The 53,292-nt window shown below is 40.3% G+C and overlaps 3 protein-coding genes and 1 long non-coding RNA gene across 4 annotated transcripts; 3 read left to right on the forward strand and 1 right to left on the reverse strand.

Annotated features, from left to right (window-relative positions):
- Positions 1 to 1,337: 1,337 nt before the first annotated feature.
- LOC124262354 (interleukin-1 receptor-associated kinase 1-binding protein 1-like) lies at positions 1,338 to 3,243 on the reverse strand. Its single transcript, XM_046696843.1, has 3 exons — positions 2,898 to 3,243; positions 2,291 to 2,487; positions 1,338 to 2,165 (listed from the first exon to the last, which is right to left on the reverse strand). The coding sequence occupies exons 1-3, from the start codon at positions 3,186 to 3,188 to the stop codon at positions 1,937 to 1,939; spliced, it is 717 nt and encodes a 238-aa protein (XP_046552799.1). The 5' UTR covers positions 3,189 to 3,243; the 3' UTR covers positions 1,338 to 1,936.
- A 958-nt stretch (positions 3,244 to 4,201) lies between these two features.
- Positions 4,202 to 7,521, forward strand: LOC124262355 (protein jagunal-like). Its single transcript, XM_046696844.1, has 2 exons — positions 4,202 to 4,422; positions 7,024 to 7,521. Exons 1-2 carry the CDS (start codon positions 4,334 to 4,336, stop codon positions 7,505 to 7,507), a joined length of 573 nt encoding a protein of 190 aa, XP_046552800.1. The 5' UTR covers positions 4,202 to 4,333; the 3' UTR covers positions 7,508 to 7,521.
- A 2,346-nt stretch (positions 7,522 to 9,867) lies between these two features.
- Positions 9,868 to 15,080, forward strand: LOC124262356. Its single transcript, XR_006894564.1, has 2 exons — positions 9,868 to 13,269; positions 13,936 to 15,080. It is a non-coding gene; the product is annotated as an uncharacterized LOC124262356 (long non-coding RNA).
- Positions 15,081 to 18,149: 3,069 nt separating this feature from the next.
- On the forward strand, positions 18,150 to 32,783 carry LOC124262352 (origin recognition complex subunit 3-like). The gene is made up of 20 exons (XM_046696841.1): positions 18,150 to 18,233; positions 18,927 to 18,972; positions 19,868 to 19,956; positions 20,653 to 20,800; positions 21,710 to 21,870; positions 22,442 to 22,537; positions 23,128 to 23,270; positions 23,747 to 23,906; positions 24,306 to 24,419; positions 24,552 to 24,685; positions 25,306 to 25,372; positions 27,121 to 27,237; positions 27,420 to 27,499; positions 28,132 to 28,268; positions 28,444 to 28,520; positions 30,381 to 30,469; positions 30,919 to 31,060; positions 31,333 to 31,449; positions 32,061 to 32,125; positions 32,606 to 32,783. Exons 1-20 carry the CDS (start codon positions 18,207 to 18,209, stop codon positions 32,709 to 32,711), a joined length of 2,115 nt encoding a protein of 704 aa, XP_046552797.1. The 5' UTR covers positions 18,150 to 18,206; the 3' UTR covers positions 32,712 to 32,783.
- Positions 32,784 to 53,292: the final 20,509 nt, after the last annotated feature.

Here is a 53,292-nt window from a genome sequence, read left to right on the forward strand (position 1 = left end):
GAGAGACAACTCTGTTAATCCTTTTTCATTAGTTTGTGAAGAGTTATCCCCCTTTGTTTACTTGCTAGCAGACGACATTTTCAGTGATCCTCAGTATGGATGATTTAGAGAAGAGGAAGTTGATTTTAGAGTATTATAACAAGGACATCAGATCAGCTAAAGTGATTCCAGTAGAACAGGCATCCCTTTGTCCACTGTTTATCGTGTTTTGAAACATATTGCAAATGGATATGGCATTGAGCACCAGGGAGGCGCAGGTAGGCCCAGAAAATTGACTGTCGGTGACAGGAGGCGGCTTGGTATTCTTGTTTCTATAAACAAACGAAGGACTTTTGAAAACGCTGGCGGTCTATAAGGAGACAAATATAACTGAGCTGCATGCAATGGGTTGGCAGAAAAGTCGAGGAATTCCATCACCAATCATGAAACCTGGACAAAAGGAGCCACGGTTGAACTTGTGCTTACAGCATAGAAATTTTAACTGGGACAATGTGATTTTCTCAGTTGAAAGTTCTGTGTGGCTGTTTCCTAATACACTGAAATTCTGGAACAAACAAACTGAAAAACCTTTGTATCAGCGCCCAAAGTACAGTCCGAAATTTAACGTGTGGGGTGGCATATCTGTGTTAGGTGCAACGCCCCTCTGTGTATTTGAAGGGAATATGAACAGTGAGCGGTACACAGATATTCTCGAGGGACATTTACTTCCATCTGCTCACGTGTTCTATGGAATTTTGTTTGATTTTCCAGCAGGACAACGACCCCAAACATCGTTCAAAGCATTCACAGGCCTGGTTTCGGACCCAAAATAGGACATTAGTGTCAATAAGAAAAATCTGACAAATATTGCTGAAATGAAAGAAGAGGTGGGACAGCATGGACCACGACTTTCTAACTTCTTTGATCAGTAGTATGCCCCGCCACATTGAAGCCTGCATTGCTGCCCATGGTGACTTGACAAAATACTAACTGTTCACCTGTCTTTGAATCTGGAGTTATGTTCTGCTAATATTCACATTTAATATGTTAGTAATGAGTGAAAAAAAAATTAAAAATTGCAATCTTAAATTCTCAATAATTTCTGGTTGTACTGTATATTTTCTACAATCTTCAAGACTATCTTTTCATGAATTAAATCAGATCATGATGCAAAATTATTCCAAAATCAATCAAATTGATTTGTTGAATCTATGATGTGCATGATGTACTAGGTAGATAAGGTTTTAGGGCGACCTTGGGCCTTAAAAGGCCTATATGCGCCCAACACTTAACAAACTGTAATATTATAAACCATCTAGCAGTTATCTCCCTTGAACCCAATCAACACTACAAGCAAATACTCCCAACGCCTTTAATGCTACATACATATACACTGTAAATACACATACAAAATACTTATCATTCATTATTGTTGCAGCAGCATGTAGAATTACTAAAGGACGGATGAACAAGTTGCAGCAAACTGATACAAATTTGTGAAACTGAAGGTGATTAAACAGACATTGCAAGCTGTAACAAGCAAATTACACAATACATCTTAGTTACTGATTCAGTGTACTATGTACACTGTTTAAACAAGACTGTGATGCTTGGATGAAGAACAGTACAAATGAGTGCCATTTTCTGTACAACAATTCCTGTATAACAGCAGTTATGACCCTTGTGCAGTTCAAGTCCCTATTTCATCACACAACCAATATATATGTTATGCCTGGTCAGTTCTAACCCTTCAGTCCACATCTGCTTCCCACCCATGTAACAAGAGCCTTGGTAATGCATAACACATCTCTAGGCTGCTCATAAAGCAACCATTGTACCTGGTGTACAAGGTCAGAATACTCTTACAGAATACAGTATCACAGTCATTTTTCACATAAATAGTTGGTAGACCAATTGAAGAAGCTATCTCAGAACTTTCTTTACTTTTGGTTTGAGTTCAAACGATGCTGACACACGACTGCGTACAGTTATTGTTGCATTTGAGATTACGTTCCTGGATTGTTGTCATGGTTACTGAGTCGGAGTTTGTGTCTGTGTGTCCTTCTATCTCCTGGTTGTCCTCCTCCATGATGTACACAGGTCGACCCACAGACAGATGGACAAAGCGGGCCATTTCCTGTGCCTTTTGTTTTGCGTTGTGGATGGCTACCAGACTGGCTTGTTTCCTGAAACGTGTAACCATGTTTTCAGTAAATACTGTAGCAACTTTCCCAATTCCCCAAACTTGGCGTAATTAACAGATTGAAAAAGACATTCCAAGCACATCAATATCCATTACTTGCAATCTGACCTGAGACTCTCTAGGCTCTGATTCGTGTGGAAGAACTCAGGCAAGGAGACTGTGACTGTATCATCAAGCTTCTCCACCAGCAGGTTGCCGACGCTCTCACTCTTCTTGATGTCTCCAAACTTTACCCCGACCTCTGTCTCCATCACATACAGTGAGTCACTCCTGGACAGGTGTTTGTGGATGTGTAGGTCCTGCTCCTGAATAAGTAGAATTGTAAAATACAATCACAGACTGTTGTGTCAAAGTTGAAGGGACCGAGATTAAACACGACAGTGATAAGTCAATTAGGAACATCCAGGAAAGAAGCTTTTGCGGAAAGACTTCCGCCCGTATCCCCCCTTAAATTTATTCTAGTCAAACCATATCACCTGAATGTATATATATTCCTCATCTGATAAGGATGCGTTTTAACATGTTTCTTTAATTGTATCTGCACATACTGAAAGACACATCCAACTTCTAAAAGTGCCACTCAAAGAAATTGTTCCTCATCGTTAACATTTAGGGGGATACGGGCGGAAGTCTTAACGGTTTTGCTTCAAGACAAAAAGTCGGCATTGTTGTTTGGTTTACTGCTAGAGGCTAGACATTGGTAAAATACTCTAACCTTAATTCCGTGGTTCTGTAGGGTCTGCACAATGTAGTCGAGGCGCCGGGCCACGCTGTTCTTGGCATCCTGGGGGTTGTCCTTCTTGCTGGTGACTCGCACTGTGAAGCGACTCAGATCAGGGGGCTGAGAAACTTCACCCACAGCAGTTACTCGAATTTGCCGGTCCCCTGGTGACACAGCGTCACATGCCGCCCTGTTGTCATCAAATTGTATTATCTTGTGAGGTGATTTCTCCACAGGGCGATTCTGCATCTCAGCAAACACTCTTACTGGGCGATATGAGGCCATTCGTTAGAACACTGTCGTCTTTTGCTGTAAACACAAGCTTCGACTTGTTTATACGGAAAAGTGTAAAACATGACACGGCATTCTCATCCGAAAGTGGATTAAAGCACGACAATGTACGTGAACATTTTCTGTCAGATGAGTCTGAAGAAGTCTAATTGAAGACTCCTTCGTAAACACACAAAACTGGCGCTTCATTTTAGTTAGGAAATCTTTCTGGTTATATTTCTTCTATCAGAGACCTAACGTTTCTGTTTCTATACACAGACAAATGGGTTACACTTCAAACAAAACATTTGATTTAAAAATCAGCTGGTACTATGAGAATAAAGATTACTCACTCACTTTCATGGAAAACGTACGTGAACATCTTCAGTACCAAAGGAGTCTGAAGAAGTCTAAAATTGTAGAGTCTACCCTTTCGTAGAATATACAGAAATGGCGCTTCTGTCAGGTTATATTTATATACACAGACAAAATGGTTTACAATTCAAACAAATTATTTAATTTAAAAATCAGTTGGTACTATGAGAGTATAAATGCTTGTTAGAAATACTGGGATTCATACTTCATTAGCACATTCACTCCCTGTGAGTTGAATATTGATACTTCATGAACGTCTAAGTAATGTAATATGTATACTTTACATCAAGAATACAAACGTAAACCTGCAAGTGTTTTCTTTTAGAATTTTTCGTAACTCTTCACAGTTCAGTATAACTCCTCCTCCTATACGTTCAACCACTTGGGCAAAAGTCGCAAGGAATCTGATGAAATTACAAGATGAACGCGCTGGATCGATGTTTCTTTTCGTTTCTGAATTTATACTTTAACAAGTACTACTTCCGGTACTGCGGCAATATCGCTTACTGTGCTAACAAATCATTGAAATACATTTTATTGTAGTTATGTTACAAAATAAGCATTAGGACAAATGGCGTACCTACTGCACATTTAAACCGTTACATTCCATTGAAGTTCTCGGGAACGATAATTTTGTATTGATATCAGCGATGCGGTGTCGGAACGGAAGTCAAGTTTGCCATATCGGGAGCGACCAAACCCACCTGGCCAAGGCCAGTTGTTGCACCGTGTCCTTTCGTTGAAATCTTCAATCACCGCATTTTACGTTGCATTTACAACTCCAAATGGCCTCCAAGTTCGGAAAAAGGCCCGAAGGGTCAGATGGAAGTGATTTCTGGCACAGGGAAAGTATCGCGGGGCAGTATAAAGTTAGGTGAGGGTCAAATATCTGATGCATCAGTTGTCACGTTGACCCATATTTGATACATGTTTGCTAGTAATTACTGTATTTGATAACACATTTACATACATGTTTCACCGGAAAGAATGCAGGTTAATCGACACACCCTCCGATCGTGTTGCAAAATGACTTACAATTCACTGTTCTTGTATGTCGACACTGGAATGTTACCGGGCCTAACATTATGGCGCCAGCTGCTGTCATTGATCTCGCGTGTCTGAAACTGTATTTAAGTAATCGTAGGGTACCCCAACTATAACTTTAGACCTTGAATCATCTTTCCAAAAGCGAACCCTTTGTGATCATTTAGGTTAATTACTTCTATCTGATCAAACACCTCTGCACTATTATTAAGTACCCCTTTCCAATCAATGTTTAGGTTTAGTTGTGACTTTGGGCTAGCCATCTCACCTCTTTTGACAAATGTTTTCAAAATAAATCCAGGCTACTAATGTGTTATGTGGTCAATTTTCATGGAAAAAGAAAATAATTACCTAAGATGTAAGCAAGCCTGTATACAATTCTGCTGATGTGCTTTAATCTTGTCATCCATCACAAGGTACACAAGCAGTACAATTGCGAGTGTTAATGATCAGTGTCATGTGTTTTCTAGTTAAGCAAGCCATGTGGTGCTATTGGTCAAAGGGACCACTAATCTTTGTTCATTATAATGATAGTTTGTTATATGCATTTTAATCGAACATACGACAAGTAACCAGGACCCCCCAAAGTTAGCATGTTGTACCCCCCAAAATTACAGTTTGTTATATCTGTCAGTTTGCTATTTAAATGTTTCTGTAAACATTTTTTATTTTCTATGTTTTTGCTTTTCTTCAAATATGCTTACATCTATTTTTAGTGGCATTTTGTGTATTCAGTGAACTAAAATATCTTGATTGTACCCCATTTTATTATTATAGGATATTTATATAGCGCACATATCCAGGCAACTAATGCATGCTCAAGGCACTGGGATTTTTCCCTCGCTCATTGGATGTCAATCTCAACGGCACATCGTATTTAATTATCAATCTCAACTCCCTGGGGAGTATACAACTCTTGCAGCCACTAGGCGGACCAAGTTATTGTGGCTTTCTCATCCTAACGAGGTACCCATTCACAGCTGGGTGGACTGGGACACATAGTCACAGTACTTTGTCCAAGTTCACTGCACGTTGCTGTACCCGCAACTAGGTGTTTGCACATATTCATGTGGCCACCATCTGGTCATATACCAACGGATGTGTTAGTGTGTGAGTCCCATCAGCAATTAGAACACACACTCACAGAGTGTCTCACCTAATCACCTTCAAAGTCAGTGGTCTAACCCACTCAGTATTGTTGCAAAATGGAATTGTGACAACTGGTAGTCGAGATCATGTACTTTGTGTACCCCTCTAACAAGTCTGAATTGGCATGGCTCACATGTACAAAAGCAATGAATACACAATGCTGTTTACATTGAACACTTTCTTAAAGGCATTATGTATTCATAGCTTTTTGTCATGGGATCATGCCGATTTACACTTGCATACTCAATTTTACTTAAAACTTGCCATACTTCCAATTCCTTGGTAGTGGTTAATCAGGGTTTGCTGTAATGTAAAATGTGTGTCCAGTACACAAACGTACATAATGGATGCAGAAACAATACTTATTACTTGCCCGTGGAAGATACGGCAGTGTAATATTTTTACGACAATATTACACTAGTGTAATACCGCTAGACATATGACGTCATAATGGTTACAGTTACGACGTCACAATGCTAATGCCTCTGTCGCAGTGGTATGAGACCTTGCTTGACTAGCGGAATGCTGAGAGTCATCACACTGTAGGCTATTTCTATCAAATAATGTTTGAGAGTAATAAACTGAACACTAAACTCGCTTCCGTGAAATATTTAGTATCACACTTGCTTTCGCTCGTTTGATACCAAATCATTAACTTGTTTAATAAAAATGGTATTACACGGAAGGTCGTTTAGTATCCTCTATATATTACATTGCAAGGGACCTACAGTAATATTCATTGTACCAGATTCTTGGCAAGAAATATAAGGTTTTTGTAATAAAAATAATTGCTAAATGTTATCATTCAGTACTTTACAGTACCCTCATATTTCCTTTAAGGACTTTTGAAGTCAACTCTGGTTAATGCATTTGCTTGTCATGCTGAAGACCTTGATTTCATTCGACCCATTTGTGAATCCCATTTCTGATGTTCGTAGCTTTGATACTGTGATAATATTGCTGAAAGCAGCAGAAGAACTCACACAAAAGTAAATACAACCTAAAACAAACAAGCTCTATACCTTTGTTTTGGAATTGTTTGGCCCATGGTAAATTTATGCATGTGACCCCATGACCAGATGGATGGCAAATTTTAAAGTAATCAAACTCAAGATATTCTTTATACATATAGATACTCATGATATCAGTCACTGGATTATCTGGTCAAGAGTCCATTATTTCAAGATCAGTGTTATATAGCTATAATATTACTTTGTGTGACTTCAAACAACAAACATTATGTCTATCTTTACACTTGGTACACATCTTTCTTCTCTTTCAGCACTGAAAACAAGTCGAGACTGAGGCTAGATTTGTTCTTTCACTTCGTCACTGGCTTCATGATGTTCATTCGTCTACTGCCAGCTTTAACTGCCTTTTTCGGGATGTCGGTGAAGATGTTGCGTCGGTGGGATCTACCAGCTCCGCGGTCGTGGGAGTACGCTTGGTTCATTAGTGTTGTAGCTGCCGTGCTTGGGTGGAAATCAACACCTCACAACCAAATATTTCTCATCAAACAGTACATGCTAGGATCTGTTGTATTTGGGATTTTCCCTGTTATATTTGGTTTCATAGATGTTGCTGATGATTTAGGCAAATACTACCATGAAAAGAAGTACACGTATGTGATGTTTGGCTATCCTGCAGTTATTGTGTGGTTTTTGTTCCTGCTTGTAGCAGTGCAGCTGCACATCTTTGGACTTTATTTTGGCACTGTGCTTGTGAAAGCATGGCGACCCCGTGTTGTAAAACCCAAAGAAGGATAAACATCTCACCCAAATGTGTTTTGCATGTTTTCAGTGTTCTTGAGTACTGACCTTACCGGCCAGCTATCAAACGGTTTGAATGGGTAGTTGGAACCCTGGGTTTGAAAAAATATGGAAGATTAGTTTGTTTGAACAGGCAATTAAGTGGCAGGGTGCATGAGATAGTGGCAGGATGCATGAGATAATGGCTGTGTCAAACCTGTATTGTGACCCCTCATCAACACTGAGGTCAGTGCCATCTTGCCTTATTTTGTCTCCTCTCTAGTGAAAGGAGAATATGGGACCATCAATAAATATTCATTTTCTGCCACAACAGCAAGCCACTGCTTCCATTAGAATTTTAGATATCATGAATTAGAGTTCAAAACTTTTGATAGTTGGTCATTTAATTTTTCTCTCTAATTTATTCCTCCATGTAGTCATGGTGTAAATGTAGACATTTATTCCCCCAAATAGTCTATGTAGGTATAGAGTTTTCACCCTGATAATGTCAAAATGTATTGAAAGTTCACCTGGTATGCTGTTTTATTCAATACATTTAGGAGAAGTCGATATTTACTAATAGTGTACACTAACACATCTTCATGTTGACAAATATTCATGAGAACATCTGTCAGGTCAGAGAGCACTGATGTTGGAACTCAGTTCATTTTTAGTGACAGGTTCTATTTTCACTTGTATATTGTTTTGATAAGCAACCTACTGCCGCCATATAGCTGGAATATAGCTGAGTGCGAAGTTAAACATCAAAACAAATAACAGGGACACTATAAGACGGGGAGTGGTCACTCCTCGAAAAGCCCCTTAGCCTATGCCTCGGCTCGTCACGTGACCAGTGTAGCCAATATGGCGGCAGCTTAGTTTTTAAGATTGAGCCTGGTTTATTTTCAACAGCTGATTACATTCGCTCAGTGTTGTGACAACTGAAAACCTACACGTAGAAGGTTAGTCACCTATTCGGTCACTTCATTTTAAGTCAAATAATTGTTATTAGTGTCAGTATTAGTACAATAGATTTGTAGTAAGGCTGAAGGCTAAATTGCTAATGTAAAAAACGTCTCTAAGTGGATTTAAAAAAAGAATTGACAGCTGATGTTAACACATGTGTTCTAGTGATAGTTTTGTGTTCTTTAAAATGTTTGGGGAGGGGTGGCCAGGGTGTATCATTTATTCTTTCATTCATTCACATATGTATTTCTGTTGTTCTTTTCTTTATTTCTTTCATTCATTCACATATAATTCTTGCTCTTAATTCTTGCTATAATTCATTCATTAATTCATTGTAAAATTTGGAAGATAATTGAGAAATTGAGAGAAAAGGCATGGGAACTCATAAGCATTTAACATAAACAGAAAGGCAATGATACATTATGAGACATTTTAATTGCGTAACAGATCAATTCAAACATATATCATAATAGTACTGTACAGATATGTGTAAATATTGAAGGAAACATGCATGATCATATTGACAGTATAGCTTATGTTTGCAAAAAGTATGCTGACTGAAATAATAAACTGTCTGAAGTACTGTTAAATGCAACCGAAGTTGCGCTGGGAACGAACCAAGTCACTGTGTGCGTTGGAGCATGACGAGGCACATGCTAATTAGTACAAATGGTAGATAAAGTAAGCGAGTGACCTCTCCCTGTTGTAGAGTATCCCTGCAAATAATAAGCAACCTATTAGTCTACAGGCAAGTTTCTAAGCACTTAAGGCACTTGTCAAGACAAAAACTGTGCCTGAAATATTACTGATGTGACGTAGCATTTACTGAATGATTTGAATGTATCACAAGATACGCTGTGGAGTGTTAATAAGTAGCATAGTGATGAGTCTCCCATTAATTATCATGTGATACATTACCCTGTCATTCACTAATGTTTTTTCAGCTCAGACCTGTCAATTAAATTGTCTGTTATCTTACATAGGTATCACGTAACATTACTCTGCATGCAACGGATACACCTTGTAGCATGCTTGTCAGGAGCACTTGGCACCTCCTGCAGGTGCTACCTGGATGTGTGTACTTGACCAGTAACAGGAGGTATTGGTCTTACATAACTGGTCACCACCCCTTGGCTGGGTGTCAGGTTATTGAACTGTTGCGGGCATGTGCAACAAGATGTCATAACTCACAGATAATGTTCTGTTACATACATTGAGTTAGCTGTGTGGTGCAGGAGATTAAGTAGCAAGTAAACACCATTCTGTTAAATGTGCAGCCAAACTCAGTGATAGGATCAAAAGCTTAACACTGTGTCTCAATGTGTTTCAAATAGGGCTTTATACAAAGATCAATAATTCATGAGTAGATCGATGGAAAGAATTATTAATGATTATCGATATGAAAACTGTGTCATCGATATAATCGTACATAAACTTTTGTGATGAAATAAAATTAGAATTTCAAAGTTAGGTCTTTCAGGATGCTGTTTCGTTAGTCATCCATGCATAAACATCACAACTCATCAGTGACGTGAAAAATGTTGATTTCTTTCAGACCTTTTGGGCATTTCTCCAATATTTATCAGTAATCAATCAATATTTAGTTAATGATTATTAATCTTAATGATCTATATCAATAGCCAGCCCTAGTTTAGAATATGTTATTGCAGCATTATACACACTGAAATAAGGGGGTCGTTGAGCCAAGTGGTCGTGAGTTTTACCTCACCCAAGACACAGATTTGATTCCCCACATGGTGGTTCAGAGGGAAGTCTATTTCTGGTGTTCCCTTGTATTATATTGCTTGTATATTTCTGAAAGCAGCATAAAAACGTAATCACTCAGTGTTAAGCCAGTACAATCCTAATTGATGAAACTAGAACAAGGATAACCTCAATAACTTGTGTGACTGCAGGCTCCCTGCTAACATAAGCAGACACAGTGTGATGTACTGTCCAAATTAATGTTAACACTACTCAGTCCTGCTGCTTCTGCTTGTGTGCTTGCTGTACATTTTTGTCACAGTACTCTGTACATATGTAGTTACCATGGTTACCAGCATGTTCTGATAGTTTTACTAAATCGGTAATAAATGAAAGTTTTATGACCTTATTTCTTTTTTGGCTTCAGATTACAATTTAATCTTTTAAAAACTTGTTTAGGTAGTGTATTACAGACAACGTATAGTTAGGAATAGGCTGCTTGAAATGTATGTATGACTGAAAAGTGAAAGTATGAGGTGTCTTCTCATATTATCTATGTGGGCATTTTTCTTTTTCTGAAATAGTTTCATGATTGGGATGTATATTATGTTCACTTTTTTTTTCATATTAAATTTCTTTTGATTTGGAACATTTTGATGCAAAATGTAAAATAATTAAGAAATTGCTTTTAGGGTTTATTTGAACTTTCTTTACAAAATAAAGCTTGAATTATTTTTGTATTTTTTTTTTTAACACATTTGCAAACTTTTGCAAACCCAGCATGTATGCTGAATGATGTGTGAGGCCTGTTTCTAGGGCTCCTGCCATTATATTGTTCGGATACTGCTTGAGAAACAGTATGAGAACTGAAGAACATCTCATAACTGATACGCAGTATTTGAATGTGGGTTGAACTTCTTGATGAATATTTCATGATCTTCATCTTTCTTTTAACTGATGACTTTCAAGTCATATTTCGTGAAATACATTCTCTCCTCAGGAATAATGTCCCACTCCGACTCCTCCCAGTAGGTGTCTTGTCAGAACTGGTAAAGAAATGTTTCTCATCAGTGCCAGAATTTAAAAATGGCTTGGAAATAATGCTTTGGGCTCTTTAAACCTCATTGTTGTGTACTTGGTTTTGTTTTTAAACAACAAATGAGAGACTGTAACCAATAATAAGACTGAGCACTTCATTACAACAAGGAAAGTGTTGAATATGCTTCTCTAAACTTTGAAACAATCAAGTATAGACAATATTCCATAGTGTACCATATCGTATGAGACAGTGAAGGAAGATCTTGAAGACTTATCTATAGTGCAATAAGTTAGGAAATGGTTGAATTCAGATTTCAGTGAAAAAAAAATGACTAGCTAGGTTTTAAATAACTAGCTAGGTTTTAAATACAGGCAGTTCAATGAGAAACATATCTTTTTCTTTTCTTTTTATTGTTATCATATTGTGTTGTTCTTAAGCATGTTGAGTTAACCTGAGTTAATGTGTGCTGTATTTATTTGTGTGAATGCTGAGACTAACACCATTCATATTGATTATTGGGGCTGTAACGATACACTTGGTCAAGGAATGTTGTCCAAGAAGAATCCTTATGGGTACTTTGGTGAGTTTGGTCTAATATCACCACTCAAATTACCATGATCTGCAGGTATTCCAACCTGTTTCTGAAGCTCAAAAGGACTTATGTTTCACAGTATTACAAGAGAGACATCAGAAAGTGATACATGATATCAGAGACCATATAATATTATACTTGACATCATAGAAAACCACATTCCAGCACCAAGAACAACCAGAGATGCAGAAATTGTTGATAATTCATGTTTTAGATGTTGACATAAATATATACTTCTCATCAGATAGGGAGCATCTAGGAAGGGTCTTAATGTGACTGTAAATATGTTGTCATTTTCCTTTTCAAGTCAATTAAATACATTTCAGAAAGCAGATACTTTCTTTTTCACATAACTGTGTGAAATAGCTCACTATGCCTGTATATGTTGAGCAGTATATACAGATATGACTGGAGCATACATGCTAGTATTGCTGTGATGGTATAAAGAATCTTTCTACATCAATACTTTTGATGAATCGTTACAGCCCTAACCATTATTTTTGTTCTGGCATGCTAGAGGGTGCATGAGATGTTATTATTTCAGTCCCTGTAGTCATAGTGTGATGATTTTAGCTGAACACAACGCTGCCACATGTTAATTGCTCAATAGCCATGATACTCAAGTGTGATGTTAAACTCACACAAATTAAATCAGGTAAACTGTCCGTAAACACTGAATGCTTACCTTCAGGTCGGATTCAGAACAGGGGCAGAAATAGAAAAAAGACAATAAAGACTCCTTTTTTCAGTATTCTATTGGTATGTAAGGACATTTTCATTAGAATAAGTGCTTGGAAATAGGTTTGTATTTCTTTGGAACATCATCAGGTTAACTTTTCAAGAATCAGCAAAGTGTTTAAAGGGAGACAACTGTCCTTGACATCTCTGCAAGAATCCAAAGTGATACTACTATACTATACAGACAGTTACAAAGTTACATGTCTATATGTACTGTTATATATTCTGCATCACTTGTTATATCTGCTGATGAGTTTCCTAGCTCAGTTCTCTCCCCTGGGAGGAAGGGGAAGCGGTTCCACGTGTTCTCCTTTTCATCATTCATGTGGCATTGTTTACGGAGAAGGAAACACGGTTTGAAAAAGAAAGAGTGTGACCAAGGTCACGTGGAAATGATGAAGGCAGACTCTTACGACAGACGCAGGTTATAATAGGAATAAATAGCTATTTTATAGATGATGGCACTGGCCTATCGGAATGTCAGACATGTATGTCTAGCTGATGCAGTAGCTTCAGTCTGTCTAAAGACAACAGGAGGTGCATCTTCATGCTGACGTGATAACAGTTATCATATGTCACTGGCAGATCATATATTATTGACAGTGTTGCATATTCAAAGGAAAAAGGGTTATGTTCCTGGGACTCGGAACAAGCTTGTCCTGGTGTGACTTGTACTACACAGTGTCTGCAGCATCTTCGGAGTCTTCTTTAGCAAACAACTGGGTGTAATCACTTGTCAAGGTCAGTGAACTAACGGTCAGAGCTGATTTCAAAACACAAATGTCTTCTTTCTAAAAATAATTATCTTTGTGTCAAAATGGTGAACAAAACGTCACTGAAACATCCATCTAACTCATGGCTACTCCAGTAGCATGTTGCTGGTGTTAGGGTGGGATATGACCTGCAGTAGAAGTGGAATGTCTGGATGACAGAATTATCTTCAGTAGAATGTGATGAATGTCTGAATGGCCTCCAAAATAATATAGTGAATGTCTGTCTGATAACATTTGAATGATCTCAGACAGATTGGGATGAATGTTTGAATGATCTCCAAAACTGTTGGTGTGATAACATTTGAATGATCTCAGACCGAAAAAGATGACTGTCTGAAAGGTCTACAATTGCATGCAAAATGAATGCTCGACAATTTCCTCGTCATATGAGCGAAATATTCTCAAGTACGATGTAAAACCCAATTTCACCTCACCTCACCTCGACAATTTCCATGGAACCAGATCACAGTGCGAATGACGTATTATTTTTAGGAATGCAAAAAATGTACATATCAATGTTTGTGAGAAAGGAAAGTAAGTACAGTAACTGTTATCAGTGATTATGTTCATCAACATCTTGTGTTCCTCTTTGTTAACATCTTGTAAATACTGATTCCTTGGGTATTTTTTTCAGGGCTGACAAAGCTGCAATCAGTGGTATTGAAGGAGAATTTGAAGTTTTCCTGCTACAACATGCATCATCTCACATCATGAAGCCTCAAATCTATTGTTAAATAGATAGACTTCTTTGTCAGAATAAAAACTAATAGTCTTTACAGTGACCTCAGTCGAACAAAATGAGCACTTCAAGATGAGCGATGCACATGGTCACATAGTGTAAGAGCTTCAGCTTCCCATCAGGATCAGATGTACAGAGGTGCCTGTTGATTAACCTGAAGTGTTCAATGTCATGTACTAGAAAGACCATCAAAGCTTGACACACATGGATAGTCGATATCACACATTTATAGAACTTCTATGGAACCTTTCACTGAAGCTTCCAAATATTTTTGTAATATTTACACTAATAGTTTTCAGTTGTTTTAGTTATAGTGTAATGTAGTTTACTAGCTATGGTGGTTTTTCTGTAGGAATATTGTTTTTTTCCATGTATACTGAAGAACTTCATTGACAAACACCTGTTAACAACAGTATGTTGTGTTATTGTTATGGGATGAGACTGCACCTTGGATTTTTTGGATGTGAAGAAATCTTTGAAAACTTGCTGCTTGATTATTTTGCACAAAGTATTTTGTTCATCATGGCTATGTACATACTGGAGTGAAAGCTTTGATTTTGAACATGTTTTGTACATACATCAGTGATAAGCAAAAAGATCTCACTCCCAAACTAATATGAGTGAAGTACAACTGTACAATATAGAGTCTGTTTCACAAAACACTCTGTTCTCTGTGGTACTGTACTATGGTGTTCTGTGGGCAGTGTTTGTAGTACAACACTCGGCTCTCTGGTGGACAGTGTCTACATGGTACTATGATCTAATGTCTTGTGGACAGTGCCTGTGAAACTATGCTCTAATGCCTGGAGGACAAGTATATGGTTCAGTGCTATGGCGTGTAGTTGAAGATGACTGAAATACGAGACTCTTGTATCAGGTGGTCAGTTCCTGCGTTGAAGTTGTCATCGTTTTGCGAAAACTTGTGCCAAACAGTCCAGCAGGCACTAGAGACGTGGTATTCAACAGAACCTGTTACACTATTTAGTTCGATGAATGTTTCTCTTCCCAGTTTGATCCCCCAAATAAATGAATTTAAAGAAGCTACTTGTGGTTTGTTACTTCCAGAAGTTGTTTTGATTCTGCATCCATCCCACCTTTCCATCCTGGCGACTTCCGTCGTAGGATTCAGGAAACAGATAACGCTGATTTGGTTTGGGTACGAGTGTAAAGCAAGCCATTTATGGCCTCTAAGATGTCCTGTGACAAGAATTGATTATATAAATGTATATAAGAATAATATATCTTGTTTTTAAACAGTCATGTGTAAATTAGCACGAACGCGAAAAGTTTAAAAATAGAGAATGATGAGAAAAGCGCTCTGCACTTAAGGGTCGTGTCGAGAAAGAAAATACACAATACACAAGCAGGAAGGTCTGATGGATGCCCTTTATAATTGAAATGTTAAAAATCTGGCTGCTGAATTATATAAAGCAGAAGTAGCACGAAAGATTACCCTTGCTTTGGTCTTCCCATAGGCGTCTGAAAATTAAATGGAGACTGCCCGCCACCAGGTTTAGGCAGACGCTATTTGTATCAGTACGGTCTACTGGTTTTCAAATGTATAGCCAGAGAATAACCAGTCTCGAATATTTAACTCTACAAATTCCATTTGGATGTAAAAAGCAAAATAACGACGAAAACTACATACAAGTCATGACAAACCGTTCGCAACCATACAATAGTTTGTGTTGGTAATATGGGTTCGAACTTGTCCCGCTGAAGTCCTTTGGGTTCATCTCAGGTGGAGAGTTTCCACCAAAGTGAAAAACGCCCCCCACCTGCACCATCGGAGGCTTCATACCTAACCTGAGCGATGTAACTTTAGCAATGTCCAAAACCCACCAGAACAAGTCCATCTTGGGCACAGGTGGTCTTGTCTGCAATTCGCTTTGCCTCACTTGGTAAGCCAGACATGTGATCGTGGTTTCGAGTCCCCTGTTTCTCGGTTTGCCTAGCACCATACTCATGCTTTCAGGTTTCACAAGAGTGGGGCAGCACTCCGGCTTTCCTTCCACACCAAGCTGACCCGTCATGACGGAAATACGTCTGGAGATGGCGTTAGAGCCAACTCAACCTAAACATTTCTTCCTATCTGTTACAATAAGCTACTTGGGAGTACCGATTGAATTCATGACTGACCGGAGGACTATATATGCAAGGGGCATGCAATCAATAGTCCTAGTTTTGAGACGGTTATTCTTAGTACATGAGGAACATTTGCCTTTTCAGGAAAGAAACTGAACGTAACGTGTTAAATACCAGCACTAAAGAGCTTTACTTAAGTAAGTTTGTTGTTCTGTGATGTGAGGAATAGGGTGATGCTCTGCACAAATCTACCCACAAGGCCACATCAATATAATCATGTTTGGAACAAAACACACAAATAAGAACATCGCTGGAAGAGTGCAAAATAGGTTCTTCTCTCATTCTTAATATTTTGACCTGTTCGTGATTTCTAATTCAGTACAGTGCACTCTGTCTAATTCGGACCAGCTTGGGACCGACTAAAAAGTCCGAATTGTACAGTAGTCCGAAGTACACAGATTTTAAATGGGTTATCTCCCTATTATGCAGAATTAAAATTTGAAAATTGAGGACTGGGACACCTGGTAGCGGGTCCACAATAACAATAAAGTCAAAGTAACGATGTTTCGAGGAATTCATGAAATAAATTTAATTGAATGAAAACAACAACAACATTGTACTCTCGACAAAAAGTACAGAACAAAATTGGTGTTTTAAATGGGATGAGTTCAAGGCTGTATGAACAAAATCAGAAGGTCTTTAATTTGTACTGACGACGCTTGTCAAGGCTGGAACAAAATCAGCTGTGGTCCGTAGGCGTCAGCCAGTAGGACAAGCGAAGAACTACAAATTAAACTACGACTTGTCTAACCTCTGTGATTTCAACAGGCAACGAGCAGAGTTACCTTTCTGGTTTCATGTACATGCAACGGGCTCTATAGACTGGGATTGAGCAAATCCTTGCCAAAGCCATGCTCTAGCAACAAATCGTTTTAAAAAACCCAGTTCTCGCAATGTGTTTTGCAATTGCCAAATGTACATATAAATATACATGTAGGTGTGTGTGAAATATAATGTTACTACCGTTCACACTGCATTGGAAGCGCGTTGGAAACGAACACTGTCTGAGTTAACTGATCTGTTACAAGCACACGATTCTTAAACACACAGTATGTCATGAATAGCAGAGGGCAACACTGCAGGACCTGTCTGATTGGTATGCAAAGTTGCAAAATTAATATTGAAAAGCTTATGAATTACACTCCAGAGATCCTTACTTTCATTTTGAGTCCGGCGTGTCACAGTCTTGGAAATGCACGCAATAACAACCTAAATAGTACACGTGTATATCAAAAGACACAAGCTTGCCAATTAATGTTAGCCTTGCTCCAAGGCTGTACTGAATGCTAAGCCCATGGGATAACTTGTATGTATATAATTAATAAATACAGTCAAACATTGAATCAAACGTAGTAGCATTTTATCCCATTTGGCCCCGGTTACTATTTCACAGGGAACCAAATAAGGGATTAAAGGAGATTATCACACCCCAGTGATTTCTTCTACTGAAACAATAGGATTTGGGTAAGTGGGAAGACCCCGCCCATGGATGTATAGTAATTCTACCCTTTAAAGAGGCAAGTCTAGATAAGCCGACAGTCTAAGACGCCAGTCTGTTATTTATATATTCTTTTTAGAAATCTTCATTTAAACTATTAATTATTACCCTAAAGACTTGTGCAAGTCTAGCCAAAATGTGCATACCAGGATTATGAGTTAAACTCCTGAAATGTAATCTACCTTCTTTCACCCAAACAGTCAGACTATAGCTGTCTTGGATACGCAAAAATATATATCCTGAATAACAAAGGGCACATTCAGCACTTACTGTTGTGTATAACAGTTTATTGTTCAATATTTCAATAGTCTCCAAAGCAGTCGTAAAATATCTACTATCATTGACACTAATAAAGGGAGGCAACACTCGTTTGTAAACTGGTTCACTTTATGGTCGCGTTAAACGCTAAACGCGTTAACCCACGTAGACGGAACCCAAGTCTAAGCTCTTTTGTAGAAGAAATAGAAATCTCGAATTTCCGGTGCGGGAAAATTGAGAAATTCTACGCGAACAGAAGGAAAATATGGATACTGCTGAATCTGTCTCAAAGGTAATTGACGAAATGTTTAAACCTTCTGAGTGGTATGCCCAGTGTGCTCAATTAGAATTTCAGTAAAACTGACATTACACTGCAACATTGGCAACACTGCAGTTCACCGGGCACAGTTTCTCAGCATATCGGATATCCCTATGGTCACCGCTTTGTGGACTAAGATCTGGTACATACACTTACTGTCATGATCAGTGTTCTAGGTCACAGGTACTAATTTGTGACATAATTGTCACCATTTTATTGTCATTCTATGCCAAAGATTTATAGTAAGAATAGATTTTTATAGACAGCCTATCCTAACCTTTTTTGAAGAGGAAGGTTTTGAGTCCCGATTTAACCCATTTTTATGGGAGTAGGAAAAACCTAGCACATAATGCTGAATCTAAACCCTAAACATAAACCGAATTTGTTTTGAAATAATCATAATACTTAGAGAATACTTTTCAAGATATTTTGAATGGTGGGAAAACACCTAGGTTTTTTTGGAGCTCTTACCCTGGTGCATAAATGTTGGTGTCGATATTACTGCAAATTACAATACACAATTACAGTAGGATACTGTTTGTCATTATATGCTTGAATTCGGAAGTATTGTCATACACATCAAAATCATTCATTTCCAAGAATATATAAGTACTACGAATCCTTTTCTTAACCAATTCTAATGTATTATATATTCACTTGTTTCAGGGATGTTTTGCTTACAAGAAAGGAAAGAAGAAAGTGGCAAATCCAGGTAGTTCATTAACTGAAACTGTCTTTATGTCACTCCATCATTGTGTTTACTTGACTTTAAAGCAATGTCAAAAATAAAACAACAAAGGAAATAAAATCATAATCTTACACTTTTTCTTTGTAAAATGTTTTCCCACTGACAAGTATGTAATGGTTTATAAAATGTAAAGGGTTAGTGATACCTTCCACTCTTCAGTTCATCAATCAGTTCAGTTCACCTGAAGGTCTATTTTGGTTTGTGTTTTGGCATGTTGAAAAAGCTTCCAGTATTTACTTCTCATGTCAAGTCTCTAGTTGGGGTTCCAGTCCCCAGCAACATCTATGTCTTGTAAGAGGTAGGCTCATATCTAAAGGAATTGGGTGAGCAGGCTTGCTGAGTAGTACTTTGTGAGATGGCACTTACAATATCAGTTACTGGTTTTTCTGACATAGACATGATTATTAGCAGAACATTAACATCAGGCATCACTGTGTTCATGGTATTTCACTTGACATGCTCTATAAAATGCAGGGTTCAGATAATTCCCAACATGGGCACAATGTGTTTTGTTCAATCTTGGTGTACTGGAAAACCGTACATTTGGAGTACTGAATGGAAGCTAATGAACTATCAGTAATCTTGTGTTTTGTTTCATATATGCACCACAACATTGCTACTCTTGTGTAATTTAAAAAAAAATACGTCTGTAAATGATTCTAAGACCGTACACCATTGCTGTGGTGCGTATCTGCCACGTTTTCTAAATTATTTCCACCTTGCATATTTTTATCCGTACATCAGTTGATACGGCCCTTATCTGAAGCCCTGAAATGCATTGTGTAAGTGCAATAATCTTGAAAACAACCTCATTTCACCTAATCTGATCAGTTGCTGATTGTACACTCTATTGTTCCAGCTGCATATTTCACCAAGAAGGATATAGGATGTGAGGCCCGACTAGAAGCATACCAGTCCCTGTGGGAGATAGTGGACACAGACATAAAGGTGTGCCTCGGATATAAGCTTCAAGTAGTATTCTGGGTAGAGTGTAGATTGGTGACCACCAGGAGTACAAAAATGTGAACTGTGATGCCTCTGTACCTCAAAACTAAACTGACACTCCCACCATCAACCATTATGGCTGTATAATGTGATGTTGATGATCCACATCTTGTTAATGATTCTGGTAATTGTGTTTTTCCTAACTCAAGACAGCTGGGACTGTCAATTGTAAAGTTTATCAAGTTTACAGGGAGTTTTATTGGATTCCATACTAAGCACTTTCAGCAGCTAAATTATTTAAATTATGTATTGTGAAAGAAGAAGGGAGATAAGCAATATAGCATAGTCAGGATAAGGAAAAATTTACAAATTGGATTCTTGAATCTGTTAATGTACTATTTCAGAGTTGTTTTAACAATGCTTTCAATACATTTTAGGCTACTCTTTGTTTGCTCTGTTAAAGTGAAATAAAATTCAAGTCATCTGTGCAAAGCTACAACATTAGTTATGAGGGTATTAACTTTTACTGGGAGTATTTGCTGCAGACTTGTTGCTCTGAAGCGGGCAGAATACATCCCTGCTCTATGTTAAAGTAATGGTGGGCAAGTTGTCTGATGTCTTTCATTCACAAGATACCCATCTCCTTGTATGTAAATATTTGTGAATAGTGCTTGTAATAGTTTGTGTTCTCTCTTCAAGATCATGCAGTCGGACCTAAATAGTCAGATCTTTGAGGAGCTTTTGGCCTTTGCAGCTTCAAGTCATAGTCCTCGCAGTAGTGATGAAGAGGAAGGGAGACATCTTTGCAAGGCTATTCAGGAGATTCCAACAGCAGCTCTTATCACAGGTAAGAAACATTCATGTACTTGTTGTCATACTGTTTGTTCATTATTCATAATGTCCACAGTTTCTAAAAGGCAGTAAAGGCTGTGACTAAATGATTCCCAAGGTCCACCCTTCATGTAGTTCATAGTCGATAGTAATATCACTATCAAAAAGGTTCAGTGATGCCTCCTTAGAATTTTATCCCCCACAACACATTTTATGGGGGTATTAAAATGGACTCTGTGCCGTCGTCTGTCTGTCCATCCATGCACATTTGTCTTTTCCGGAGCAGAATTCTAAAACCGTTCAATATTTTTTCACCAAACTTGGCACATGGATAGATCTGGCAGTGTACTGGTGCCTTTTGGTAGTTTTGGAATTCTGAATAAAATATTTTTGGCGTTTCCATGGCAACAAGTTTGACTAAAACTGAAATTGGTGGAAGTGCTCTTTTCCGGAGCAGAACTCTAAAACCGTTCAATGTTTCTTCACCAAACTTGGCACATACATAGATCTGGTGGTGTACTGGTGCCTTTTGGTCGTTTGGATTTCTGAATCAAATATTTTTGGCAGTTCCATGGCAACAAGTTTGACTTAGACTGAAATTGCTGATAGTGCTCCTTTCTGGAGCAGAACTTTAAAAACCTTTCAATACTCTCCTTCCACTTTTCTATATACACACCTAAATATTTGACATAATCATAACTTGTAGACATTATCATGAAGAGTATTTTGCCATTGCGGGGGATATTGATGACTTTGTCTTCTTGTTTAGATTGGATATTTTCACACAAAATCAACATTGTGCTAGTTTCCATGATGATACTGTGGATGAGTGTGGATGGTGATGATGAGTGTGGACAGTGATTATGTGTGTGGATGGTGATCAGGGTATGGATTGTGAATGTGGACTGTAATTTGTTCCTTGCAGGTGTGAACACTCCAGACCATGCAGTTATGTTCTCTAACCTTGTGCAGCTGCTGAAGGAAAGAGTTAGCTCCCTTGTTGCAACTCTCCGCTCAAAGGACTGTCCGAACCTGAAGACAACCCTCTCCAAGATGATCTCCCAGCTGACATCAAACCCAGACTTGGTATGATTACTGTTTCGCTTGTAGCACTACATGGTCATATTGAACTGTATCTCAGATTTCTCTTTCAGTTATTACTCTCAGCCACTAGTTATGTCTAGGTGTGAGGGCAACATCTGAGAATGTTATTCTTTGCACAGGATTCTCTTTGTGTGTGTGTGTGTCAGGCAAACCTGTGTTCATATTTGGTTATATCCACAGATGTAACTTTTGTAAAGTATCACAACCCTTAATTAGACTTACAATATCAGTCTATGACTCCAGGCCTAGGTTTTTGAAGCTCTCTTAGCGCTAAGATAGCCGTAAGTGCCATACATTAACATTAACTTGCAACTATCTTAGCGTTAAGAGAGCTTTGAAAATCTAGGCCCTAGATATCAGTCTTGAGTTTTGTAAAATTTCTTTCAGTCTAGTAAGCTATGCTAAGAGAAGGCAATACTTAAACACATTAATAAAATATTCATAAAATAATCTCAAGTGGAATGTTCTGGCTAATGGACTGAAATATTTGACACAGATGCTATGTTATTGAGTTTTTATTGCCATATTGTTGAGTGACACTTTGTGTATTCAGATGTTAGATGATGACGATGATGATGTCGCTCCAAAACGGAAGCAGGCAGCGTGTACAGTGTCCACACTGTGCCAGTGGTATAACAGCAAGTTCAGAGTGAGTTGGCAATAGTCAAACTCTGTATGCTATTTTAGCAAACAGTTTAAATAATGCCCCCATTATGTTTGTATCCATATCAATGCATGGACTGTTTATACAGCACTGTTACAAGTAGATTATATATACTCATGATTGATAACACTGTTTCTACCAGCCTGTCACATAATGAGACAATCTGCACAATCGTAGATCAGTGCAAACTAGCAATGGTATTGCTGGAACCAGTACTGAAATCCTGAGGGGATAGTATCATTACTGTTGTATCAAACTTTGAGAGAAACCAGAAGTTTTTGTTGATGCTATCATGTTGGTCAGTGTTTACCAGTGATGTTATTCAGAGGGGAAAAGATGATGCTACAAGATGAAGTCAGCTAATGGCTCATTCCTTGAAAACCAACCCAGATGTTAACACATGATTTTAGGAACTGAAGTGTGGTGTGCCTTGGCAACAGATTTTAACATGCTATGGTGCAGTATATAGGTGATGTAATTCTGGTGATTGCACAAACACCACATGTCTGAAATGCACAAGCTGTGATCATGCCGTGTGTATGTATGTGGACATTTGTGACTGTTTTATCTTCCAGTCTGCAAGTTCTTCTCCAAAGAAGCGCCGTTCTGGTGGTGGAGCTGTAGAAACAACCATGTCTCAGCCCCCTCTGGTGGTTGTCCTGGAGGATATGGAGAGTTTCTTGCCCCATGTTCTTCAAGATGTCATCAGTATCTGCAGGTAAGCATGCTCACATCATTCCCCACCCTCTGCAGCAATCTCCAACTCATCACCAGATCATGACTCCTGTTATTTTAAAAATTATTCCATCATGATAAATACCCCGAACCAGTTCCAAATGAACACTTCTATTAGTCATCTACAGCTTTCAGATTACTACTTTAGCTCAGCAGTGCTCTTGAGTGCACTTTGACTTAATTTAGTATTTGTATTGTTTAAAATATACAAGTGGCTGAAACCAAGATCATTTTATCTGTCAGTTCATTTTAAGCATGCTCTTCATGAATGCATTTTAGTTTATATTAAAAAGATAATAATGAAGTCTTGAAAGATGTATAAACTTCAGTTGCTGTTTTATCAGTCATTGTCGCAGGATAAAAGCGTTACATATATGAACAAGGCTCCATCTATGATACGGATGTCTTCCTGATAACACAAACCAGTATAACACATTACTACATCATCCTTTGTTTCAGCAACTACATTCATGAGCTGCCCCTGGTCTTGGTGTTTGGAATTGCCACGTCTGTGACAGCTGTCCACCGCCTGCTCCCCAACTCGGTCTCCTCGCTACTGTGCATGGAGAAGTTCCAGGCCCCGCCCTCCTCTGAGTACCTCACCCAGGTCATCAACAAGGTCAGTGTGTCCTGGCATCTCACACTACACTTCAATAATACTTCAAGGGGGATCAGATTTTTCAGTCTGAACCAATGATGGGTCAGTATCACAGCCTTGTGTTACAGTGCACCAAAGGCCTAGGTTTGATCCCCTCATGGCGACAAAATGTGAAGTCCACTTCTGAGTCTTCTGTTTTCGTATAGCTGGAATATTGCTAAAACAGTGTGAATCAATACTCAATCACCCCTAATGTGGTAACCCCACATTGGTACAATGTGTGAAGCCCATTTCTGGTGTTCCCACCGTGATGTTACTGGAATATTGCTAATAGCGGTGTAAAACCATACTCACTCACTCACCTAATGTGGTAAAGTCTTCATTCAACTTGTAGTTATGTGTCATGATATTCCCTTTCAGGTGTTGATGACAGCAACGTTTCCCTTCAAGCTTGGGCCCAAAGTTTTCCAGCTGCTCCTTGATATCTTCCTGTACCATGATTTCTCCGTCCTCAACTTTATCAAGGGGCTCCAAGTATGTGTGTAATGATAGGACTTAAACCCTGAAGCTTGATGGGAGGTGATATGACATTACATGGCGTGGTGACATTGACATGACATGATGTGAATACATAACACATGACATGACATTTGTTCATTTTTCCAGTTCTGTATGTTGGAGCATTTCTACAACCAGCCTCTGAGTCACTTGTGCTGCCATCTGGTGGACATAGACAGCACTGTGTCCAGTCTCAGCCACAAGGAACTTGACCGACTCAGACAGGTTCCGTCCTTCTCCAGGTGTGTACAGATGGTTCAAGGTCTAGTCCTCTTTCCTGTCTGTCATGACACAGATGGACTCGCGTCTAAAGGGACATTATACAAACACAGGTTCTGTCAGTACCTGTGTTACCCTTTGTGAAGATCTATGTTAGAATTATTCTTGATTAACCTGTGCCTGTTATAAGTGGTGACTACACAGATTGGGTGTTTAGGCTTAGTGGCTTGTTGATGCATGTTGTTGTATCCCAGTGTAGATCATGTCAATCATTGGATATCTGGTCCAGAGTCGCTTTTTACAGATCTTCATAACATAGCTGAAGTTCCAACATTTGGAGACCGCCTCCGTGGTCTAGTGGTTAGAGCGTCCGCCCAGAGAGCGGAAGATCGCGGGTTCGATCCCCGACCGCCTCATACCAAAAGACGTTAAAATAGCTTCAGTCTGGGCTAGTACAAGCATCGCACATACACATACACACACATGCACGTCATCATGTCGTCACATGAACCCAATTTCACCTCACCTCCAACATTTGGTGTCCCCTGAGGTTGTTCCTAACACTGAAACCACACTCCCTAGCTCATCGTAACATATATTACAGTGGTCCCGGAGATGTGATTGACTTTTATGTGTATTGCAGGTACATGGAGGAGAACTGTTCTTCTGAAGATCAGTCCAAACTCCGGGAGGATAACAAGTTACTGAAGGTAACAAAGTGTGATCCCCCTGGATGGGTGTGAGATATTAGTGTATGATGTATAGCTTTATATAGTTAGACATTTTGCAACATTATGAACATTTGATGTTGTGTCTGTACTGTTCATCATCAGAGAAACTGGATTGAATCAACAGCCTTTCAGTGTTTGTTGATACATTTTGCTGGATTGTAAGTTTTGTTGTCAGCTATGTACTTGTTGATATGTAGTGTCGTCAGCTATGTACTTGTTGATATGTAGTCGTCAGCTATGTACTTGTTGATATGTAGTGTCGTCAGCTATGTACTTGTTGATATGTAGAGTCGTCAGCTATGTGCTTGTTGAGAGTCTTGTTCTGTTGCTAGATATTGTTTTGTTGAGATGTGTTGTGATGTCATGGATCTATTTGTTGAAATATGGTGGTATGTTGTCAAGGATCTACTGGTTGACATGTAGTGTTTTGTTGTCAAGGATCTACTTGTTGACATGTATTGTTATGTTATCAAGGATCTACTTGTCGACAGGTAGTGTTGCATTGTCAAGGATCTACTTGTTGACATGTAGTTTTATGTTGTTAAGGATCTACTTGTCGACATGTAGTGTTTTGTTGTCAAGGCTCAACTTGTTGACATGTATTGTTATGTTGTCAAGGATCTACATGTTGACATGTAGTGTTTTGTTGTCAAGGATCTACATGTTGACATGTAGTGTTGTGTTGTCAAGGATCTGCTTGTTGACATGTATTGTTATGTTTTCAAGGATCTACTTGTTGACATGTAGTGTTTTGTTGTCAAGGATCAACTTGTTGACATGTATTGTTATGTTGTCAAGGAGATACATTTTGACATATAATGTTGTGTTGTCAAGGATCTACATGTTGACATGTATTATGTTGTCAAGGATCTACTTGTTGACATGTATTATTATGTTTTCAAGGATCTACTTGTTGACATGTAGTGTTATGTTGTCAAGGATCTACTTGTTGACATGTTTTGTTGTGTTGTCAAGGATCTAATTGTTGACATGTAGTGTTATGTTGTCAAGGATCTACTTGTTGACATGTAGTGTTATGTTGTCAAGGATCTACTTGGTGACATGTTTTGTTGTGTTGTCAAAGATCTACTTGTTGACATGTAGTGTTATGTTGTCAGGAGCATGACATGTATTATGTTGTCAATGATCTACTTGTTGACATGTACTATTATGTTGTCAAGGATCTACTTGTTGACATGTAGTGTTGTGTTGTGAAGGATCTACTTGTTGACATGTAGTGTTATGTTGTCAGGAGCATGACATGTATTATGTTGTCAAGGATCTACTTGTTGACATGTATTATTATGTTGTCAAGGATCTACTTGTCCACATGTATTATGTTGTCAATGATCTACTTGTCTACATATAGGATTGTGTTGTCAAGGATCTACTTGTTGACATGTAGTGTTATGTTGTCAGGAGCATGACATGTATTATGTTGTCAAGGATCTACTTGTTGACATGTTGTGTTATGTTGTCAAGGATCTGCTTGTCCACATGTATTATGTTGTCAAGGATCTACTTGTCTACATATAGGATTGTGTTGTCAAGGATCTACTTGTTGACATGTTTTGTTGTGTTGTCAAGCATCTACTTGTTGACATGTAGTGTTATGTTGTCAAGGATCTGCTTGTCCACATGTATTATATTGGCAAGGATCTACTTGTTGACATGTTTTGTTGTGTTGTCAAGCATCTACTTATTGACATGTAGTGTTATGTTGTCAGGAGCGAGTGAAGGATCTACTTATTGGTCTCCATGACTACCACAGTACCTTCTTCCCCATCCTACAGTGCCTGAATGTATGGGGGTCTGTTCTTCCTAGATACCCTCTTGGCAAACAGGTATGTGCTTCTCACCTTCTTGTGCTACATCCTGTAGTTCAAATACTTGTTATTATTTCTGACCTCAGACAAGCCAGAGTTCCATGATGGGTTCCATTTGCAGATGTGCCCATATTTTGTTTCTTAGTATGTCATGCCCACGCCCTTATGTTTTAGACATTGTTTCTTCTTTCATGTTGCAGCTGCGGGAGCTGTACGCCACCAGTCTCGAGTCAGATGTGTGTGACAGTGAGGCTTACAAGGAGGCCATGACTCTCTTCAGGTATCTTTACTCACTCACCTACTCACTCACTCATGCAATCACTCATGCTTTCAGTCACACATATTTACTCACATACTCTCTCCTTATTAGACCCGTGAAGATCCGGGGTAGAATAGGTCCTCAGCAACCCATGCTTGCCACAAAAGGCGACTATGCTTGTCGTAAGAAGCAACTAACGGGATCGGGTGGTCAGGCTCGCTGACTTGGTTGACAAATGTCATCAGTTCCCAATTGCGCAGATCCATGCTAATGCTGTTGATCACTGGATTGTCTGGCCCAGACTCGATTATTTACAGACTGCCGCCATATAGCTGGAATATTGCTGAGTGTGGCGTAAAACTATACTCACTCACTCACTCACTCACTCACTCACTCACTCACTCACTCACTCACTCACTCACTCACTCACTCACTCACTCACTCACTCACTCACTCACTCACTCACTCACTCACTCTCCTTATTAACCCCCTTCCATATTTTGCTAAGGATTTGTCCCTCTCCCATGTAATGTATTATTGCCTCCTCCCTCTCTGGTTAAAACTCCACTGAATGAGCATGTCCTCCTGACCTCCTGTCGACAATGATCAGGTCATTGTTTCGGATATATTATTTGTGACGTCATGCTTGCCAGGATGTTGTCGAAGGATGAGTTGTCGAGTCTGGTGACGTCGTGTGTGGAGCGAACCATGTCGCTGGACCTCCCTCCAGGGTTGGAGCAGCTGCCAGACCAGCTCCATGAACTCCTGATTGTGCTGGAGAAGGAAGAAGGTGGGTGTGTTCGGTGGAAGTAAGATGCAGCTTAGCTATAACGTCAATCATGTCTAACTTACAAATGTTAGGCCCTAGTTTTCCCAGACTTCCTAACTGTAGTATCTGTAGGTTGATATCCAGAGGAGTGTGTTTGTTGTGGCCACTTATTGACAGTGCTTCTATTATACATCAGAGGAAGTCCCAGAGACAGAGCCGGCTGAGAAAGATGAAGTGCGCTTCACAAAAACAGATCTGCACACTCTACGCAAGGTAGGACATGACTAGATCATAGTGATACTACGCAAGGTAGGACATGACTAGATCATAGTGATACTATATTTCACATAACACTGGTCAGATATAAGCTAAAGTACTGTCGGAAATGCTAGAAAAATGCTTTTTAGCCTTAATATCTTTAGAAAGGTGATAAATGTATTATGTTGTCAATATATCAACTCACCTATAGTCTACCTAATTTTTATTTCAATTGATTTAGCATTCCCATGCATTTAAAGGGCAGTTTACAGGAGAGAATTTGGTACCAAAACAACAACTTAAGATTTTTTCACAGTTCAACAACAGAAATCTGAAATAGTCTTTACATTTATGCTGATAATACAGTTGGCGTAAAAATATAAATTAACGGGTTTTTTAAACTAATAAGTGTTGAATGTTTGTGTTACTTTACTTAATTATCGTTTCTTTATTGAAGAAATATTAATATAAATGTTAAAGTCTTGATAAATATGTTTCCGTCATGCATGCACATCTTTATCACAAGCGTCCACTATAGCCAACTATTTGCAGGCGATTGTTGCAAAGGTTTATAAGTTGTTTGTGCTTGAAAAAAGACAGAGGTAAACCTTTCATTAGTATAGAAATGGTTTAATACAGAACTTGTAAGAGGTGTTGGTATGTCTCACCAACAAGTTTACAATATTAAAAACAAATCAGACCCGAGACAGGGACCGTCTCAAAAGCAAAACAAGGACTGATAAAATCATCCTTGACAACTTTGACAAGGAGTACTTAGGCGGTCGGTCTGCAAACTTTAGGAGAAGAATAATATATATATTCTAAAGAAGCTACATCAGTGACTTCGTTAAATCTTTGGCCAGTGTTCACAACTAGATTAAACTGACCCGAATTACATCCATATTTTTGCAATGAAATATACTGTTGACATGCCAAACATTTATTAAAGCGTTGCACATTTCTACAATCAGTCGATAAGATAACACCTTAGCGATAGGATTCTTTCCAATGTACAGTAATTAGGTATGTTTATTTCACAACAAATACACATACACAAATGATCCCTTCCATAACCAATCATTATACTATCGTCGCATATTCAACATTTTGAAGAAAACATCTATTGAGATGACCCCTCGCCCGAGCGTGTGCTCAGGTGTCAATTTCACCTGTCGATACCGTGCATGCTGATGACGTAACACAGGCAGTTAATGTTTGTATCAAATAACGTCCCACTACCCCTTTTTTTTCTAAGTTTTTGATAGTTTCATCAGTAAAAACGCATTTTAGGGCATGTCTCAAAATTTATTCCCTCGGTCTACATTAGGTAGATGTTTCTTAAAGTGATATATAGTTGTTATTAGTAACTGTAATACCTCTGAATTTTACATATAAGTCAAAAAGCATTTTTCTAGCATTTCCGACAGTCCTTTAGTTCCATCTGTGAGTGGTTTGGTTAAACACAACTTGGCCAACATTCCGTTTATATCTCGGCAACTGATGGAAACTTGAATTGATACCAGTCTCAAATGTTTACTACTTTGGTGAAACCCAGGAGTACATCTCCAATCAAAGGAAGTGCGAAGTTTTTAGACAGTTTTTGTTTCCAGAGAGAAATTTCTAAGACCACGTAAAACATACTGAGTTAGTGATTTTACTTTTGGTCAATATTTTATAACAATATTTAATTTAAGACTTAATTTAACCATCTCTATGGCAAAGGGATTAAATTATCCCATATATGATGACATTGTGCCAGCGATTCAGGTCCCATGTAATCAACCTGAGGTTCATCCTGTCAGTCACCAGTTCGCCTGGTGCAGTCTGAATTATTTACACCTGATACCTCTTGATTGATTCTTTGTTTACATTCAGACTTTAAAGGAAATGGGGAAGAAAAGAAGATTTTCACCGTTTGAACAACAGAGAGAAACAGTTATTGACTTCTTTGATTCACTATTTAGGTGAGATTGATGGTATGTTCACAGCCTTGTACTGTAGGGATATTTACAGACCGCCACCATAGAGCTGGAATATTGCTGAGTGCGGCGTAAAACTAAACTCACTCACTCACTCACTCACTGTAGGGACATAACAGTTCGACAGGCAGCTGACAACTTGCTGCAGCAGACATAGAAAACCGAACATGAGATGTCATAGTGGGACATCAACATCAAATATTGAAAGCTTAAATGCTGCATGTTGGTGTGATGAGGACAAAGAAGTATGGGAGATGAGTAAATCTCTCATGAATGTTATAAGTATATTTACCCTGTTATCATTCCACGTTGAAATCTTCATTAACCTGTACTGGTAATGAGAGGTGATCCTACATATAGTAAGAGGCTGTTTCATATGTCCACTTCATTGCCAGGATTTGCTCAACGAACTGGTGCTAATGTTCCCCTTGTAGGAAGTACTTGAAGTGTCCAAGCAGTCAGCCCCTACATGAGTTGGTCTACTACAGTTCGGTGTCTGGTGTCCGGCGCCACATCAATGCCTCCCCACGCCTCGCTATACAGAAGGCGCTCAGTAACCGAGCCAAGTACCTACAGGTGAGTAGAAGCTGTAACGTCCATAGCTCTGTAACCCAGCCAAGTACCTCCAGGTGAGTACGAGCTGTAACATCCATAGCTCTGTAACCCAGCCAAGTACCTCCAGGTGAGTACGAGCTGTAACATCCATAGCTCTGTAACCCAGCCAAGTACCTCCAGGTGAGTACGAGCTGTAACATCCATAGCTCTGTTAGGAAGTATTTTAGTCATTTGATCCACATCTCACATGACACAGACACTGATGTTTTCTGATTAGTGCCTTCTGGTTGCAGTGTGAGTGCTGTGAAGGAGAGCATGGAGCGATCACATCGTCAATGCCTGATCTCTGCATTGTGTATAAGCTGCATCTGGAGTGTCCTCAACTCATCAATCTGTATGACTGGCTTCAGGTGAGTATCAACTCGATGATCACTATTGTTGCAGTGTTGCTGTAAGAGACTAACCATTTGATATTAAGATAATACTGGAACAATGTCATTTGTCCACATGTTTTGCAACAATAAAAGGTTTTTCTTTCAGCAAAACAGGTTGTACACAGGTCATCACTGGCTGAGAAAATATTCTCTACCCCAACCTCCACCCTTAATATTCAGTGGTCAGTCTTTTGTGACCGTTGTCAGCCTGCTTTGTTTATAGGCGTAACATCATCTCTGTGTATAGAAAATGACATCATCAACCATTTGTAAAATTCTGATTTTGGAGGGGCGGCGGGATAGCCTAGTGGTTAAAGCGTTGGCTCGTCACACCGAAGACCCGGGTTCGATTCCCCACATGGGCACAATGTGTGAAGCCCATTTCTGGTGTCCCCCGCCGTGATATTGCTGGAATATTGCTAAAAGCGGCGTAAAACTAAACTCAGTCAGTCAGCAGTCTGATTTTGGCTCATAATGAGCAACAAGGAACAGCAGGAGTCAGTTAACTAATCTGTTTGAATCTTAAGTTATTAAGGGTGAACTTTCCCTGTGTATGTTCATTTTGGTATATGTATGTTGTCCCCCAGGCTTTCATTACCGTGGTAACAGAGGATGAACAGAAGAGGACAAAGGATGAGGACAGTTTATTGCAGTATCCTTTACTGAGTTGCAGAAACGTATTATGGCGGACATGTTTAATGTTTTTTGAAGTTGTTGAGAATGTTGTTATAGGTTGGCAGCAGATTTGAAGTTTCTGGTCTGGAACTAATTAGACCAGTATTTGTCTCATCTCCTTGGTTTCAGCATCAATGGTGCCAGTCAGAATTGTCAATGTCAGAAATATTGTTTATTTTCTTCATCTGAGTTCAGGGGTGGTGGGGTAGCCTAGTGGTTAAAGCGTTCGCTTGTCACACTGAAGACCTGGGTTCCATTTCCCACATGGGTACATGTGTGAAGCCCATTTCTGGTGTCGCCTGCCATGATAGTGCTAGAATAGTGCTAAAAGCAGTGTAAAACTAAACTCACTCACTCTCTCATCTGAGTTTAGCTGGTTTGATATTTTGTAGGAGTATGTGGTATGACTGGAATGCATGCATTGTTACATGTGGTTTGATTCTTTAACTTATGCCAGAGCACGATTCATCCGTTCAGTCTCAGAACTGCAATTCCTGGGCTTCATCAAACCAACAAAGAGAAAGACAGATCATGTGGCCAGACTGACCTGGGGAGGTTGCTGATACAGTGTGTAACATGTGATACTGTGTGTAACATGTGATACTGTGTGTAACATGTGATAACAGTGTGTAACATGTGATACTGTGTGTAACATGTGATACAGTGTGTAACATGATACAGTGTGTAACATGTGATACTGTGTGTAACATGTGATACTGTGTGTAACATGTGATACAGTGTGTAACATGTGAGTGTGTAACATGTGATACTGTGTGTAACATGTGATACTGTGTGTAACATGTGATACAGTGTGTAACATGTGATACTGTGTGTAACATGTGATACTGTGTGTAACATGTGATGTGTGCATACATATGTGATACTGTGTGTAACATGTGATACTGTGTGTAACATGTGATAGTGTGTAACATGTGATACAGTGCAACATGTGATACAGTGTGTAACATGTGATACTGTGTGTAACATGTGATACAGTGTGTAACATGTGATACAGTGTGTAACATGTGATACAGTGTGTAACATGTGATACTGTGTGTAACATGTGATACTGTGTGTAACATGTGATACAGTGTGTAACATGTGATATAGTGTGTAACATGTGATACAGTGTGTAACATGTGATACAGTGTGTAACATGTGATACAGTGTGTAACATGTGATACTGTGTGTAACATGTGATACAGTGTGTAACATGTGATACAGTGTGTAACATGTGATACTGTGTGTAACATGTGATACAGTGTGTAACATGTGATACAGTGTGTGTAACATGTGATACAGTGTGTAACATGTGAGTGTGCAACATGTAACATGTGATACTGTGTAACATGTGATACTGTGTGTAACATGTGATACTGTGTGTAACATGTGTGATATGTGATACTGTGTAACATGTGATACAGTGTGTAACATGTGATACAGTGTGTAACATGTGATACTGTGTGTAACATGTGATACTGTGTGTAACATGTGATACTGTGTGTAACATGTGATACAGTGTGTAACATGTGATACTGTGTGTAACATGTGATACAGTGTGTAACATGTGATACAGTGTGTAACATGTGATACACTGTGTGTAACATGTGATACAGTGTGTAACATGTGATGAGTGTAACATGTGATACTGTGTGTAACATGTGATACTGTGTGTAACATGTGATACTGTGTGTAACATGTGATACAGTGTGTAACATGTGATACAGTGTGTAACATGTGATACTGTGTGCAACATGTGATACTGTGTGTAACATGTGATACAGTGTGCAACATGTGATACTGTGTGCAACATGTGATACTGTGTGCAACATGTGATACTGTGTGTAACATGTGATACAGTGTGTAACATGTGATACTGTGTGCAACATGTGATACTGTGTGTAACATGTGATACTGTGTGTAACATGTGATACAGTGTGAAACACTTGATACAATGTGTAAGAGTTGATACCCCTTCAGATGGTGTGTAAGTGTTGATACCTGTTCATACGGTGTGTAAGAGTCAATCCCTGTTGATACATGTATATAAGTGTTGAATCGTTTGATAAAATGTGTAAGATTCACTACATGTTCATACATTGTGTAAGAGTCAATACTTTTGATACACTTGATACCTGTTGATACAGTATTTAAGAGTCAATACAGCATGTGCTTGTTTATACAACCTGGAATAGTTGACACTCGTTTGAACAATCAATACAATGTGAAACAACTGATAATATGTAGCTTTTGATACAATGTCAGCAGTTGATACAAGACTGTTAAAACAAGCTATGCAAAGCTGTTGATACAAGTTATATGAAATTGATACAAAGCATCTTAGGTGTCAATACAGGTGACAAAAGCAGTTGATACAATCAAGTATAGAGTTGTTGCAAGCATCGTTAAAACAGTTATTACCAGGTATAAGAAGCTTTGATACAGGTTTTGTAAAAGCAGTTAATACAAACTACACAAAGCACTTGATACAAGGGAGTACAAGACATTGATACAAGGTATACAACAGTATAAATACAAGATATATTAAGCAGTTGATGCTTGCAATGCCAAGAAGATGACACTAGTTTACAAATAAGTTGATATAAAGGAAAATCAAGTTCTATGGATAGTCAACTTCTTTATTGCAATAAAGAAGTTGACTATCCATAGAACTTGGTTTTCCTTCATCTTTGCAACTTCTAAAATGCCTCTCAAAGAGTTGATATAAGTAACGGAAGCAATTACAAGCAATTAAAGGTGGTTGATGCAAGTGCTAAAGCAGTGAACAGATATGTGTAGAATTATATGAATCACCCACACTTGTTAAATATTGTAGTAGAGTGAGTACAGCAGCCTGACATGTTTGTCTGGTAACATGAGTAACAAAGTGATTGAAGTGTTGGCTGGCCAACAAAAGGGAAATAACTCTGTCGGGCCTGGTAAAACGGACACCTGTTGACTTTCTTCCTGTCGTAAACCTATCATCTGACTGATGTACCTGCAATAAATGTTAATTATACACTGTTTCGTTTTTGTTGAAGTGTGTGTTGATTTACTGCTTACCTTTTCCTTATCAAATCGTGGATCTATTTAGGGTTGTAAGGGCGATGCATACCTATAATGTGGAGCCAACATGGGAAATAATGTATGTAGATTATATAGCTCTCAATCTCTACATATGGATGCTCCATCTCAGAATTTCATAGATAGACCTCACAATGTCGAAATCTGACTCAGACCATCTCATGATCTTAAGGGCTCAAAGATGGCCCATTTCAAAAGCAGTGACTGTATCCCCAAGGGGGGTTAAAGTACTGTAAAATGATTGGTCTCCTGAGAGGGTGCGTAAGTCTCAAAACATTCAAAGTAAATTTAAACTCTCCACTTTTTTAATCGTAGAATATGTGTATTTTTAATGTATGGCTAGATGTGTGTAAATAGCTAACAGCTGAAGGGATGATGTAAATCCAGCTAGGGTCCATGCAGGAAGCAAATGTACTGTAAGTCCCCATGGTCCGTAGTATGGTGATCTACCCTCAGTTGTTGGCAATCCATAGCCTATTTTTATATTGTATTGTCTTGTATAGTTAAAATGTTTTAGATTTAGTTACTAGTTTTAAATTTCTAACTGTGATAATCTAGTTGTTTTACTCTTCAGTCGACAGGTTTTTATAATTTACCTTTTATTCATATTAATGTATAACTTGATTTAGTCACGATATGGCTGAAATATTGCCAAAGTGACATTAAATTTTAACTCACTCACTCACTCATTTCAAAAGCTCTACTATTCATATAAGGTCCATCTCCAAATCTCCACATGTGACTCACGGACCATTTAGGTCTCAACCTCTGATAGAAGGATTTTACGTCTGATAGATGGACTATTTCACACTTTCTACAGCACACACTCCCCGATAGGTGGTCTATTTCAGAATATCTACACTTGACACAGGATCCAACAAACGATCTCTGCATCCGATACATGGACAATATCCAAATCTCCACATCTGACAGATGATCATTTCACAATCTCTTCATCTGTCGGAGGGACAAGCTCATAATCTCTACATAAGGCAGATGGACTATCACTAAATCTCGACAGCTGCCAGAGGGACCATCTCACAAGCTCTACATCTGAGTACAGGGATCATCTTCCAATCCAAACATCTGACACACGAACCACCTTCCATTATATACACAAGGAACTTTATTAAGCACCCCCTGTATTTTTGCAATGATAGGCTTTTAACACGTATATGAAACCTCTCGTGGTGACCACCATGGAAAAACATGAGTTTTTTCTGACCCCTCTGATCCTTTGACTCATAAAAAACCCAAAATGACTGGAATCCATGTTGATTTTATGATGATATTTGCTCAGTTTGAAAAAATACCCACTGATGTTCATACAAAACTATGTCTGTACAAGTATGGCCCTGGTTTGTTAATGTTGAATTTACTGGTGAATGTGAACATTCAAAATGTCATTTTGGTGTCTTACATGATTCAAGGTCAATACCGAGTGTAGCCTATATATGACTGTATGACTGCCATCACTCACCTCCGCGTACCCCCTGTCAGCCTCCTGGCCCTCTGAAGGGCCAGTCTACGCCATTCCACGTGTAAAGCATCTTCCAAATGGGCCTGGTGCTGTACAGGGGCATCCCAAGGGGCGGTGGGGTAGCCTAATGGTTAAAGCGTTGGCTCGTCACGCCAAAGACCCTGGTTCGAATCCCCACATGGGCACAATGTGTGAAGCCCATTTCTGGTGTCCCCTGCCCTGATGTTGCTGGAATATTGCTAAAAGCAGCGTAAAACCAAAACTCAGTCAGTCAGTCAGTGCAGGGGGATACCTTTGTTGCACACGACGACCAGTCGTGTCCCAGATATGCTCCAAAGGGTTAAGATCGGGGCTCATTCTATCGTGAGATATTTCGGGGGTGGGGGTGCTTAACTAAGTTCTTTGTGTATAATTGTTTCGACATACATACCTCCACACTATCTCCAATGACATTCGTTTTGAGTGGGAGATTATGTTTGATTTGCTTTGTGTTGCCAGGTGCCTTGGTTCAATGATAAGGTCATGTCCGATGAGTCAAACTCCGATGAGTCCAAGATAACGGACAGATAACAATGATGTGATTATGACAGATTGTAAAATATCACTTGTCCTCACAGCATCACCATACCCGCATGCTGTCATCATAATTGGGTTTGTGCTGAATGTGCAGTAACATGTGCATCATATTTTGTTGTTTTGTCCTTTGAAATATTGTTTTATTTAATTTTAGACAGATGAAAAAAACTTAACGCCTTTGACACAAAACTGTTTGCATGGCAGATGTGAAATATGTTCCCCAAATCGTTTCTATTTTTTATTTGATTAATATCGTTTCCGCCCACATCTGTACGTAGTTTTGCTAAATTTGATGCTCAGTAAGTGTATGGTGTGTGTGCGTGTAATACGATCAAGTTTGGCCTCATCTAAATCTCGGCTTACTGTAACCTTGACAGCGCTTCTGGAACCAACAGACCTGTTTTGCTGAGGCAGAAAGTTTCCCAGCATTGATGTATGTACAACATGCTTCTCGAGCTCAGACCTCACGTTTCCAACGTCTGGAAATCTTACTGTGAAATGTTGCTTGTGGCAGGTGCTTGCCTTGCTGCGACTGGTGTAATTTGATCTTAAACGTATATGTCTTCTTTATATTAAATGTCCCTTTGTACCTTCATGCTGGAGATCTGCGTTAGTCTAGTGGTTAAAGCGTTCGCTCCTCACGCCCAAAACCCGGGTTTGATGATCCATATGGTCAGCGTTCGAAATGACGTCGGTCCTTAGGCCCGAAGCCGACTGAAAACCACTGGGACCCACAGCTTATGTTTTCTGCAGGTCCTTATAACCGACAGCTTTTCCATCCCCAATAGCTAAGAGTATTGTTTTTCAGGAAATATCATTCAGTAATTTCTAGTATTTATCTCGATCAGCAACACTGTTGTCAGTAAGTGAAACGACTATCATTTTCGAGGAAGCAATTTAGATTAATGAGATATGATCTTTAAACTCTGGAGCTCAGTTTGTTAGTTGTCACATGTTCTGTTTGCTGGGAATTACATATACTGTAGCTAAAATATAAGGTCTACACATTCTGATCAGGACCCACAACTTCGTATGGTTCTGGGCAAACACTGCATATGGTACAATGTGAGAAGCCCATTTCAACATTAACAGATCAGAGCGTTGATTTTTCTCATACATGATCCCAGAAATATGATCTGATATATGCCCATATAATCAAATCTACAAGAGTTGTGAAATTTGATATGTAGAAGGTATGCGATATGTCATATAAGGCGTCGGGGCAGCTTAGTAGGGGTTAATGCGTTCACTCCTTACACCGATGAACCGGGTTCGATTCCCAACATGGCTACAATGGTTGATGCCCAGTTCTGGTGTAGTATTTCTGGAATATTGATAAAAGCGGCGTAAAACTAAACTCATTCACTCACTCCTGCCTGTTCACGTGTACCCTTGTATACATCATGAACGTGTCTGTCTCGTATCATGAACATTGTTGTAATTCTGAAACGTTGCACGGGTGGCCAAATTTGCTGTGCGTAGTTGCGTCCCCTTGGTCAACCAGCATCCGCTGATGTATATTTTTTAATTGCAAGATTCAACCTGATCATGTTTCTTGCTTTGTCAGCAGTGGGCTTCAGTTAAGTGGCAAATCGCTCGGACAGTCAATCCACATTAAGCTGAGAGGACGATATTTATATACTTTCACCTGAAATAGTTTTCGAATTTCCAGACCGCCTCCGTGGTGTATTGGTTAGAGCGTCCGCCCGGAGAGCGGAAGGTCGCGGGTTCGATCCCCGACCGCGTCATACCAAAAGACGTTAAAATATGGTACTTGTTGGTCCCTGCCTGGCGCTCGGCATTAATGGGTACAACAAGGACTGGTCGGCTCGGAGTCAGTATAATGTGTCTGAGTGGGGTATTCATGCTTCACTGCGGCATGGTATCTCAGTGGGCTAGCACTATAAAACCAGCTTCAGTCTGGACTAGTACAAGCAGCCGCACATACACATACACACGCATGCACGTCGTCATATGAGCGAAATATTCTCAAGTACGACGTTAAACCCAATTTCACCTCACCTCACCTCGAATTTCCATCGTTTGTTAGAATAGTAAAACATTCGCCCTGACAATGTTTCTGGGTTTGTCAACATCATGCTCATGGTCGTAAGCTTCAGCGATTTTGTAATTCGTTCAGACATACAATACACATTAAACTGAGTTACTGATCATTTTTTGTATGCGCTTTATATTCACATACCAACACCCACGTTTCTTTTTGTCACGAACAATTAGGTGATCCCACAGAGCTTTGTATCTTCATATTTTAATGACTTTCCTTCAGTCATGATTTGACATTTAGATATGTGTTTACCTTACTTTTCTCAATACCGAGGTCGTCCCACTTGGATTTCAGCCAGGAATGATGCATGAAACAGTCATAAAGAACCTGTCTCTGCTCATGAGCGGTAAGCATCGTTAGAATTGTTTCATAACATTTAAATGTACATACTTCTTCTGCGTATGTTTCAGGTGTCCTAGTCGTGTTCTTTGTTTGATCGAGCAATTAAATGTCAACTTTTAAAGAAAGTGAAAAGTTTCAATGTCTCTCGAGGAAACGTGACGTAATCTCAAGTTAGGGTGTGACACTGACAAGTTGAACAGTTTGGGCACGACGTACTGATGGCGTATTTAAATTAGGGTGTGACGCTGACAGCTTTAACACTTTGGGCACAACGTACTGACAGCGTCTTCAAGTTAGGGTGTGACACTGACGGGTTGAACAATTTGGGCACGACGTACTGATGGCGTCTTCAAGTTGGGGTATGGCACTGACAAGTTGAACAGTTTGGGCACGACATACTGATGGCGTCTTCAAGTTGGGGTATGGCACTGACGGGTTGAACAGTTTGGGCACGACATACTGATGGCGTCTTCAAGTTAGGGTATGGCACTGACAAGTTGAACTGTTTGGGCACGACATACTGATGGCGTCTTCTGCTGGGGTATGGCACTGACGGGTTGAACAGTTTGGGCACGACGTACCGATGGCGTCTTCAAATTAGGGTGACACTGACAAGTTGAACAGTTTGGGCACGACATACTGATGGCGTCTTCAAGTTAGGGTATGGCACCGGACAAGTTGAACAGTTTGGGCACGACATACCGGATGGCGTCTTCAAGTTGGGGTATGGCACTGACGGGTTGAACAGTTTGGGCACGACATACTGATGGCGTCTTCAAGTTGGGGTATGGCACTGACGGGTTGAACAGTTTGGGCACGACATACTGATGGCGTCTTCAAGTTGGGGTATGGCACTGACGGGTTGAACAGTTTGGGCACGACATACTGATGGCGTCTTCAAGTTGGGGTATGGCACTGACAAGTTGAACAGTTTGGGCACGACATACTGATGGCGTCTTCAAGTTGGGGTATGGCACTGACGGGTTGAACAGTTTGGGCACGACATACTGATGGCGTCTTCAAGTTGGGGTATGGCACTGACGGGTTGAACAGTTTGGGGCAATGACATACTGATGGCGTCTTCAAGTTGGGGTATGGCACTGACGGGTTGAACAGTTTGGGCACGACATACTGATGGCGTCTTCAAGTTGGGGTATGGCACTGACAAGTTGAACAGTTTGGGCACGACATACTGATGGCGTCTTCAAGTTGGGGTATGGCGTACTGATAGTTATGACCGATGGTGCAGAGGATCCCCGACTATTGATCACTGGATTGCCCCATGATGAATCATAACTTTATACGTTAAATAATAATACGGGTGTTTCCCTGTCTAGTTCTCCACATTAAGGGGGTAAAACAGGAGCTTGTCATATTGCTGGATGAGTAACTGTAATATACCAAGTATCTTACTGTATCAAGACACCGGGGCTTGTCATATTGCTGGATGAGTAACTGTAATATACCAAGTATCTTACCGTATCAAGACACCGGGGCTTGTCATATTGCTGGATGAGTAACTGTAATATACCAAGTATCTTACTGTATCAAGACACCGGGGCTTGTCATATTGCTGGATGAGTAACTGTAATATACCAAGTATCTTACTGTATCAAGACACTGGGGCTTGTCATATTGCTGGATGAGTAACTGTAATATACCAAGTATCTTACTGTATCAAGACACCGGGGCTTGTCATATTGCTGGATGAGTAACTGTAATATACCAAGTATCTTACCGTATCAAGACACCGGGCTTGTCATATTGCTGGATGAGTAACTGTAATATACCAAGTATCTTACCGTATCAAGACACACCGGGGCTTGTCATATTGCTGGATGAGTAACTGTAATATACCAAGTATCTTACTGTATCAAGACACCGGGGCTTGTCATATTGCTGGATGAGTAACTGTAATATACCAAGTATCTTACCGTATCAAGACACCGGGGCTTGTCATATTTGCTGGATGAGTAACTGTAATATACCAAGTATCTTACCGTATCAAGACACCGGGGCTTGTCATATTGCTGGATGAGTAACTGTAATATACCAAGTATCTTACCGTATCAAGACACCGGGGCTTGTCATATTGCTGGATGAGTAACTGTAATATACCAAGTATCTTACTGTATCAAGACACCGGGGCTTGTCATTTTGCTGGATGAGTAACTGTAATATACCAAGTATCTTACTGTATCAAGACACCGGGGCTTGTCATATTGCTGGATGAGTAACTTGTAATATACCAAGTATCTTACCGTATCAAGACACCGGGGCTTATCATATTGTGGATGAGTAACTGTAATATACCAAGTATCTTACCGTATCAAGACACCGGGGCTTGTCATATTGCTGGATGAGTAACTGTAATATACCAAGTATCTTACCGTATCAAGACACCGGGGCTTGTCATATTGCTGGATGAGTAACTGTAATATACCAAGTATCTTACCGTATCAAGACACCGGGGCTTGTCATATTGCTGGATGAGTAACTGTAATATACCAAGTATCTTACCGTATCAAGACACTGGGGCTTGTCATATTGCTGGATGAGTAACTGTAATATACCAAGTATCTTACCGTATCAAGACACCGGGCTTGTCATATTGTTGGATGAGTAACTGTAATATACCAAGTATCTTACCGTATCAAGACACCGGGGCTTGTCATATTGCTGGATGAGTAACTGTAATATACCAAGTATCTTACCGTATCAAGACACCGGGGCTTGTCATATTGCTGGATGAGTAACTGTAATATACCAAGTATCTTACCGTATCAAGACACCGGGGCTTGTCATATTGCTGGATGAGTAACTGTAATATACCAAGTATCTTACTGTATCAAGACACCGGGGCTTGTCATATTGCTGGATGAGTAACTGTAATATACCAAGTATCTTACCGTATCAAGACACAGGGCCATGACATTTCGGTTGTTCAGCAATGTGTTACTGGTTCTCGTCCAGACTAAGACAAGCTGCCACGGGGCGGTTAGATAGCCCAGTGGTTGAAGCGTTCTCTGGTTACCAGGTTCTATTTCCCCCATGAGTACGATGTGTGAAGCCGATTTCTGGTGCCCCCCCCCCCACACACACACACCTTTATATTGCTGGACTATTGCTAAAAGCGGCTTAAAACCGCACTCGCTCACTCCCAATCAGACACGCATGTCGCTAAAGAAGTTCAACATTCTTGACCTCGAAGTCTGAACCCCGTTCGACCTCTCCTCGAGACTACAATGTCTTTGTTGTATACAACGATGTCTCACCTGATGAAGTGGCAACAAGCAGTCTGAAGGGATGTGGCTAGTGCTCACCATTGGCTGTTGACCCCGCGACACAAACTGGGATCAGCTGTTATATGGCTTGGTGGGAAGCGGTACAAGAGACGGCCAATTGACCATCTCAACCCGTTTCCTGTGTACTGTTTACGCGGCTTCCGCCATCTACTCGTGGTACTACTGGCATGGCGATAGTAATTGTCACAACACACATTCCGTACGTTATGCACCGCCTGCCGACGATATTCACACCCGTGATGACACCTTCCTGTTTGTAGATTGAGTGAGTGAGTGAGTGAGTGAGCGGGTTTTTCAAATGCCTGTGAATCTGAGTTAAACCCATTTCCACATATTATACATCTCATCTTGACCATGATCGGGTCTGAGCTGGACATTGGCGCTATACAGATATTAGCATAATAATGATGTTAATTAGGAGACAATCAGAGGATGCTGGCTGACCAAGGGGACGCAACTGTGTACATCTAATTTGATACGAGACAGAAACGTTCATGATACTAGGGTACACGTAGACTGGCAGGCGTGAGTGAATGAGTTTAGTTTTGCGCCGCTTTTAGCAATATTCCAGCATTATCATGGCGGGGGACACCAGAAATGGGCTTCACACATTGTAGCCACGTTGGGAATCGAACCTGGTCTTCGGTGCGTGGAGTGAACGCTTTAACCACCAGGCCATCCCACTGAACCCATTTGTATAGTAATATTTAGTAGTGTACTAACTTATCGTCTTGGGCATGAAGACAGGCCACCATGGCATGGTAGCAGTACCGCGGTGTGCCGCCAGGTGGTCGACTCATACTTTTTCGTGAGTTATCTTACTGGAGCTTCCGGTAGGATGGGACTGGCGTTTTCCACGGACACCCAGTCATCACTGGTTTGACTACATGCGTTTTAATTTTCACCATTACTTTTACCTCTTTTGCGTCCAATGGAATCTGTTTCAACTGTTAGTCGAGACTGCCAATACTCTGGCCTTGACGTGTCGTATGATCGCAGGCAATATTGTTTGTTTTACCTATTTCGCCCACGGTTATAGTTTTTAAACGTTGTGTCGAATTGACAGTGTTTTGCGAAGATGCAAGGGTTATTTGTCTCGAGTGAATGCAGTGTATGTCGCCTTGGCGAAAAGCGGAACAGTTGCTTGTAGAAGGTCAATCATTGCCGAGCGAAAATTAAAGCTTAGCTCGACTGAAAATAATTTGACCTGATGGGGTGTCCCCTGTGGCTTACATTAGGAAATAGCAGTTTGCTTGCTACTGCTTCAATGCTTGTACTTTCAAATGAACTCATTTGTGAATGTCACAATTAGAAAACCAGTGTGAGTCCGTCCTCTGAGTTGTGCTGTCGACAAAGGTAGCACTCACCATCATTGTTACAAGCATGTTTCATTTCATTAAAAGACATGTTTCATTTTGCTTGACGAATGTGTTAATGTTTTTCCACCACATGGCATCTACCGGCATAACGTCATGTCTTTTGGTCTAAAGTGAGTGAGTGAGTGAGTTTAGTTTTACGCCGCTTTTTGCAATATTCCAGCAATATCACAGCGGGGGACACCTGAAATAGGTACCCATTTTTGGTCTAAAGGGATGATGGCGGGAACATGTTCCTGGAAAACAAACGTGATAGCACCAACAACACTAAAGACTGTGTTTCTGGATTCGTCATCACCTTATTCTTACTCGTGGATTTCACAGTAGTGGTAAACGTCTGAGAGCTGCATCCCTGTGGATGTGTTTATTTGTTTGTTTGTTGTTTAACACCGCACTCAGCGATATTCCAGCTATATGGCGGTGGAGGTGACTACAAGGAGAAACATAGCGTCCTGTTCCCCGTTCCTCGACTCGTATTAAAGATCATGTTCCAGCTCGATCTTTACGATCCGGCTGCCAACATTTGTTTTCTATACCGAAATCTCGCCCATCTGCAATGGTGACAGAACCTTCTCAAAAGCTGGTCCAGTCTTTCGGAATTCCATTTCATACGATCTCCGATACATTTAGGAATTATCAAATTTCAAATCTAGCTTCAACACGCACTTCTTCAGATTGGGTTTCAACTGAATACCCTTTTGTCAGAGTTGTTTTCCTCAAAACCGCCTTTGAGCAGACTTTCATGGACTGGAATTATAACTAATTATTCATTATAAATTCTGTCTCTGAAGATAGGGGTAGCTGGCACACCTGTGCTGCAGTGGCTCCACCTGTGTCCAGACACGACATTTAGACAAAAGTAAGGAACCATGATTTCAGGTTCTGACGTCATCCCGTCGGATGTGGACATAGACACAAAGCGCCATTAATTCCACAGGATTCAGACATTAGAGAGGTCTACATTACAGAAATCATCAACCTCGTCAACATGCGCGTACATTCAATTATATAAAGCTTTACAAAACATATCGACTGTCTCTGTCTGGATACATACCTAGAACATATGAGAAGACAAGCCATTATTTTCATGTAACTATATGAGAACTGTGAGCTAATACCGTGGCTTATCGTACAACCATCATCATTCAGACCACAGTGCAAACAAACTCGGTCACTTCCGAGCATGTAAGTTTTCCATTCATTTCCGTAGTCAATTAATTGCCAATTACTTGTGTTTTTTAACAGTTCAAAATGACCGCCCTATAGCTTCCAGCCTACATATATCAGGGTTTTCGCTGTTGAAATTGCACTAAGCCTCCACAAAACGTTTGATTGTGTCTGTATTTAATTCTCTGTTCATGCCCAACATGCTAATGACTGATCTTTGTCATTAATATAAAGACGGCTACAACAGCGAATTATACTTTCAGCACAGACCATACAGCTTGTCTTCTTCAACAACTGGGCGGTAGGGTAGCCTAATGGTTAAAGCGTTGGCTCAACAACTGAGCTTGTTGTTCTTATATTTGTTTCATGAGCAGATGTTCGAGATCTGAGCTTCGGGTTATGAAGCATTCTTAGCGTCAGTGTTAGTGTGTACGAGTCTTGAACGTCTTATGACATGGTTTAACATGCAAAGTTTAAATCGGTAATGACGGTAATGATCAAATGTGTGACCTACTGCAACGAATAATGCAAATAATGTGTTTACCATGTAAACACACACGAGACATGATCAGATCTAGACATTTTCCGGAGTTTAGTTTTAAATGGATCTAATTTTTAAAAAGTTCGGGAGAATATGTTTGTCATTCAAAACGCACGTCTCCACAAACGTTCATCGTATGTGAGGGTTTTTTACCTTAAAATATCCAAACACCCTGCATATTGAAATCCTAGCTTCGGCCGAGCTGCAGCTGTGACGTCATAGTGTGGTGACGAAAGCCATTTTTCATTTGAGCTACAATGACGTCATTCTCGGAAAATAGCTATCTTCTCACAGACAAAACGCCATAGTAACACTATATCCGCATAATCATAACATGTTTATAATTGAAGCATGTTTACAACAAAACGCATATCATTGTGTATTTACTTAATAATATTTAAAAACGTGTTTGTATATTGTGTATATCAAATATAGATGGGGACGATGGGGTAGCTCTAGTGGTTGGAGCGTTCGCTTGTCACGGCGAAGACCCGGATTCGATTTCCCCATATGGGTACAATATGTGGAGCCCATTTCTGGTGTCCCCCGCCGTGATATTCCTGGAACATTGCTAAAAGTGGCGTAAAACTAAACTCACTCACTCACTCTAATATAGATGTTGTATAATATATTGAAACGAGTTTTAACTCGCATTCACAGTCATTTGCATAATGCATGTACTTTTTATCTAACGTGGTAAATTAACAAAATTATGTACACATGAACCAAACTAAATGGTGATAAGAAACAAAATGTCAGCTGTCTCAGGATCCCAAATGGTAGGTGAGATTTTAAGAGTTTTTGGTTCATAACGAGATATAGCTGATGGCATTTTTTGTCTCACAGGAAATGAAAACTAACACCGAATGGATGTTTTGTTTATACAATAGATGCCACCTTTTAACGAAAAACTGCTATATCCCAATAACACGCTATAACCAATCAGAAAAACGCCCTTTTACTTACAATGAATTCGGGTCTGTCTAACATGTAAACCCGATACTCGTTCAGGTGTTCAGCAATTATAACATTTTAGACACCAAATGAGTCAAAATAATTGGACAAGTAACTCGACTAGGTTGGTTCAAAACACGTGTTGTAAGTACACGTCTTTTCAGAATAAGAACACCTTCATATTTTAATGAACTAAGGAGTTGGTGAAACTCAGGAAAGCCTCTATTACTGCATGTTTCCAAGCATCCAATTTGAATATGTCAGCCATGCTTCGAAACATCACGTCTTTGAGTTGTCCTTGTTGTTGCCAATTGACACGAAGTAAGTCACGTTTGTATGTCTGTATAAATATGTCCTCCTTTGCCTTTCTTCAGTATAAACGATCCCATTGTGGTGCCAATAACCTCGAATCTCATCTCACGTTAAGAAGTGTAGAGTGTTTGTTGACATGTACACCAATGCTGGTGCCGCATGGTAACGTTTGCATTTTAGATAACATCTTGCTCATACAAAAGTATATATTGACACTGGTCTCCCCTTGAAGAACCCAGACAAGACTATCCCCTACTCTCCTGCCCTTGCTTCCCCTTGAGGAATCCAGGCCAAAAGTTTCCCAGCACCCTACTACTGCCTCCCCTTGAGGAATCCAGACCAAAAGTTCCCCAGCACCCCTACTCGCCTCCCCTTGAGGAATCCAGGCCAAAAAGTTCCCCAGCACCTCTACTCTGCTTCCCCTTGAGGAATCCAGGCCAAAAGTTCCCCAGCACCCCTACTCTGCCCCCCTACCCCAAACGTTCCCAGCACTCCCTAGGAATCCAGGCCTACTTTCGCCTCCCCTTGAGGAATCCAGGCCAAAAGTTCCCCAGCACCCCTACTCAGCTTCCCCTCGAGGAATCCAGGCCAAAAGTTCCCCAGCACCCCTACTCGCCTCCCCTTGAGGAATCCAGGCCAAAAGTTCCCCAGCACCCCTACTCGCCTCCCCTTGAGGAATCCAGGCCAAAAGCAACCCCAGCACCCCTACCTGCCTCCCCTTGAGGAATCCTGGCCAAAAGTTCCTAATCCAGCACCCCTACTCGCCTCCCCTTGAGGAATCCAGGCCAAAAGTTCCCCAGCACCCCTACTCGCCTCCCCTTGAGGAATCCTGGCCAAAAGTTCCCCAGCACCCCTACTCGCCTCCCCTTGAGGAATCCAGGCAAGACTGTCCCCTACTCGCCTCCCCTTGAGGAATCCAGGCAAGACTACTCTCCTCCCCTTCCGAAACCCGGACAAGACCGTCTCCAGTACCCTGACTCGTTTCCCCCAGATTAATCCATTCATGACTGTTCCCAGTACTTCTACACGAATCCCCTGGAGGAATCCGTGAAGGACTATCTTTTGTGCAATAGCACCTACCTGTCTTCCCAAAGTAATCGTTTATGGTGATGGCCTGCTGGAAGTATGGAGTTCAGCATTCATATTTATGGCCATCTTGGAGAGAATTTAGATAACTTGAAGACTTTTAAATGACATTTTGCTACTTGTTCATAAAGATCTGAGAATGATCATTTGCCATTTAGCGAACAGACAAGATTAGTGTGTAGGTAGTATTGTGATCTCAACTTCTCTCGACGGAGTCGTCACCTTGATATAGTAGAGGAGATGAGTGTCACCCTCGTCAAGTCAAGTTGCTGTAGCTACCTATCATCTTTCCCACTCAATTAACTTGCTTTGCTGCCTATGGCATTTCAAATGACACAATTTCCACCGCACGATGGAGTATCGAAACCTCTTCTCCCGTACACAGAGCTGATATATAGTATGACCAGAAATTATTGAGAATTTTAGGAATATGTTTAATTGATTTGTAGTATACAACCTTGAAAGCTATCAAGTGCTTGGTTTCATTCAAGAGAGACTACTCCGTTAATCCTTTTCATTAGTTTGTGAAGAGTTATCCCCTTTGTTTACTTGCTAGCAGACGACATTTTCAGTGATCCTCAGTTTGGATGAATTAGAGAAGGGGAAGTTGATTTTAGAGTATTATAACAAGGACATCAGATCAGCTAAAGTGATTTCAAGTAGAACAGGCATCCCTGTGTCAACTGTTTATCGTGTTTTTGAAAAAATATTGCAAATGGATATGGCATTGAGCACCAGGGAGGCGCAGGTAGGCCCAGAAAATTGACTGTCGGTGACAGGAGGCGGCTTGGTATTCTTGTTTCTATATAAACAAACGAAGGAGTTTAGAAAAGTTAAGGCTGGATATGATTGATAGAGGAACTGTGGCTGTCTCTAAGGAGACAATTAAAACTGAGCTGCATGCAATGGGTTGGCCGAAAAGTCGAGGAACTCCATCACCGATCATGAAACCTGAACAAAAGGAGCGAAGGTTGAACTGGTGCTTACAGCATAGAAATTTTAACTGGGACAATGTGATTTTCTCAGTTGAAAGTTCTGTGTGGCTGTTTCCTAATACACTGAAATTCTGGACCAAAACAAAGAGTGAAAACCTTTGTATCAGCGCCCAAAGTACAGTCCGAAATTTAACGTGTGGGTGGCATATCTGTGTTAGGGGCAACGCCCTCTGTGTATTTGAAGGGAATATGAACAGTGAGCGGTACACATATTCTCGAGGGACATTTTCTTCCATCTGCTCACGTGTTCTATGGAAATTTTCCAGCAGGACAACGACCCAAAACATCGTTCAAAGCATTCCCAGGCCTGGTTTCGGACCCAAAATCTGACATTATTAGATTAGCCAAGCTATAGCCCTGTAAGCTATAGTGCCATGACCTATCCTACACTCGGGTACCCCATTTTCTGATGTGGTGAACAGGAGGCAATTTTGAACAAACTCACTCTGCCTAAGGTGAGCAATACGGTCACTTATCCAAGGACTTCCGCACCCAACGTTGCTTTAACTTCTTAATTGATGTGTGACTCTGAGCTCTATGCACAGTAGGGACCGCACACAAGCACAGATTGATCAGGATGTGTTGAACGAGTGAGCGAACAGCTGTGCAAAAGTATTAAGCAGACTTGCAAGTTTGATTCTCATGCCCTGAAGGCTGGCTTTCGATATAAATCAAAGAGATCGATAATAGTTAACTAAATCTTCTAGATCTTCTACAGAGCTAACTTTTACAAAAACAAATGGCAAAAAGTCTGGGGAAATCAACATACGTAACATCACTAGAGAGTTGTGGATATATTTATCTGACTTATGAAACAAAACATTGTCTTGAACATCATTTAGAAGCAATCCAGAAATAACAATGTAGCTTGGTGCAGTGTGTCGGTAGCTTAGCACCATATTTCATTGCAATGCACGATATAATATCGGTAACACAGTTTTCATATCGATTATCACTGATAATTCTTTCCTATCGACGATATTTCCGAGTATCGATATTTTATTAGCCCCACATGTCATAAATTAATACATGGAAAACCTCAAAGATAATACCCCTAAAACACACATGGGTTGCATGAACTACCATGCTGATTTTACTCCCGCTGCTTTCACCCTCAATAGCCGAAGCGTTTTGAAGGCAATAACTTAAATCATCCATTGTGTGGCAAATATCCCGTGACCTTGCAGTCTGCACGCAGAGAGACGCAGAATCATCTTTTAAAACAATATTATGCACCCAGAGACGCCCAAACCCACTACAGACTTTACCAACACTTTCCGCTTTCAATACAACCAACTGCATGGGGACGGCCTTTATGTAAAGGCTTCAAACCGAAATATCTCTGCCAAAGATCGAAGCTCTTCCACGGTCGGGCCCACCTGGTACGCGATCTCGTTTTTCCGCTGTTGTGCATCGAACCACGGCGGTCCAATAAGGCTGTACCCGCCTTCATGCTGCACACGAACAACTGTGTGTGCCATGTCGCATTGACAGAATGTCGAGTTAATTCGATGGCTGATGACGCACCATGGCTGTCCCCTTGAGACAATGAACAAAACCACAGAGAGGAAATCAGTTCATCTACAATGTGATGACAATTATCCCACCGTGAATATGACAAAACCCAAGGAACAAATAATCGATCGGGAGATAAAAAGAACAACCCCCACATCCGCCCACCAACTCATGAACCCGTGACATTTCACCAAACATAACTGGTCATATCGGTTGACAAGCCAAAGCCTGGATTATCAACATTGATGTTGTGTTTAAGAAACGGCAAACGAAAATAACACGCATGATTTCAACATCTTTAGTAGTTTACAAGAGCAGTATTATCATTGAAAGTGACGAGACCAGATGGAGCGAGCCGATCAGGCCCGTCGTTGATTGCGTTTGCTGTGATGGTGGTGATCATCATCACCGATTCTGTGGCCCAGGCTTGATGATTTTACAGGCTGATGATGACATGACATACAGAAGGAATACAGCTGGGTGCGGCGTTACATTAACATTGACAAACAATATAAAGAAGCGGGTTGCGATTGAATTCCTCGCTCAATTCCGCACAGCATGGATAAGCTTTTTTCATTCGATATCATACGAGGAACTTCTGGCAGAAACTGTTGTTTCCTGTGAGAGATAGTTTCATAAGCGTAATTTTGGTATTTTCACCCTTGAGTGTAATCTGTCACTCGTACAAGGTCAGGTATCTTTTAACCCTTGACTGTGTAAAGTACCACAAGTAAAGCTGTGGCCTCTGTTTTGAGCGTAGAGTACCCACAGTACCAGATAGTGGCTGGCCTTCCTCTAACCCATGGAGAGTAAAGTGCCACCAGTACCAGATAGTGGTCTCCTAACTCATGGAGAGTAAAGTACCACTCAGTACCAAATGTGGCCTCCTCTAACCCATGGAGAGTAAAGTACCACCAGTACTCCAGAGTCGTGGTCTCTAACTCCATGGAGAGGTAGTAAACACCAGTACCAGGTAGTGGTCTCTCTAACGCGTGGAGAGTAAAGTACCACCAGTACCAGGTCGTGCCTCTGTAACCTATGAAGAGTAAAAGTACCTCTACCTGGTAGGTCAGGTCGGGCTCTCCTCTAACCCATGGAGAGTAAAGCAATTACCAGTACTCAGGTCGCGTCTCTAACTCCACTGGAGAGTAAAGTACCACTCAGGCAACTCCAGGTCAGGCCTCATCTAACCTACATGGAGAGTGCGCTACCACCAGTACTAGATAGTGGTCTCCTCTAACCCATGGAGAGTAAGTACCAATTTTCAGTACCAGGTCGCATTCCTCTTAACCCATGAGAGTAAAGTACCACCAGTACCTTGCGGTCGGCCTCTGATCCCACATTGAAAGTAAATTACCACCAGTACCAGAGCGTAAGCTACCACCAGAACGCACAGGTAGTGGCCTCTTAATTCAACTCCATGGAGGAAAGTACCAACAGTACCTGCGGTAGTGGTCTCCTCTAACCCATGGAGAGTAAAGTACCACCAGTACCTGTAACGTGGCGTCCTCTAACCGCATGGAGAGTAAAGTACCACCAGTACTCAGGTAGTGGTCTCCACTAACTCCATGGAGAGGAAGCAATTCACCAGTACCAGGCAGTGGCCTCCGGGCTAACCCATGGATTGTAAAGTAATTACTCAGCAATTTTGCGTGACGTAAGGCGTCCTCTAACCTATGAAGAGCAAAGCACTACCAGTACCAGGTAGTGGTCTCCCTCTAACCCATGGAGTTTGAAGAACCCACACAAACTTGTGGTCTCTTTAGCCTTTACTTTCTCACGATACTACCACATCGTGATATGACAGAAATTCTATTCAAAGCGCGTCAATCCTGCTTGCACATTTACTACAACTTCACTGACCGCCCAGCACTCCGTCCGGCCTGAAGCCCACCAATCCACCCATCAATCCCAATCACTGGATCACTCACTCCCTGGATCACCACTCCACCGATCACCTCCACTCACCGCAAGCCGGGTGGCAGCGTCAAGCCTTCGCATAATGCAATGTCGGTCTCGGACAACGTTACTGTTACGACAGGCGATGCTCACACGATCTTCATACCGGTTCCCAAACAGACCCAAAACATTTCTAATATCAGGCTAGTAACTGACATTCGTATAATATACGTAGTTTTGTAGGCAGGTACAGCATATACCAGGCACAAAGGTTATACTAATATTGATGTACAGACTGTGATTATCAACAGGAATTAGTAGTGAGTGCGTTGCTTCATGCCGCACTCAACAATATTCTAGCTTACGTGGCGGCGGTGGTCTGTAAATAATCGAGTCTGGACCAGATAATCAGCGACAACAGCATGATCATCTATCTACGCAATTGGG

Source organism: Haliotis rubra, unplaced genomic scaffold, assembly GCF_003918875.1.
Source record: "Haliotis rubra isolate DU_JTF1 unplaced genomic scaffold, ASM391887v1 Scf832, whole genome shotgun sequence".
Lineage (NCBI taxonomy): Eukaryota > Metazoa > Mollusca > Gastropoda > Lepetellida > Haliotidae > Haliotis > Haliotis rubra.

What these genes read in the sequence shown, in the direction of transcription:
- LOC124262352 (XM_046696841.1), top strand. Translation starts at nt 18,207, where the DNA reads ATGGATACTGCTGAATCTGTCTCAAAG. An exon ending in TCACCCAGGTCATCAACAAG is followed by an intron (nt 23,907 to 24,305) that starts GTCAGTGTGTCC and finishes ATTCCCTTTCAG; the next exon opens with GTGTTGATGACAGCAACGTT. An exon ending in CAGGTTCCGTCCTTCTCCAG is followed by an intron (nt 24,686 to 25,305) that starts GTGTGTACAGAT and finishes TGTGTATTGCAG; the next exon opens with GTACATGGAGGAGAACTGTT.
- LOC124262355 (XM_046696844.1), top strand. Translation starts at nt 4,334, where the DNA reads ATGGCCTCCAAGTTCGGAAAAAGGCCCGAAGGGTCAGATGGAAGTGAT. An exon ending in GCGGGGCAGTATAAAGTTAG is followed by an intron (nt 4,423 to 7,023) that starts GTGAGGGTCAAA and finishes CTTCTCTTTCAG; the next exon opens with CACTGAAAACAAGTCGAGAC.
- LOC124262354 (XM_046696843.1), bottom strand. Translation starts at nt 3,188, where the DNA reads ATGGCCTCATATCGCCCAGTAAGAGTGTTTGCTGAGATGCAGAATCGC. An exon ending in TACAGAACCACGGAATTAAG is followed by an intron (nt 2,488 to 2,897) that starts GTTAGAGTATTT and finishes CTACTTATTCAG; the next exon opens with GAGCAGGACCTACACATCCA. An exon ending in CAGAGCCTAGAGAGTCTCAG is followed by an intron (nt 2,166 to 2,290) that starts GTCAGATTGCAA and finishes TACACGTTTCAG; the next exon opens with GAAACAAGCCAGTCTGGTAG.